A 69,238-nucleotide genomic window follows, 5' to 3' on the forward strand; every position below is an offset into this window, starting at 1 on the left:
GTAGACAGTACCCACACACCTGCCATCCAGGAGCGTTAGGTGCAAGGTGTGGCCACGCACTAGGGGACGCTCAGTAAGGGGCAGCTGTCATTCCTGTTGTGGGTCCTGACCACCTGCCCCTGCACGGGGCTCCCGAGCTCAGTGGGTGTTCCAGAACTCAGGCCGCAAGGGGCCTGCCCAGGCCCCCCAGCTGGCTTGGGAGTCCTCCCTCTTTGGGAGGCAGACTTGCATTGGAGTGCTCCTGCCAACCCCTCCCTCCTGGCTTGGCAGCCCAAAGACAAAACCGGCCAAAAATATTTGTGTGGGTGGCGGAAAGTTAACTCTTCCGCCTCTCTCTTTTTTCCTGGAAACCGTGGCCACCATCAAATACAACAAAACAGAAGCAGAGATAGAGCGAGGCGAGTCTCCCGTGGGGTATCAGAGGGAGCCCTGCCCCCCCACGCCCACTTCTGCCTGTTGCCATCTGGTTCTGTGATGGTGTGGGTGGCTGTGGCAGTTGCTGGGGGGCAGGGAGTGGGGTTCCAAGGGCTTAGAATCATGGCATCCTGCAATGAGACCTCCCCCCGTCTGGTTCAACCCTGCCATCGTGCCTTGGGGCAAACGGACTAGGAGTACAGAAGGCACCTGCCCAAGGTCGCATCGCATGGCCAGTTAGGTTTTTTTCAGAATTCTACTGGCTCTTCATGAGAGTCTAAGATTCTGTGACACTCTAGTGTGGAAATCTGGCAGCCAGTAGGGGGTGACACTCTAGTGTGAAATCTGGCAGCAGCTGGGGAGTGAGAAAAAGTCCAGAGAGGAGAGAGGTGCAGGAGCCATCCCTCCCATGTCTCTGTGTATCCACCCTCATCCTCACGGTCAAGGTGCCAGAGCTGTGTCCAGATGGCGCCCTGCCGCTTACTAGCTGTGTGACGTAGGCCCAAGTCACTTCACCTGTCTGAGCCTCAGTTTCCTCACTTCTGAAATGGTCTAACAGCAGTACTTCTCTCAAAGCGTTTCTTGGTGATTTATTTCAACACCCTCCATGAATAAGCCGGCATGGAACAGGTGTTCAATTCTTCTCCGGGAGAAGGTTGGCTCCTTTGTGCTCATTTCACTGCCGCTGAGGCTGCTGTAACAGGTGCCTGTTATCTTTCTGATCCTGACGCTTGTTTGCCTTTCCCTGGTTGGCACTGATTTGCCCCAGGGCCTGGTAATGCCCTTATCTTTCCTCTCGCCTACCACAAAACACTGGCGCAGCGCCAACCGGAGGCTGAGACCTTGGGCCAGCTTGCTGGGGTGGGGGGGTGGGGAGGCCTGACCCCACCTGGTGGGGCGGGGGGCGCGGAGGAGTGACCTCCAGTTCAAGTACCACAGCAGATGAGGTCAGTGCAAGCCCTGAGGTCACCAGTGTCCCCAGACTTGCGTCACATCTCAGGATTCTCACAGTTCATGGCCAGCCTGTGTGTGTGTGTGTGTGTGTGTGTGTGTGTGTGTGTGTGTGTGTGTGTTGTGGGGTGGTTCTTCTCTCTCCATTTCCCGATAGGATGAGATTCAGAGGGTGCACACTTGCCTGCATTACACAGCTAAGCAGTGATGGACTCTGCTAGCCAAGATCTGTAAATGCCAGGGTTTCCGGCCAGTGTCCATGGCCACTGGCCCTGTCTTAAGCTCTATCTGCCCGTCCAGGGGCATCTTGTCTACCTCCTCCCTGTGCTTCCACAAATGATTTTCAAGCCTTTCTCTCCAGCCTGGAGCTCTCCTCTGCTCTCCAGGCCCCTACATGGAGCTGACACACACTCCCCTCCTGCGGAAGCCAAATCAAACTCTTCTCCCTACTCCTCTGGACACCTGCTCCTTCCCATGTACTCCTGATCTCTATGAACAAAGTCTCCCTGTCACCAGAGCGACAAACCTGCCTGCAGCCTGGACTCCTCCCTCTTCCTCTACACCCACTCTCCATCTGCCTCCCAGCCCAGCCAGCTCTTCCGCCCAAGTTCCTCTCCCACGCATCCCCTCCCCGCATCCCGTACACCCTATGGGAAGCCTTGTCCCCTCTCTCTGAAATCATCTTCATTGTTAACATTTATAAATAATCACACTGTTATTATTATGGTTCTTGTTATCATTCACAGCTCCCCCGACCAGATTTTAAGGCTTCGTGAAGCTAGAGTACCATATCTTCTTTTTCCTCCATTGTACTCTGGCTTTGTACGGAGTCTGCCATGCAATAAAAGCTCAAGACATTTTTGTGTAATAAAAGAACAGCCAACGTGTATTAGATTACATGTCAGAACCCAAACGGAGTCCTCTGCATGCCTTTTCTCACTTAATCCTCCACGCAACACCACATTGGAGATATTAACGTTCCTATTTTACAGGTGGGGAACCTGAGGTGCAGAGAGGCCACGGGACTTGCTGCCAGCTCCACGGGTGGCAGGGCTGGGGGTCTAGCTCAAAGCCTGGCACAAAAGCACACCGCTGCCACTGTCCCTGGCTTGGTGCACAGCCTCCTCAGGGAGTCCCTGGGCCCAGCCTTATGTCCTCCGCCCCATTGTTCCCAGGATTCCTGTGGTGTATGTACCTTTGCTGACATGTGAAAGAATTCTTTCTAGGCAGTGCCCAGTTAAGTATCTTTAAATAACTAGATATTTATTCAACGTGTATGTATTCAAGGGGGGGAACGACTTAGCACAACATACTTGTGGTTTTCCTGCCATTCGTACTTAAGATAAGTCTGAAGTAATAGAAGTAAGTTATTTAAAGTTGATTTATGGCAAAATAGTAAGCAAACAAGGGGTCATGTGGCATAAGGAGATGGTGAAAATTTGGGATGTTGAATGGCTGAAGCTTGGGATTTTTCCCATGGGTGTGTGAGACCTGTACCCCAAACCCCAGCCCATTCTCACGGCCCCATCAAGGTGGACAGGTCTCAGAAACTCAGCCCAAAACACCCAGCAGACTGTTTCACTGCTGCTTCTTTTCTCTCTGGGCAGGTAGATCACCTTGAAGGAGGGCCTCACAGCCCAGACACAGGCTGAGAGGAAGGCTTGGGGGCCTACCACCCCACCCAGCTCAGGAGGGCCCCACAGTTGGACCTTGCCCCAGCTCTGGGACTTGGCTGAGGAAGACAAAGCTTCAGCGAGCCAGAGAGGAGACACCAAGAGGAGAAAAGACCGGTGCTCACACAGGCGGCCAGCCTGGCCCCAGCTTCTCCACCTCCCTGAGGAGAAGCTGCACCATGCTGGGTCCCCATCTCCCACCTCCACCCCACGGACTCAGCGAAGACAGGCCTACCCCCTCCACCTTCCGGATCCCTGATGGCAGCTACAGGTGTCTGGCCTTGGAGGCTGAGGAGAACAGCGGCGGCGAGGAGGGCCTGCAGGGAGAGGCGGGACTCATGAACTTGGAGGAGGACAGGGTGGCCAGCAGGAATGGGGACAACTTGGCCTGCAGAGCCACCCAAGGGGCACCAGACCTGCCCAATGCCCTGGGCATCCAGCCACCCAGCTGCTCCAGGGAAGCCCAAGGGTGTCCCCAGCATGATAACAGGGTCAGCAAGGACTGGGACACGGTGAAGGCTCAGCAGGTGGTGATAGCCACCCCCCACCCCAGCGCGGGACCCAGGATTGCCCAGAAACCAGGTAAGCTCATGACCTTTTCTCCTGGGCTGCCAGAGCCCACCGGGGTCCCTCACAATCCCATGGACACACCCCAATTAATAGCTGTGAGGAGATGGGGGGCTGGGAGTTCTGTGCCGATCCAGCTGGGTCTCATCTATGCCCACTCTTTCCTCTGCCAAAGAGGGCATGTGAGAAGTCCACGAGAGAAAGCCCTGTGATCGTGCTTGGCCAACGTAAGTCCTTCCCTCACTCTCATCCCCCCTTAATCATCCGTGGCAACAGATGGCCTTGGATTCCAGGCAATGACAGGGCAGGACTGCCTCACTGAACACATCGTGTGCCGGCTGCCCGAGGGTGCTGGGGATGCAGCACTGGGCAAAGCCCATGAGGCTGTTGCCCTCGTGCAGTGTTCGAGGTTGAGGCTGAAATCTCTGATCCGATTGGACCTCCTGATTTTACAGGTGGAAAAACGGGCCCAGAGTGAGGAAGACACTGCTCCAGGTGGCCTATTGGTGGCTAAGCTGGGCCACATTCTCCCCACCCCAGTTTCCCATCTGTTAGAGAGGACAGAGGCATGGTCCGATCCATCCGTATCGCCTGGGCGAAGACCCAAAGACTGTGTATAGGGAAGAGCTCACAGTGCACTGCCTGGAAGGAAGAAGGAAGGAAGGAAGGGAGTCAGGGAGGGAGGGGGGAATGAAGGAAAGGAAGGAGGGAGGAAAGGAGAAAGGGAAAGCACCCCCCCACCCCGCTCCCCTCACTCCCCCCCAACCCCCACAGGCTAAGGAGACAGCAGAGCAGAGCAGGACAGGGAAACCCACACTGAATCACCTTCATTGCCTGGGCCCATGGAAACCCTGAAGTGGGCCCAGATGGAGAGGACGTGAGCCCAGCCATGCTTGCTGAGGCAGGAGCCACTGCCAGCAGATGCTGGGGGCACAGGGCATGTGGGGGACCCAGGCCTGGGAGGGTTAATGTGTCAGGAAACTGGAGGAACATGTCGTTTCTCTGCAGGCATGGCTGATCCCCTGGCTGACAGCCCATCGACCATCCCGCCCACTCTCTTTTCTGAAATAATTCTCGCCAGGCTCTGACCACCACCCATGGCCAGCATCGCCACCCCCCTCCATCTCCCCACTCCCCTACGCTTGGGTCACACAGGCAGCTGGGCAGGATCCAGCAGATGCCTTCAATGCATCAAGAGCAAGAAGAAGGAGGACCCAGGAGGGCCCTGCAGCCTTGAACTTGGAGATGGGCCCTCATACCAGAGTCAGCCCAAACTCAAGTCCCCAAGAGCCTGCAAGCCCCAGTACCTGCTCCCTTCCCTCTCATAGACCCTGGCCAAGTGTGAGGAGCCATGGGTGCTGGTTCTAGACCTGAAACCAACTGGCCAAACCCCAGCAAATTGCATTCCTCTGGTGAGTTTCCCTTGGTTTCCTCATTCGTGAAAACAAAATTAAATATGAGCCCTCTCTACCTCACAGAGCCATTGTGAGGTTGCAGTGATCTTAGATTGGGGTAGTGTTTTGGAAATTTTAGAGTGATCACATGATGGACATTAATAATAATTAAAATGATCATCACCAACAGTATGAAAGCTATTATTCGTTAAGTAAGCCCTTATGTGCCAAGCCCACTGTGCTTTACATATATCATTTCACTGAACGTCAGAGCAATCTCCATGAGGGACGTACTATGATTATGTCCATTACATGGATGAGAAGACTGAGGCTCAAAGAACATAAGTGACTTGCCTAAGACTCCTGACTAGTAAACCGCTATGCCATGATTCAACCACGGCTTTTTGAGTACGGGACTTTGTTCTTAGCCACCATCGTATCCTGGAGTTACAGGGGGAGAGTATCGTCTGACCTCCTGGAGTGGAAGAGACCATGGATGAAGGGTGGAGAGGGGCCACCTTTCATGTTCCTATTGGCTCCTTACACAGAGCTTGGTCATTTTGTAGTATCCCATTCTCAACCCTCTCACTATACAGTCTTCTAAGGCAGCCTTCTAAGGCAAAATCTCCCCATTTTACAGGAGACAAGGCTGAGGCTCAGACACCTAAGTCCTTTGCCCAAGTCACATAGTATGGGAGCTGAGACTACGATCATGTTCTTCTTCCTCGCAGTCTGGTTCATTTCTTCCTTTAATGTCCAGCCAGATGGCCTCCAGTTCTGTCCTGAACATTTCTAGGGATGGAGGGGGCAAGAGTGACCTTAGGACGATGTGTCTCAGGGAAGTCTTCTTGGAGGCGGAGAATGGAAGGAAGCTAGGTCTTGCAGGAGAGTAGAAATCCGGGTGGTCTTGGGTCAGAGCCCACTCTGGCCTTTCTGCTCCCTCGGGAAAGGGAGCAGCCAGAGTCCCTTCTCTCTGCCTGGAGATCCGGAGGGAAGAGGCCTGTGCGGCTGCCAGGTTATTAGCGGATTAGGGCTTCCTTTTAAAGCTTCCTCCCAGTACCGCCAAGGGATTATAAGCATCTTCATACAATTACACCCGTCCTTCCGCAATTATACCTGCCTCTCTTGAGTGCCCCCTGGCAGTTTGCAGGATGGGTCATGGCATCTTCTGCCTTGGGCACCCACCACCTGGGGTGGGTGGGTACTGGTGCCATTTCTCTAGAGCCTGAGTACTAGCTGAGCGGGGCAGAGCTGGGTCGTCGCAGGCTCAAGGGGCAAAGGGTTCAGTGAGATGAGGTGGGCAGCAGCCCGCAGCTTAAGTTTCCTGCCATCAGGAGAGAATATATAGGGGCAGGAATGTGTCGGGTAGGACTCACGGCTGGGCCTCCGCCAGCAGTCGCTGGTCCACAGCTCATCAAGAGAGCCCAGAGCTGCTGCCCTCACTGCAACGTCTCAGCTGCTCATTACTGGGCAGGGCTGGTTGCCATCATTCTGGAGATAATCTTGTGGCAACCCTGAAGCCCCGAGATGGCAAGCAGCCTGTCCAAGGTCATACAGTATGTTGGTGCCAAGCTAAAGCTAGAACCCAGGGCTTTTGCCATCCCCCACCACCACCCCCCCCCCCAAGTTCGGCTGCCACACACCATCCTAAATGCTTTGTATAGGTTACTTCATTTCATCCTCTAAACAACCCTATGAAATTCACATTTTTCTTATCCCTGCTACACAGATGAGGAAACTAAGGCACAGTGAATTTAAGTGACTTGTCCCAGTCTCAGGCCTGTGGGTGGAGGAACAGAGATTTGAACCCCAGGAGGTCTGGGCCCCTGCTTTCAACCACCTTCTGTGCTGCCTTGTCTCCATGGAAACGAGGCAGCAGGCTATGTTCTTCCACCCACCTAGGGCTGGAAAAAGGTTGTTCAAGCTCTGGAGGATGGTGCAGGATTCTGCCAAGCCATGGTTCACCCTCCCCCCCCCACACACCGAATACACTTAGGGAGACCTGGGACCCACTGCTGATGCAGCCCTCCTGTATCTGTGGCTTGGGGAGAGCCACCTTCCCTCTTTTCTAGGCCATTCGCTATTGGGGACCCAGGGTATCTATCTAAGGACTCAGAGGCCTTTCCAACTCTTACCAGACACTGCTCTGAGCCTCTAAGGCTGGGATGAGGGTGTGGATCTGGCTTGTCAGATATACCCTGCCCCTGGCTGTGTCTATACTGTTGGGGCAGAGGAGCGCCTGGCCATGATAAGAGCTGACCTTGGTCACTGGGCCAAAGACAAGGCCCCTGCTCTTTAGGTCTGTGGGAGAGAGGATGGAGCAGAGACCGGGCAGGATACCATCCATGCCCACTCTCACTTCCACATTCCACAGTGACCAGAAGAGAAGGGCAATGGTGTGGGAGCAAAGCGCACAGGCTCACATGTACCTCGCATATGCACACACGCTCACACCCCCACCCAACAGGTGCATGTATGCAGTTCTTATGCCAATAGGCACACATATATAATCACACGTCTTCACACACGTGTACACATGTGCATGCCCTCAGACACCTATATATCAATGCATGAGGCATACACTAGTGTACACACACACACACACACACACACACATCCCTCACTCAGGCATGCCTACCTTTCACATGTGGACACATGTACACACAGAATACACAGATTTGTACACAGAAATACAGTTCCACCTGGAAATATCCAAGCACACATATTCCCTTCCTTACATACAGGTTAAAAGCATGTTCTTCTCTCCATTTTCTTTTGCTCACATACCTATACTTTAAAATCTCTCCTGAATGCACACATTCTCTCCTACAGGCATATCCACTCTTGCATACCCACTGTCACACACCTACATACGACTGAACCACTTTCTGTCCTCCTTCCTCTTCCCCATCCCTGTCTCTTTCATACCCACCCACACAGTAATTCTAGCTTCTTCCCTCTCCCTCTCTCTCTCTCTCTCTCTCTCTCACCCACACAGTTTGTTTCCTGGTTTCCCACAGGCTGGGCTATAACCACTTTTCTAGCACATGTACTCATCAGGCAGGAAGTAGCTTACCCGGTGCCAATCCCCAGGACCCCCTCCATGTTTCCCACCTCCACTTGGGACAGCCCCAGCGCTAAAGCTGCCACAGGGCCAGAAGAATTCTCTGCAGACCCTGAGGCCCACCAGAGGGATGGGAGCAGCCAGGGAGGGTTTGCCCCTCTGTCACCTGACCTCCTGCATGCTGTCCCCACTGGGGAGAGGGGATGTCCCCCAAACCCAGGCCACCTGCAGCTCTGGGTTTCACAGGACCTCTGGTAGGGTGGGCTCCTGTTAGCACACTTCTAACTTCCTCTAGCAGAAATCTAAACACAGAACCTTGATATGAAAGACAAATGAAAGTGGAACCACCCTGGTTGGAAGGGTGGGGTACTTGGGACCTAGGGAAACTCTGGTGAAAACCCAGGTCAACATTTTTCCAAGCGTAGTTTTGTTTCAAAATTGGTGGGAGTGTGAAGGGTGCTTGTTATCAGAACCGTTTCCAAGCCCTCGGCCTCCTCACCACTGGGAGGGTGTGCTAGAAGGGGGGCGTCTTGACTTGTAACAGCATCCCCTTGACTCTGATGCACACTGACCACTGTCCTGGGGCTCTGCTGAGCTCAATCTGAGTGGTGTTTAGTTCAACGAAAAGATGGGGAACCGAAAGCCAGGAGCCACACAGCCTCTCTACCCCCTACTGTTGCTGACCTACCCGTTAAGCCCTGGGATGGCCCCAGGCCAGCGGGGAGGTGGCAACCTTCCTGGGTCCCCATTTGCCTGAGTCCTACCGAGGTAGACAGTTATTCTAGTCACCTAGGCTGAGAAGGGGAAGGGAAGACGGCCCTAAGGGGTACAGCATCTGGGTATGAAAGGAAAGGGGCTGGGGAGGTGGGGGTGGTTCAGTTATGGGGAAAGAATCACAAAGACCCATTTAAGAGAGGGGTGGTTGGTGGGATTGAGAAAAGATGGGGAGACAGGAAGAACTGGGTGAAATGAAAGCAGAGGATTTAGGGACCGACCTGGAGATACAAAAAAGGAGGAGTCAACAGAGAGACTCAACGAGACATTCGAGTGTGGCACAAGGGAGGAAAGCGGGAGGAAAGGGGGACCGCCGGGATCCCCGGGCCGAGCCCGCGGGGTGGGGTTGAGGGAGTCGCCCCTCCGGGGGGCTGGGCGGGGCGGCGGGCGGGGCGGCGCTAGGGCCCCGGGGAGCGAGAGGCAGGAGCGCGTCTCGCCCGCCCGCCCAGCCCTCCCGGCTCTCGGCTCCGGGTCCCGGAGCAGCCCGCTAGGTGGTGGCGGCGACGGCGGCGACGACGCGGAGGGGGCGCCCGGGGCGGAGCGGAGACGGCAGGGGTCTCGGGGGCGGAGCGCACTGACGGACGCGGCCAGGTGCGCGGTGGCGGCGGCGGCGCCGGTGAGCTCAGGGACAGCGCGTGGCGGCAGGAGGTGAGTGAGGGGCGCTGGCGGGGCAGGGGTGCCGGCGCCCGGCGAGCCTCGCCCCTTCCCACCTGTGCTGTTCCCCGCGCCGCGCAGGTGGAGGTGGCACATCTGGACTCCAGTGCCCGCGCGCAGGGTGACCTTGGCCGAGTCGCTGCTACACTGTGGACCTCAGTTTTCCCATCTGTACCGTGGCGGGGGGCCGGGGCGGGGGAAGTCTGAGAAATCGGGAATCTCTGGAGCAGCCCCGGAGCGGAAGGACGCCCCGACGCGGGGAAGCTACTTCCCGGGGCTGCGCGGGGGCTCCGGCTCTCGAGTCCCAACCCGCAAGCACCTCGGGGACCGGGACAGCCAGGGCTGACGGGTGGGCACCGGCCGGAGGGGTCTGCGGCCCCTAGCCGGCTCCGGGAAAGGCGGGCTGGGCTTGCGCCGGGTTGACCAACATGGGCGCCCGTGGGGTAGCAGAACGGCGTGTGCTGGCCTCGCGTCCCCCTTCCCGCGGGCGGGGCGGCGGCGCCGGCTCCGGCGGCGAGGGCCAGGGCGAGGCTTGCAGGACGCGGGAACCTTCCGAGCGCGGGGACCACTGGCCGAGCGCTCTGGGGAAATCGAGGCCCTTCCTGAGCGCCTAGTGGGGCAGAGAAGGAACTGCCTTAAGGGCTCTGTCTCAGATTCGCACAACTCCCGGACCGCTACTCCAAGGTGAGGGGCCATGGAGGTGAAGTGAGGGGAATGTGGGGCTCCTCCCAAGCCCCTACAATGCGGAATCAGGGGCTCCAACCAGCCCCTGAGAAGGCTTCTCTGAGGGCTCTGGGGAAAGGGTCTGCCTTTCTCCCTCCCCCCACCCCCAGTTATGGGCTTACTCTGGATTGGGACAGGGACCCCCTGTATTCCCCGTCTGGGTTGTCTACAAGGAGCAAGAGTGAGCAGGGGAGAGCCAGACCCAACTCCCCACCTTATCCTGAGTGACAAGTGGCTCTGGAATAAACCAACTTGCTGTGTGATCTGGAGGCAAGCCCTGTCCTCTCTGGCTCCCCATGAGAGAGTGAGCAGAGTGACCCCTGAGGGGACAGCTGCCTTGGAGACAGCAGGGACCAGGTGGGTGAAGGGGCAGTTCCAGGGTGCCCCACCCCTGTCATGTTGCAAGGGTAGGATGAGATCAGATGCTGATCAGAGGGACTAGGGTATGCTGGGAGGGACTGGAAGTCATGGTGCCCACCAGGCTGTCAACACCCCTCCCCCGCCTGCCCCCGTCCTGTGCTGGGGGTCAAAGCCACAGACCAACCTCCCTATTACCTCAGACAGTGGGATGGAGCTCCTCGAGGGAGTTGAAAATGCCATTTGGAGTGGGGTCCCCGGCCTCTGTCTCTATATGAAATCTTGGTTAGGCTCTTCTCCTCTCTGGTCTTCAGTTTCCTCATCTGTACAAGGGGAATGCACCAGAATCACTGTAGTTTGATATTCGGAGAACTTCTTTAAAGACAAGTTTTTTGCTGCCGTGCTGCCCCCAGCTCCCACTTTTTTCAGAGTGGCCCCCACTTTGCAGGTTGTAGACTAGCTCCCCCCACATCCCAAACTAGCACCCAAATTAAGCTGTGGTTGGAATCATAATTTATGGTTAAAATAAAACCTTTAACGCCTTCCCTCTCTTGTTGGCTGCTGCCCTTCCCCTAAGGTGAAAAAAAGGACAAAACCCTGTAGTATTCAGGTGCCCACTTCATAGAGGATCCCCAGCCTCTTCGGTCAGCATTTTATCTAAGCTCCCCATTCTAGAGTTGGGGAGACTGAGTCTGGGGATGGGATGAGATCGGCCCAGGGTAGTTCTGTGAGTAGAAGGCAGCAGAGCCACTTTCCTTAGGACAGAGCAGCTCCTTGATAAGGGAGGGGGGCAAGTGACACAGGAACAGCTGTAGAGATGAGAGAAGCACAGGAGGAAACTTCTCTGAATGTTCTTTTCCCCCTGGTCGTGCCCTCTCGCCATGGTTGCCACATGTCACCCTGAGCCTAGAAGGTGGACGGGGCATGGGTCAGCACACTCCTTCCACCTGCCGGCGCTGACGTCGCATGGGCTCTACACACCTGCAGGTCTAGGGGCCTGGCCTGAGAGGCACCTTTTCCTTCAGGGCAGCTCCCAGCCTTCCAGACATGAGCTCATCAGAGCTGTTGATGCCAGGAAGGGCGGGACCGAGGGGGGAAGCAGGCAGGGCTGCCCAGCTTGGGTTGGGTGCCTCCATTGTGGAGGGTTTGTAGGCTCTGGCCCCCACTGTTGTGTGGAGGCAGGGACTAGATAGGCCAGCTGAGGGTCAACGAGGGGGGGCGGGGGATGGCCAAGTGCCCTGGGCTGCAGAGCAGGGAGCTGGGTATTAAGCCGATATCTGTGCTTGCTTGCTGTGTGACCTTGGATGAATCCCTTTCTTTTTATGGACTTCAGTGTCCCTGGTGAGCTACAGGATGAGGTGGGTCCTTAGGCACTAGGGTTACAGTGGTGAACAAGACAGATGGGTCCCTGTCCTCAAGGAGCTCACATTTTGATCAGAGAGATAGACCAGAAAAAGGATGGCAAAGAAATAAGACATTTTCAGATAGATAAAAAGATACATATATATATGTATAAAAGCCATGCTACTGAGGTGGAGGACAGTTTGAAGGGGCTACTTTGTGTTGGTGGTTAGGGAAGGCCTCTCTCACTCCACTGGAGTGGAGACCTGACTCTTATCTGAAGGAGTGGTCATGGCTGGCTTCATGGAGGAGACATGTCCAGGACCTGGATCTAGAAGAAGGGGAGGGATTTGGTTGGGAGGAAGGGCATTTCAAAGGACAATAAATGGTTTAAACCAGAAGCTGGGGTTGGGGTACGGGTGGGGGCGACCATTGGCTGCAGATTATGAAAATGCCTTCATCACTCATGGCTTCAGGCTGCAGAACCAAAGGAGCACCAGGCCTGTGATCTGGTCAGAGGGGTGGCTGGGCTCTGCTGAGTTAGGCCCGTGTATGTGTGAGCTCATAGTTCTTTGTGAACTGTCCCCGGACCCTGGGGCTCAGTCGCTACCCAGTGTGGCCAGAGGAATCAATGTGGGGACAGCCTCCAGGCCCTGTAATTCCAGAGGCTTACAAAAGCCCTCTCTCTCCAGAATGAAATCTTTACCAACTGGCCACTGCCTGAAATTCCACTATCCTGGCTTCATCTTTTCCACTCGTTGAGGCAGTATAGTGTAGAGCTGTAGCAACCCTCTCCTCCCCTGCCCAGCCTCCCAGGGCCACTGCAGGTGAAGCAAAATTCAGCCTACTCCTGTGTGACCAGTTTCCTGCATGGCTAACATGCAGATTCGGTAGCTGGACCCCTGGGTTCTCCTCCTGGCTAGCTGGGAGATCTGAAGCACATTCTATAACCTTTCTGGGCTTGCATTTCCTCATCTATAAATAGAAATAATAATAAACCCTATCTTTACTGTTGTCTTGAAGTTAAATGATGATAAATGCTAAAAAAGATAACTATTACTTCTTAGAGAGTATTGTCATGTTTTGATCTCTGTGAAAATAGCAAGCCTTTGAGGAGATGGACACTAGCTCAAGATTCATATCAGGATAAGTGGCTTTTTTTTTTAAGATTTTATTTATTTATTTGACAGACAGAGATCATAGGTAGGCAGAGAGAGAGGAAGGGAAGCAGGCTCCCTGCTGAGCAGAGAGCCTGATGCAGGGCTCAATCCAGGACCCCGGGATCATGACCTGAGCCGAAGGCAGAGGCTTTAACCCACTGAGCCACCCAGGTGCCCCTGGGATAAGTGGCTTTTTGATGTTTAGCCAGAAACAGGTTTTGATCGCAGGAGGATGGGTACAGTGCAGTGGAAAAGGGCCTGGACTGCACTTCGGGAACAAATACTTGAACCTCTGGTCTTAGCTAACTGGTTGGTGGTCTTGGGCAAATCATTCGTTTCCTCTGGGGCTCAGGCTCCGGTTCTGAGCTGCGATGAAATGGGGTAGAAAAGATGTGAGGGGATCATGGGTGAGAAAGAGCTTGGTGGACACTAAGAACATGGAGCCAGCAGGAGAGGCTAGGAAGGGGCGGGCTGAATGAGCCCCACAGACAGGAGAGGAGGCTGACGGGAGACTCACACATCTAATCTTCTGGAATAAAATCTCTTGGAGACTAAGAGTGTTCGATAGATAAAAACCAAAGTTCTTAAAAAAAAAAAGTTAATGTTTATGGTTACTTAACTGTGTGCCAAGAGCATCCTAAAGTCTTTACATGTAACTTCACGAAGTAGGTGCTGTTATTATCAGTGTTTTACAGATGGGAAACTGAAGCACAGAGAGGTTACGTGAACTTCCCAAGGTCACACAGCTGGTAAGTGGCCAGATTCTAACCCAGGCAGTTTTGCTTCTGTACAGAAGATAGCTTCTGTACAAACTCTTCTACTAGATCGTGTGCCAGAGGCTCAGAGAGGCCAGGCCACCTGCTTAAGAACACACAGCATTCCTTTTGATCCTCCTCATCTCTGTCCCTCAGGTCCTGGAAAGAGGAACCTGAGGTCTGGGATCTGGGGTTCTGGGGTTCGCCCTTGAGGTAGCTCAGCCTCTTTTCTCCCCACCCCCCTTGTCCCCTGGGAGTAGGTCAGGGAGGATCAAGTGTACCCTGGGAGGGCTGTGGGCCCAGTGGCTCTGCCAGGGCCTGGCGATTAGGTGTCATTAGTGTCATGATCCCAAGAGTTTGAGTTGAAATGAACTCCTGTGGAGTCTGGCATGCCTCCTCTCACTATACGGGTGGGGAAAACTGAGGTCAGAGGGTCCAGGGACCCGCCCAAGGTCACACAGGTGGGAGGTGCTCTTCCTTGCCAGCGCTCCTGCCCTGATGTTTAGTACTTGAGGGCTCCCTGAAGCGATAGGACTTGGGGATCCTCCCCCTAGTCTCCAAGGTGGCTCTGGTCTCAGCCAGGACATGATTCCTGATACTGGGCCCTTTGGGAGGGTACATGGAGTTGGGGGGAGGGCGCTGATTAAAAAATAGACTGTCACGCGCATGGGGAGTCAGCATGCCATCACCCAGCGGGCGCCAGTTGGCTCCCCCAGGCCCAGCTGCCAGGCCCCACTCAGGGCTCCCGCTGGGGGCTCCGCCCACCCCACCCTGGCTCTGGGCCTGAGGCTGAATGCTCTCTCTTCCCTACCTCTGCCCAGCCTCCAGGCAGATGGCGCTCTCACTGAGCCTGGGTGGGCCTGAAGCTCAGCCGTAGGCTTAAGCTGTGCGCCTGGGACCGCTTGTCAGCACATGCTGGCTGTGTGGCCTTGACTGAGGCTCTTTCCCTCTCTGGGCCTCAGAGGCACCAGAGTGATGCTAGCAGTGAAAGCTCTTGACAGCTTCCCAAGTCTTTGCCAGACTCCATCTCTCATTTCAACCCAGCAGACCATGCTAGAGACCCATCTCAGGGAGCGAGGTGCCCTGCGAAGCCCACTGAGCTGGAGACCAGCAGAGCAGAGGACTGGACCAAGGGAATCTTTCGAACCCCAGTCTTGTACAACTTCTTCAGGGTGAGCAGGGCCAGAAACCACGGAGGTTTTTGCAGTAGTGATGTGAGCCATGTTTTTATCCATCTTTTCCTTCATTCGGTTGAGAAAAGTTTACGGAGCCCCAGCCATGCAGGGGCAGAGCAGAGGAAGGACAGCCAAGGCCCTTGCCCTTCAGGGCTGCTAACTGTCGTCAGTCAGTGCAGACTGACGCTCAGAAAAATATGATGGAATTACAGATCTAATGAGAGTTTGGAGGAGAGGCAGAGGAATGTGACCTCTGAGGGCAGGCAGCCCTCCCTGAGACCCAGAAACAGACCTGAAGGGTGAGAAGTGTGGTCAGAAAGGGACAACCCAGGGGGTAAGGAAGAAAGCATTCTAGGCTTTCTAAGTAGCAGCTGATGCCAAGGCTCTGGGGTGAGGAGGTGCTTGGGCCCTGTCTGAGCGCTTGAAGGAGGGGCAGCATGGCAGGAAGATAGGGCGGTGAGGCTTCTTTTGGGGGAGGCTGCAGCAGGGGGCTCACGGGCAGCGGGGCTGGTTATGCAGGGCCTAGAGCCTGGGAAGGGGTTTGAGGCCCATCCTGGGAAGGAGGAGTGACTGCCAGCGCTGGTGTGGGAGGCTGGTCTTGCCTTCTCTCTCCTTTCCCTTGAAGCTGCACCCTGAGAGAGCTGCCCCAGGGTCCTTCCTCACTCCCCCAGACTCCTTACCCAATGTCCGGATCTTCTTTGCAGCCTAATGGCCATCAGACGCACCTGCCTTCCAGGAGGTTCTGTTGGTCTATCAGGCCTCAAATGCAGGCTGGTGAGGGCATGTTCTTAGCTACCCACTCAGCTGAGTGCCTCTGTTCAGGAGAATTCTTACTTCCTTTTATTCCTGTGAGAGCCTGTGGCCACAGGAGGTTTGGCGTGGCTAAATGAAGGCCGGCCCCTGGATCTCTGGCCACTGCCTGTCACTGCCTCCTGTCCCCTGCCCCACTCCAAGCAGCACCATTCAACTCCAGAGTCTGTCCTGGCAAATCCTAGGAGGAGTTGGGGGCCTGTGTTCTGAGCCTAGGTCCGTTGTGTGCTCTTGGGCACATCCCTTCTGTTCTCTGGGCCTCAGCTTCTCCATCTGTATTGTTTGTGTGTTTTTTTAACACTTTATTTATTTATTTGACACAGAGAGAGAGAGAGATCACAAGTAGGCAGAGAGGCAGGCAGAGAGAAGGGGGAAGCAGGCTCCCTGCTGAGCAGAGAGCCCAATTCGGTCTAGATCTCAGGACCCTGAGATCATGATCTGAGCCTGAGGCTCATGACCTAAGGCAGAGACTTAACCTACTGAGCCACCCAGGTGCCCTCTCCATCTGTATCGTAGGCAAATACTGTTTCCTGTGTTCAATATATGGCCTATGGATACACGATCAGCATCACCTGGAACTTCTTAAAAAGAGAGACTCTCAGGCCTCACTCTCCACCTCCTGAGTCCGAATCTGCATTTTAACAACATCCCTGAGCAATTACATTGAGTGTACATTGGAGTTTGAGAGGCCCTGATCTAGGTCGGTCGCTTTTAAACTTAAACGTTTTTTTTTTAAATTGAAAGCTACAGAACCTTCCCGTCTCTCTGAAGTTTTACATATGAAACACATAAGAGGGGAACCACCCACTCTGTATTTATGCATCGCACGAACAGGGACGGGGAGGAGTGTGGTGGGGTGGTTGAGGCCTGGGCGTATTAGGAGGGGCATCGGAAGGGAGGAGGAAAAGATAACAGGAATAGTGTGGGGTGGTGTCCCATCTTCTCTGGCTTCTTCCTTTCCCCTGGAGAGCCCCCACCAAGTTCCTGGAAGAGCCCTTTCAGTTCTGACGTGCAGGGTCCTTTGTCTCACGGGCTTGGAAAGCTGGGCTTGGAGGGAGGGTGCTTGACCATCCACAGCCTGGCAAGACCTCGTTCCCTGCCTGTCCCCATCTTGGTGTCCTGTTCTCTTCCCTGTGGAATTCCTGAAAGGGTAGCCGGTGCTATTCTTAGCATGACAGGATAGTGAGGAGAGAACATGCTAGTGCATTATTTATGCCTCTGAGTCAACAGGATTACATTCAGAGCTCGAAGAACACCACCCTCCCCAGATGGCCGTCATTGTCACTTCCCATGAACCCATCACCCATCCCTTCTGGCCCTGACCATTCCTGCTCGGAGCCTCCAGCCCCCAAGCTGGGAAATGGGTCATGAAATAGAAGGGGAAGCAAGGACTAGGACAGAGTTGTTTTGGAGATATCATTTCATTTCTGTGTTCATTCAACACATGTTTATTGAGCACACATTATACTCGGTAGGTGTGGGTACACAGGTGAATGAGACAGAATCCCTGCCTTCCAGAAGCTTCCGCTTGAGCCTGTGAGTCCACGGCGCTGTGTCCTCCCAGGAGCACCCGTGCTAGGCCTGATGCTGGGTGCTTGGCACATCTGAGATCTAGTCCGCACAACCACCCTGCGGGGTAAGGATGAGGGCAGCCCTTTACAAGGGGGAAAGCTGGGCGTAGCATTTATAGGACGCGCTCAAGGTAGTGATCTGCTCAGCTGGCATTTGAACTCGGGGTGCTGGGAACAGAAGGACCACTTGGGATCAAATGGTAGCATGTAAGGTACCATTGGGGGAATTGGGGGAGCCCCTGCACTGCCCGGTGAGAGGGACATTATGGCTAGAAGGAACCGACCTGTTTGCGGTTGTCCTGTTCTTGGCGAACCTGGAGTTACTGCAGAAGTCATGTGTGTCTGGAGGCTTTGCAAGCCCATAGGGGAAGGACAGGCACACTGTGGGCCAGAAGTCAGAGCCACTGGGGATGGGGCGATAAGGCCCTGGGGTGGGACCCTCATGACGCTGAGCTGAGGGAGATCTGCATTCTGGGAGATTCTGGCCAGGCCCCTTGGTCGCTCTCTGCTTCAGTCGTTTGGTCTAGAAAATAGTGTAACAATCCCTGCTCGGCTTCTGTCTCTGACAGATGCGAAGGGGCTGGTAAAATGAGAAAAGGGCGCACAGCCAAGGGATGGCATATTACGTAAATACATGTATTTTCTTAAGTGTATTTTTTGTTAACATTATGGGGTCTCCCTATGTATCAAACTATGTTCCAGCCATTTCCTCGTATGTTAATTCACTTATAAACACATTAATAAAAGCATGCGCTCTAAAGCCCAGTGGGTCCCCAACTTGGCAGTGTTTCAGAACCCCTCAGGGGGACTGTTAAGGTGGACAATCTGTGGTCCAGGGCTGGGGTGGATCCCAGGAATGTGCCTTTGGGACATACTTCCTGAGGGATCCTTGAGCACCTGCAGGTTTCTGCTCTGGGCCAGAGAGGGGACGGCCTCTCCGCTCATCAGCTGCTCTGTATACCCGCACCCCCCAACCCCGCAACCTGAAGGGACAAAGCCAGGGACGAGGATGGTGACATGTGGTGATGCTGGTGGCAGCTGGTAACATTTACAGTGCCCTGCGAGGCATTTTACATGGCTTTTCTGTTTAATTGCAGCATGGGTAGAAAAGGGGACACTCTCGGCAAGGACAAAACCCACTGGCACATTTGAGCATCGGGGGTAGATTTTTACATATCGCTGGAAAGTAGAGACCAGGACCGAAGGGCAGAGAGGCTGGAGAGGAGAATTTGAAGTCACGCCCGCCGTGCACTTAACCTTCTACAGTAGCGTGTGTCCTCCGGGCAGGGGCCGTGTGGCAGCTCAGCTCCCCGTGGGTGGACTGGGCAAGCTGGCGGGAGAGGGCTGCAGGGGCCCTCCGCCCGCGGCAGGTGCATCTGGGCCAGTCGGCCACCCGGGGAGCCGTGTGTCTCACTGGCACACGTGCAGGTGCTCAGTGCATACACACTCGCGTGTAGGTTCTGCCCCCTCTGAGGGGGTGCCGGCAGGCCTCCGTGTACTGCAGGCGTGAAGCAGGCAACGCCTGTGCGTGTTGGCGTGAGTGCAGAGGCGGAGGTGCTGCTGCAGGCGAGGCTGTCGCCAGCACTGAGAAGCTACCGAGAACGCGTGTTGCAGGATGTGTGCGCGCATGCGTGTGTGTGTGTGTGTGTGTGTGTGTGCACGTGCACAAATGGCTACCATGTAGGGGGGCCCTCAGATCCTGATGGGCCATTAGAGAACTTGGTTTCTTTTCTTTTCTTTTTTTTTAAATTTTATTTATTTATTTGACAGAGAGAGAGAGAGAGAGATCACAAGGAGGCAGAGAGGCAGGCAGAGAGAGAGGGGGAAGCAGGCTCCCTGCTGAGCAGAGAGCCCGATGCGGGGCTCGATCCCAGGACCTCGAGATCATGACCCGGGCTGAAGGCAGAGGCTGAACCCACTGAGCCACCCAGGCGCCCTGAGAACTTGGTTTCTTCATGCGTGCCCCACATCCACCTCACGGGCCCCATCCTCAGACCTGCCAGGTGCGAGCCTGCCTCAGGACCTTAACAGCCCCTGTTCCCTCCGCCTGATCTCTCTTTTCCTAGATGCGCAGGCCTCACTCCCTCACCCGCTTCACTTCTTCACGCAGGTGTGACTTCTCAGGGGCTTCGGTTACTGTATTTCTCTTTGCAGACCCTCCCCCTCCCCCATGCAGTCAGTATATGTCTCGTCCCTGCTTTATCTCTTTCTGTAACATTTGCGTTCTGACCTACTGGTGTCGTTAACTCATGTAGGTGTCATCTTGCTCCCCTACCGGAACGCAAGCAGGGATCTTTGTCCGTCACTCTTCATGGCTGTGAACAGTGCCATGCCCTTGGCTGGGTACAGTAAATATCGGGGGAGGGAATGAGTCCATCACCACCTCTACTTCCTTCTTTCCTTTAAAGTGTCTAACTTTCATTACTGAAATACCTGCTTTTCCCCAAGCAGGAATACGCCCTTCACAGTTTTGACGTGTTCGTTTTACTCCTCTGTCACTACCCACGTGAAACCTACCTACCTAGTATGATTTCAGGTCTCGGGGTCCCACTTAGATCCTTTGGCTTCCGCTAGAGGCATGGGACACCGTACTCTAGGAATCATTGTTCCAGTCTGATCCTCTCTTTGGACACATGGACAAACTGAAGCCCAAAGACGGTCAGGAAATAGTCCAGTGTCTCACCCAAACTGTGACAGGACAGATCCTGGGGCCAAATCTCTTGGCCTCTAGTCTTCTGTTCTTTTGCAGTTTCAGGGACAAGGGGCAGGCAAGGGCTGGGTGGTCCAGCCTGTCCTCTGGCAGCAGACTCCTCCTGCTGGAGGCGAGCCAGACAGGCCTGGTCACTGGGGGATGGCATGAGTGCATGGCAGGGTTGGCAGCCTCCTGCATGCTCTGGGGCCACGGTGCCCTCCAGGCTGTAGGGCAGTGCACTGGGAGGTGGGAGCCAGCCATGGCTGTGCCTTCCCTCCTAGGACTCTTGGAGCTGGGGCACTCCCAAAGGGCCTGGGCACTCACGTCTAGCAAGGGGCATACCTGGGATTCAAACCTGGTTCTCTCTGCTACAGTATGTTGGCTAGAGATGGATGCTGGGGTGCATTTGCCGAGAGGAAGCTGGGGGAGGAAGGGATCTGAGAGTGCGGGGCAGTTGGGCTCTGCCTGACTGTGAGCAGAAGAGCAAGACCAGACCCAGAGAGGGCTGAAGAAGGGAGGAAGAGAGACAGACAGACAGATTCTGGGCCTTGCAGAGTTATGCAGAGGGGGCTTTGTGCAAACAGCTGAGTTCAGTCCCCCTCAGGCGAGTACAGAATTGCATACCACAGGAAGCATTTCTGCATCTCATTTAAGCAGCAGCGACTCTGCAAAGCAGATATTATGATCTCTGTTTCACTGATAGGGAGTCGAGACCCAGAGAGGTGAGGCGATCTACGGAAGGCAGCCCGTGAGTCGTACAGGACGCCTGCTTGAACAGGGCGTAGGAGGAGAACAGGCCGCGCCTCACGCTGGACTTGGTCGAGGAAGGCTTTCTGGAAAGGGCAGGCAGGCTGAACGGACGTAGGAGTGAGAGGCAGGAGTGGAGACCGCATACCACTAACCGGTCAGAAAACCTTGGCAAAGCCCAAAAACCTTTCTGAGCCTGTTTTCTCATCTGTCAAATGGGTATAACGGCACCCCCAGGCCATAGCTTGCAAAGAGAAAATGAAACAACATAATAACCTAATGATATTACTTAAACTGAATGCCTGGAACTTAAGAAGTTCCCAGCAAACGGCAGCTTGAGTGATAAAAGTCAAGTGTGTCCCGCCCCGACAAGTTTGCCCTCCGCAGTCACCTGCCCTGACCAAGGGATTCCCAGAGCCTTCTTGGGCAGATGTGAGCAAGCTTGAGACCTCAGAGATTTGGCATGGCCTAGGCAGCCTTCAGGGTCCCGGGGCCCGGCAGCCTCCAGGGGACAGGCACCGGGTCCACTGTGGCCGGGGGCTCCTCGGGGCGTTCAGGCTCCCTGCGCTCTTTACCCTGCTGCCAGGACTCCTCTAAGCCTGGGCCAGGCCGTCATTATCATTCCTCCTGCGTTCTTTCTCCCGGGCTATTTATTTTTCTGTGAGGAAGGAATGTGGGGAATTTACCACAGGGTGCTGGCCTTCACTTTCGCTGCAGCAGCCTCTTCTGTAAGAGGGAAGCGGCCCAGACAGATGGCTGAGGAGGCCGAGGCGGACGCAGAAGAGGGTCAGGCTGAATCCGCGGCCTGGACAGTGGGCAGTTGTGTAACCCACATGGAGGCCCAGGTACCACGGTGCCGCTGGTCCCCTGGGGGAATGTGCCATGTAATGTACACAGCTCCAGTGGAACTCCCCCTGGAACACCCCATTCACTCTCAGACTCCGGGCAAGCCCAACGCTGGGCTGTGTTCCTCTCAAAGGTGCCTTCCTCTCCAGCTGGTCTTGATTTGGGGTAGGGGTGGTGAAGGGGAGTGGGTAGGGATTGCCTTGAGCCTTCCAGCTTCCGCTGGGCTGGCACTATTGCTTGGAATGCCTCCACAGCGCCATCTTTCAAGACCTAGATTATATGTATGTATGTATGTATATATATGCCTCCTCCTCCAGGAAGCCTTCTGGGATTCCTTCATTCTAATTAATTCTCTCCGTGCTTAATGGAATATTCTGCCTCTTAGGTCAAACCCTGTGATTTGAGTTTTCGTCTCCCTCTTCACCCATAGACATGTTGCTCCCTCCCTCCTTCCTTCTCCCCACTTCTTCCAGGAGGTACCCTCTAGAGCTCTGATCTAGAATCTAGATGAATCTGAGATCTAGAGGTTTCTAGAAATTGGCTCCCAGAACGAATGGTGGGGCAAACTATGAAGGTGGATTTGGATTTGGGGAGGGCTCATCTTCAGTCATTAATTTCCTCCACACACTGAATGAGTGCCAGCCTCTGCTGAGTGTGGGGGCATTGAGAGAAGATGAAGACCTACTCTGGCCCCAGGATGCTACAGGCCAAGAGAAAGGGCTGCATCTTTGCGGAGGGCGCAGTGTGCCAGGCCCTGGGCTGGGTGCTGGAGACCCAGGGATGGACTAGGCCCACCACACCCCTGGCAGAGGCAGTTTCGGGGAAGCCATCTCTCCCCAGGCTGGCTCACCGCCTTTTGTTTCCTGGATGAAACATTCTGTCTGGAAGGGCAGGGTGTGGCAGTCCTTTCCGTATTCTGGAGGCTCCCAGGGCTGGGGTGATGGAGGCTGGTGCAACAGGAGAGGACTTGGCTGGGCAGGCCTGGCTTACCTGGGCTCAAGTAGGAACTGGGGGCCCGAGTCTGAGCTTGGATCTCTGTGAACCAGTCCTTTCCAGTTTGCTGTGCACCTGGGGCTAAGCCTGCCTCTCTCTGGGTCACCATGTTCAAGTCTCTAAAAATCTAATTGTAGATTGGTGTTTAGGCCAGTAGAGCAGATAGGAGAGGGGTGGTGGCTCCTGATCCTTGGCAGAAAAGGACCCTACAGCAGAGGTCCAGTAATGAGCAGTGCTTGTGGCCTAAAGGGATTGCTGCCAGCTAAGGCCCACGCCCACCTGACAGCCTTCTTCTTAGTTTCCCCCCAGCCCACCCATTCTGCCTGCCTGATCCCAACCCACTTCCAGATAGAGATGCCAGGAGTTAGGCTAGGCCTGCTTCCCCTCAGGTCTTGGCTCCTAAACTTTCTCAGCCTGCTCTGAGGCCCTGGGGACTGCTTGAGCTGGGGGTGGAGCACTGATCTCAGGAGTCTGGATGGATCCATGAGGGCTTCCTGGAAGAAGCAGTAGTTGGGCTGAGCCTGGAACGGGGGATGGGGAAAATGAGCTCTTCAGAACGAGGGGGCCCAGGCTTGGTTGGCACCAGACTCCCAGCTCCAACTCTGCTCTGCCTGCCCCTTGCTGGCTGTGGGACTCGGGGTGAGCTCTCTAATTCTGTGGGTCTCTTTTTCCACAACACAGGTCAGGGAGCCTCCCCTATGAGTTGGTGTGAGGTTTCATTGAGAAAATACAGACTCACCCCTTTGATTAGCAGCGGCTGGTGCTCCTCACATGATGGCTATTGTTGTCTTCATTGACTTTATTGTTATTCTGTGAGCACATGTGGAAGGTGCGGGGGACAGGGGAGAATACAGAAGGGAAGACTTTGGGGCCCCTGCTCAGGTGCAGACCACACAGGGGAGCCGGGAACTGCCAGGGGGCACATGGGAGCCCTTGGGTTTTCTGTGGCCGCTGGGAGGGCACAGAGAGCAGGTTAGTAAGCCCTCAGGTAGGCTCTGGTGGCAGGGGCCCTGAATGCTGTGATGAGGACTTGCTGTTTGATCTTCCACATCCTGGGGAGGTAGGAGAGAGAAATGAGCGAAGCCAGGCAGAGGAAGATGAATCTGGCATCACGGGGCGGGTAGATTGGCGGAGGAGAGACTGGGGGGGTGGAGAGGCCATTTAAAAAGCTCTTGCAAAATCGGTTTTCCTGATAAAGAGCTGGGCTGAGTCATCTGTGGAGGAGAGAAGTCACATCTAGCTCCCGCACTGCCTTCAAAGTGGGATTTTCCTCTCTTTGTCAGCGGGGCAATTGGCTGCCTTTCCCGGAGACTTTGAGAACCGAGGCCGGCTCAGCATCCAGGGGGAAGCTGGGCTGCAGGGAGGACCCAGCTGGAGTGAGTAAGAGGAGCACACGGCAGTGCCTTTGTGGTTTGGGGTGTGTGACTTAGGGCCTCTGGCCTCCCTCTCTGGTCTCAGCTCCCCTCTGGGCATCAAGAAAAGAGGTATGGATGACTTCTGCCTGCCTGTTAGTGGCAAGGCTGGAGCTAGGTCTGGGGCTCCCTGTTTCTGTTCTTATGCATCTCCCATGTCCTGGCAGTCCTCCTCACCTTAGTATGAATTACTCTCCTCCTGAGAGGACGGCTGGCAGCCTGCCGAGATTCAGTCAGGTTGCAGTCCCTGGGACTTTGGCATGGTTGGAGCACTCCCTAGGGAACAGAGACTGTGTCATTTCCTCCTGCGGCCGGGAGAAGATGGGGTAGGGGCTGGCAAGGCAGCCAGGCCATTACTCAGGCCCAGTTCATCTTCCTGCCCCTAGCCGAGCCAGAGGTTGTGTAGCGGCCAGCCATTGGTTCCTTCCTGACCCCGGCAGGGGGGCGGTTTACCCAGCCTGCTCACCTGTCCCATTGCCAAGACTCCCAGGCGACCACAATGGGCTGCCTCCAGCCAGTCTCTATTCCCTCCTCTGGCTCCCTGTTCCACTCCACCCTCTGTGGGGCCTGGGTACTCCCATTGACCGTAGCCGTGTGAAGAAGCATTTCCTTGAATTCTCTCCCTGTCCTGACCTTCTGCTCTGGCCTCCCTTCCCCTGCCCCACCTCCTTCCTTCAGATCCTCCGTCCAGACAGGCCTGATGGTTAGCACACCAGGCAACTGCCTACAGGGGTGATCAGGCTTGGAGAAAGGGCTTATCTCTGCCTAAGCACAACTGGAACTCAGGTCTCCTGACTCCCGATACTATGCTCTCTCCACTCTACTGGTCTCTCATTTCCTAGCAGTCATTTCTACCTTAGTAAGAATGAGTTTTATCAGCTCTTCTCCTTCGAGGAAGAAAGGGAGAGAGCATGGCTTGTTCTAGGCAGCTGAGAGGGGAGTGGGCACTGCTGGGGACATGGACCGTGAGGCGGAGAAACAGGCCGTCCTGCAGAGCCTTGTCCAAGCGCTCTGGAGCCTCTCTTGGTGTCCTTCCCTCCAAAGTCTGGGTCTAGAAGGCAGAACGGTTAAGGAATGAGACTCAGCAACCAGACTTAGAATTTTGAAACTCAGCTCAGCTACTTGCAAGTTGTATGGACTTGGATAGGTCTTTCGGAGCTGCAGGTTCATCTGCCAACTCGGGAGAATGAGAGGGCTGGCCTCTCAGAGTTTGGGGCAAGAATTGAGAAGGAGGATGGGTATAAAGTATGCAGCATGGCCCCTGAGCAGTGGCAGGGGCTGCATGATTGCCATTGTGGTCCTCATTCTGACAGCTGTCCTTGGGGCATCTTGTCTCCCCTACACTTAGGGAGTTACCCTTGTGGGACCCAGGTGTCCTGACCCTGGGCAGCTCTTCCTTGTGTCTGCCTTCACCCCTTCCTCTCCCGAAGTCCTGTCTTCAGAACTCCTGATCCACTGTCCAGAATGGGTCTTTCAAGGGCCAGCAACCCATCCTGAGAAGAGGGGGGCATCGTGGCTGACACAGGCACAGGCTGCAGCTGTGCAAATGGGGGGCTTAGTCGAGGTACCTGTCCCCCCATGGTCCTTGGCTGCCTCCTGCTTCTCCAGCTTCAGGGAGCCCCATCTAGGTCCTGGCTGGCTGGGGCATGGCCAGGGGCACCAATTCCTGCTCTGGGGGACTCAGGGGCCCCCTCCCCTGGTGCCCTGAAGTGCGGGACTCTGGGGTGCCTGTGGCTGGCACAGCTTTGTTTGTGCAGGGTGGCAGAAATCAGCTGGATCACTGGCAGGGTCTTGCCCAAGCCTCCTGCCAGATTCCTTTTCCGTGGAGTCACCGCAGGCTGGGGGTGGGGGCCCGGGAGCTCTCTCGGAGGCAGGGCTCTCTCACCCCTTGGCCTTTCCTGCTGCCCTCCTCTTGTCCCAGAACAGCAGCAGGGGGACTGGGCAGAGTTCCAAGCCCAGCTGGGGGTCAGCAGACAGGGTCCTGGCCTGAGGCCTACTCTGCCACCCTTTCCCTCTCTCAGCCTCCCAGGCTTGCTTAGCCCCCAAGGGCCCTTCATGCTCTGACATTTTGAGCATTTTCAAAACCCATGGCCTTTAGAACAAGTCTAGGGACAGGATGGAAGCAGAGAAGCAAGGAGAAAAACAGGCAAGTGCAGGGACATTGGGAGGTCTGGATTATTCAAACCCTGAAGCACTTTCTATGAGCCTCAGGCTGTGGGAATGAGTTAGCCAGAAGGCTTGGTGCTCTCTGGAGTCACACAGAGCCCAGGGGAGTCACACAGAGCCCAGGTGAGCCAGCTCCGCTACTTTCTGGCTCTGTGACCTCAGGCAACTCACTTCACCTCTCTAAGCCTTGGTTTTCTTTCTCATTACTACAAAGTGGATAATAATAGTTCATGCTTCATAGGATTGTTGTGTGAATTAAATAAGATAATATGTATAATCAATGTTAGCAGTTGTGTCATAGGAAACACTAGTGGGAGACGACGGATGTGTATCCTGACCATGCCCCATGGGGAGGGGCATTGTGTCTGTGAGTCTCTACAGGGCTCTCAGGTTGGAAAGAAAACGCTTTTCATCCATGTGGCAGCAGAGGTTGGGAGTTCTCATGAAGAGTGACTTTACAGCAAAGGAGTACGCATTAGTAGAAGGCCGCTCTTTAGGGTAGTGAGCTCCCCGTCAGTGGAGTGTGTAAACACAAGCTTGTAACTCAGGGGTGTGGTCTTAGGGACACAGGAATTATGAGGGTAGTTGGACCCAGTGGTGGCCATCCCCAAGACCCTGAGGCTCCATGGTTTGGGGCAGTAATCCCTGCCTCTCCATAACGCTGAAATCCCCTGCAGGTGTGACTTTAAGAGAGTCACATCCCCTCTCAGGATCCTGATCTTAGGGATGAACCTCCTTTGCCAGAAAAATTTCTGATCCCTTCCAGGGAGTAGAGTATGGTCACCACGGAGCAGCTTCTCCGGGGGTAGCATGCACCCTCTGCCCTGTCCCCCGGGGCTTGAAGACAATGAGTACTGCTGGCATTCATGAACTCATTGCAGCCTTGCAACCCTAACGTCAGAGCTTTTTATCACTGCTCCTCAGTTAAGGAAACTGGCTCTGACAGGTGTGGGGACTTGCCAAGGTCGCACAAGGAGCAAACGGCGGAGCCCGGATTCGGGCCAGGAGTCCTGGTTTCTCGTCAGAGCAGAGGAGGTGAACACTGCTTGAGCCCAGCAACCGCTCAGGGCCCTCCTGTGTGGCCTGTGTGGCCCCACTCAAGACCCCACCCCCGGGCGGCAACCTGGCCAAACCCGCAAATCCTTCATCTTTTAGAGATGGCACAACCCAGGCAGGAGAGGAGTCCTACCAGGAGGGAGCAGGTGTCGGGGTGCACAGGGTAGGCTTTTCTGGACAGGTGGGCACAGGTATGTGTGGGTGGGGAGCCAGATCCTGATGGGAGGAGGGGAGAAGGAGATGGGGACCAGAGAGCCTCTCCTCTGTGTGGGCCTCCCTGTAGACCCTAGTGTGACACTCTGGGCCTCAGTTTTCTCATCTATGTAATGGGGGTGGTGGTCAAATAGCTCCTCTCTAAGGGCCCTTCCAGCTCTGGGAGCCCATGAATTCTGAGCCTCGCTGGCAGGATGCCTAGAAAGACTGTCCCTGGAGACCCATTCAGCATTTCATGGCCAGTGCTAATGAGGGCATGGCAGGAGGGAGGGCAGGGTCAGATTCCTCAAGAACTAATTAGCTTCCCACAGTAAGGAGGGGTAGAGGGAGGATGACAGAGGGAGGAATTTTCCCAGCCACTGATGGAGCTGTTGACCATGGCCACAGGCTATCTCGTCCATCTGTCCACTGGTCCTTTTGTTCATTCATTGTTCCATAAGCATAAATTGAGCACCAACGGTGTGCCAGCTGGGCACTGGGGATGTAAAGAGAAGTGGTTGCCTGCAGTGAACTTACGGATTAACAGGGGTCTGACCCCAGCCTGATAGCCTGATCACCGACCTCAGGCCCCAGACTCCACAGCCCTAGACTGAGCCCGTCCCCAGCCACTGACTCTGCCTGCTGTATATCCCAAAGGGATCTATTGGGACAAATGGGCAACTCGAGCATGGGTTGTGAACCCAGAAAGAACTGGTTTTGAGCCCAGCCTTGCCGCTCTTTGCCATGTGACCGTGGGTGAGTTACTTACAAAGCATGGGGACCTCGTTTTCTGCTTCTGTAAAACAAGGGCAGGTAACGTTTGTCTCCCAATGTTCTTGCATGGACAAAATCAAGTAATGCAGTGTTCTAGTATAGTTGCTGCTGAAATTAGCTGAATACCCTACTCTCATGATATTAAAATATGAGAATTTTGAAACAACTATTTAAATAAAAGAAGAAACTCTATAAGAAGGAACTGGTCGCAGTTGTTACTGATTTGTGGTGGGGGTGCTCAGGGGTGGAGGGACTTTTTTACTGTAGACTTTTTGGTTTTTTAAATTTTTGAATTTTTAGACCATGTGAATGCATTCCCTGCTCTAAAAAGGGAATGTGTTACTGTTAATGTTAGCAAATGGTTATACTATGAGTTTGAAAGTGAAAAGGACCCTAAGACAGGCACATAGAAAATGTCCTGGGGGTTCATTCATGCATTTGGTAATGCCTACTAAGGGCCCCCTTTATGCCAGGCAGTATTCTAAGGGCAGGGGACAGAATGATGACCAAGTCAAACAAGGTCATTGCCCTGTTAGAGCTTATATTCTAGGTAAGGTGTCTGATGATAAACAAGGAAATGGTGATTCCAAATGATGGTGAATGCCTTGAAGAAAATAAAGAGATGGGATAGGAGGGGAGAGGACTTGATTATAGAGCAAGACTCCTCCAGAGAGGGAACGTTCAAGCAAATCCTGTGTGGCAAGAAGGAACCAACATGGAATGCCACCTGGGAAAAGATCATTCCAAGCAGAGAAAAGAGCAAGTGCAAAGGTCCTGGGGCAGGAACAAACCTGACATTTTCAAGGAATTGAAAGAATGCCAGCAGGGCAGAGCCTAGTGAGTGAAGGGTGGTAGGGGATGAGTCAGGGATGGAGTGGGCCTCTACTGCGAGGGTGATGTGTTCTTGCTGAGTCTGATAAAGTGCAGTATCAACAGCCTTCAGGGGGAAGCCAAATGAGGGGCTGGGTCATGCTGAAGGGGTAATCAGGGGAGGTTTTACACAGGTGTTGGCGTTTGAGTTGGGCCATGATTATTGAGGCAGGGATCTTCATGAGGAGAGGGGATTCCAGAAAACAGTGAGTAAAGATCAGATTCCAGAGGAAAAGATCATCAGTAGGAGGGACACGGTGGCCATCTGTCTGTCTCTGTACCCCAGTGGCTCACATTCCCATTTGCTAACTGGATCTCTGTCTCTCTCTGCAGCATTGGGCCTGAGCACTAGCCTCACTGAGAGAGATCTGAAAGAGGCCAAGGCCCGAAGCCAGCAGATCGCAGCCCAGCTCACCACCCCTCCCAGCTCCAACTCCCGCGGCGTCCAGCTCTTCAACAGGCGCCGGCAGAGGGTGAACGAGTTCACCTTGGAGAACCACAGCCGGAGGGGACAGAAGCCCAGCCAGGAGTCCCTCCAAGCGCCCCCTGCCAGCCCCGCAGGCTATGCCTCAGGGCTCAGCTTGAGTCCCACCTCACTGCCTGAACCAGGCCCTCCAAGGCACGCCAGCAGCCAGAGCCCCGACATAGGGGTCCCTGCTCATAGCATGGAGGGATGCTCAGAGAAGGCCAACTTGCTGCGGCACCTGGAGAAGGTGGCCAGCGAGGAGGAGGAGGTACCGCTGGTGGTTTATTTGAAGGAGAACGCCGCCCTGCTGACGGCCAATGGGCTGCACCTGTCTCAGAACCGAGAAGCCCAGCAGAGCCCAGCAAGCCCGCCGACGGCTGAGGTCCATAGCCCGGCTGCAGACGTCAACCAGAACCTTTCCTCACTCAGTGGCACCCTCGTCACACCGACCTCGAACAGCAACCACAGCCTGCCAGCTGCAGACATCAACCAGAACCCGCCGGGGCCCGTCACCCCACAGAGCCCGCCGCTCTCAAGCAGCCCACAGCCCTCGGAGGCTCAGCTCCCTCCCAATGGCACAGTGTCCGATTCCAAACCCGGCACCCTGTGTTCCGGTGGGCAGCCGCCAGAGCCGGCTGTGGAGGTGAGACCCAGCACGCTCCTAATTGATAAGGTGTCAGTGCCACCTACCACCACCAACACCTTCTCCAGAGAAACAACTCCCCTCTCCAGCTCCGGGACCCCAGCCCCAGATTTCATGTCCAGCTCCCTGCTCATCGATTTACGGCCCAGCGCCCCAGTAGTGTCAGCAGAACAAGAGACGTCTGTGTGGGCAGCTACAACCACTCCCGCCAAGCTCTACAGCGAGGTCCACTTCACGCTGGCCAAGCCCCCATCAGTGGTCAACAGGACCGCCAGACCCTTCGGGATCCAGGGGTCAGGAAGCACCAGCCAGATAGAGCGGAGCCCCATGGTAGAGAGACGACATCTCGGAGAGAAGGCCCTGACTCCCCAGCCCCCAAGCATGGCAGACAGGAGCCCTCGGCCACAAAGACACATGATGTCCCATAGCCCCATGGTGGAAAGGAGGTCTGTGGCACAACGAAGCCCAGCATTGGAGAGACGCCCTTTGGGGAACTTCACCCCACCCCCAACCTATGCTGAGACCTTGTCCACGGCTCCCCCGGCTTCCCGGGTTAGGTCTCCCCCCTCCTACTCTGCCCTTTACCCCAGCTCTGACCCCAAGCCTTCTCCTCTGAAGGGCCAGGCCGTTCCTGCCAGCAAGACGGGCATATTGGAGGAGTCGATGGCCCGCAGGGGCAGCCGGAAATCCATGTTCACCTTCGTGGAGAAGCCCAAGGTGACACCGAACCCGGACCTACTGGATCTTGTGCAGACGGCTGATGAGAAGCGGAGGCAGAGGGACCAGGGGGAGGCAGGCGTGGAGGAGGAGCCCTTTGCACTGGGGGCCGAGGCCTCCAACTTTCAACAGGAGTCAGCGCCCCGGGACAGAGCCAGCCCTGCGGCGGCCGAGGAGGTCCTCCCGGAGTGGGCCTCGTGCCTCAAGTCCCCGCGCATCCAGGCCAAGCCGAAGCCCAAACCCAACCAGAACCTGTCCGAGGCTTCCGGGAAGGGGGCTGAGCTCTACGCCCGCCGCCAATCCCGGATGGAGAAGTACGTCATCGAGTCCTCGGGCCACACCGAACTGGCCCGCTGCCCTTCGCCCACCATGTCCCTGCCTTCATCCTGGAAATATTCCACCAATGCTCCTGGCGGCTTCCGAGTGGCATCCCGGAGCCCAGCTCGGACCCCACCCGCCTCCCTCTACCACGGGTACCTGCCCGAGAATGGGGTCCTACGCCCCGAGCCCACTAAGCAGCCAGCCTACCAGCTGCGGCCCTCGCTCTTCGTCCTCTCTCCCATCAAGGAGCCTGTCAAGGCCTCGCCGAGAGCCGCCTCTCCCGCCAAGCCAAGCTCCCTGGACCTGGTGCCCAGCCTCCCCAAGGGGGCCCTCCCGGTGTCCCCAGCCCTGCCTCGGGCCTCCCGCTCCTCACCGGGCCTCTACAGCTCCCCCGGCCAGGACGGCCTCCAGCCCACAGCCGTGAGCCCGACCTACAGCAGTGATATCTCCCCCGTGTCGCCCTCCAGGGCGTGGTCTCCCCGCGCCAAGCAGGCCCCCAGGCCCTCCTTCTCCACCCGGAATGCTGGGATCGAGGCTCAGGTGTGGAAGCCTTCCTTCTGCTTCAAGTAGAGGACCCCACAGGGATCCCACTGCCTGGCAGGACCCCCTCTCTGAGGGCTGGATGGAGAGCAGATGTGGCTGAAAGTGGCACTGAGCTGAGGGTCAAGAGTATGGGGCCTCGGGGCTCAAAGGTCGATGCTGCCACCAGCTAGCTTTGTGACTCTGGGCAAGTCGCCTCTGCTCTCTGGGCTGCAGCTGCCGCAAGGGTCATTAGACTCCATGTCTGAGGGACCCGCCGTCCCATACTGGGTCGGGGGGAGGGCAACGAAGAGGGAGCTCCCCTGGCAGGCCGCAGTGAGGCTGGGGGCTCCCTCAGGCCTTTGTGAGCTGTGGGGATGCCAGCGTCTTGCTGGGGAATGGCCTAGAAGGGGACCCTCCCGTGGGCTTCTGGAACAAACAGCCGGCCAGTGCCTCCGTGCAGCCAGCCAGCCACGGGTCCACCTCCTCAGCTGCCCCAGCTCCTGGCATCCTTCTGCCTGTCACTGGCTTCTTACCTGCACTGGCCTGTCTCCTCCACCTCTGCCTTCTGGACGCCGTTTCCTCTCCGCTGCTTCAGAGAGCTCTGTCCCGGCCGCCACGTTTTCTCCTCTCGTGGGTTCTTCTGCTGGATGAGGACTTAGCCTGCCCCTGCTGTCTGATGCTTTCCGTCCCGACCCTCTGCTCCCCTGCTTCCCTGTCCTCTCCAGACACCTGGCTCCGCGCTGGGGATGAGACCTTGGTCCCGGTGCCACCTGGCTGGCCCTCTGTGTGCTGGGGTGTGTGAGGTCCCAGGGAGTCCCCGAGAGAAGGACGTGCAGGTGTGGGCGTGCAGTGAGAGCGGCCCCTGGCAGCGTACCCATTGGCTAGTCGGGCTTCAACCTCAGCCTAGATCTGCCCCACTAAAAGCAACTATCTCTGCGTAGTGGTGGGCGCCACGGAGAGAGGCTGGAGAGGAGGGTCTGGTCCCATCCTAGCCTCCCCTTTGCTGTGTGAGTCTAGCCAAGTCACTTTCCCCTCCTGGGCCTCAGTTTTCTTATTTACCCAGTCAGTGCCCTTCCAGCTGTGACCATCTGTGAGGATTGAAAGAATAGGCTGGTGCTTTGGGAGAAAGGCCTTGTAAGTGGTAAGACAGTCCCCTGGGGAAAAGACGGGGAGGCAATGGGCTGTTGGCCGTAGAAGGGCTGGAGATGAGAGGTCTGTGAGGGCGTCCTGGGGAGGGTACTGCTGGGAGGAAGCCGGTGCAGGAGGCCGGGGAACCAGAAGCCCAGGTGGGGATAGCCTGGAGACAATAGAAGCATAGGAAGCCAGGGCAGGAGCACAGCCTCGTGGTGGGACCGAGGAGGAGACCTTAAGGTTTTGAGGAAAAGGCTGGGATTTAAGAGATCTGGATTCTACCAGATTAATTCCATGTGTATCCTTGAGTCTCAGTTTCCCCATACAGTGAGGATACTGAGTCAGGTAGGGTGAGACCTTCACCACCTCTGACATGTTTGAGGTGGGCCAGCCCTGAAACCAGACTCTGTTGGGGGGGACGGTGTGAGAATACAGACGAAAGAGGCAGAATTCAGATGGAAGCCTCCCAAGGCTGGGGGCCGAGCACCACCCACTCCCTCTTCCCCAGCCCTATTTCTGGGCTCCCCAGCGGGGCGAGGGGTGGTGGAGGCGGTGCCCGTGCTGGGCTGAGCCTGCAGTTTTCGTGAGCTCTGGGCTCGTCTCCATGGGAACAGGGGGGTGCCTTCCTAGTGAGTTCATTCTGCCCGGAACTGGGGGGCATGCGTGGGGGAATCGTAAGTGAGCTCATCTTCTTCATACCAGGCCCCTCCCAGGACAGAGTGAAGCCCCTACCCCAGACCCCTGATCCCTTCTACCCCTGAGGGCCAGCAGTGGAAGAGCCCACCCTCCATCCTGCAGCTCCCTCGGCCAGCCTGGCCGAGCTCTTCCCCCAACTTTGTTTTCTCGCCTGTTCTCAATACACTCAGCCTCAAATCTGTCTTGCTTCTTTCTTTTTTCCGCGCTCCCTGGCTGGTGGTCTGGGCTCTCTCCCCCCTTCCTCCCTGATTCTGGCCTGGGAAGGGGGTGTTGGACGACTCCATTCCTGTGTGTGAGTGTGTGGCGTGTCTCCGTGGGCTGTTTGTGACTCTGGCTCTGCTGTGGGTACGGATGTGTGGTGGCTTGGAAGCCAGGGCTGCCCTCTCTCCTCCCTGGGTCAGGACGTAGGGAGCCATAATCCTGTGGAAATTCTTTTGTTTTCTCCTTCCTCCAGAGTTTGGCCAAAAAGCTTATAGAGCATGGGGGAAAACCCACAGCCCCTTACAGTCCAGGTTTGTTTGAATTCTTTGAAAGTGGAATGTAAATGCCTTTAGCCGGAGCATGTACTTTCTGGTTCCCTCAGGCCCCCTCCCCCCTCTCCGTGTTATCTTAATCTGGCAGTTTCCCATATTCATCACCTCCGGGCTCCTGAAAACGGTTTCTGCCCCTGGTGGAGAGGAACAAGCTGGCATCAAGAGTCAGAAGAGGGTTGTAGTCCCTACCTGACTCCTTGTGTGACCTTAGACAACCCCTTCTCCACTCTGGGCCTCAGTTTCCCTTCCCTCCAAGGAAAGGGGCTGCAGAAGGCAATCTGGGAGCTAGTTCCATTTGGTCTTTGATAGTTCCTGTCTGACTGCTCTGCCCACATGTCCTGCAGTGGGGCTGGTGCTGGGTTAAGTGGGCGCTGTTTCTGAGTTTGCACCCATGTGCGTTTCCAGGGAGTTCTGGCTTACATAAGACATTGAGGGCTTTGTCAGAAAGTGAAGAGTCCTGATTTCTCACAGCTTTTCTGTACTGTGCACCCCACCTCCTGCGCTGCGCACACAGAGTCAGTACCCAGAAGGGCAGTTCCGATGAGGTCAGGCTCTGGCCCACCTCCAAATGATGCGGAACTGCTTGCCATTGTCCAATAGTCCACCCCAGGCTTGGGAAATCAGTTCTGTTGCTTCTCCCTTCCACCGGCTGGCCTAGCCATCCCCTCGTGGCCACCGAAGGCAGAGATAACACTTAGAGATTTCAGACAGGTATAACTCTTCCTGCCCCAGCCTGCCCTTTTCCTAGCTGCAGAGCCCTGGTCCTTGTGCCCCCAGACTTGTCAACAGGCTGGGATCAATTACTCTTGGCCGCACTTCCCATAGCTGGGCTGATTGAAAGCTTCCTGGGATGTGTCACAGACAGAGAAGGTCCCAGTGTCTCTGGCTCACACAGACACAGCTTTGATCCTGGGAATAAAAGGGGTGGATCCTATGCTGAGCTTTTTACCTTTTCAAATTGATGATTGGGGTCTTGGTTGTCCCCAGGAGGTCCCTAAGTGTCCCTCCAGCATTACTATCCCATGAAAAATCTCCTATACGAACTGCTGTTTAAGGGACCCCATTCTGAGTCAGGTCATCTAGTAGTGCTGCATTGTAGGGAGAAAACATAACACTTCACTACTTCCTTTTGATTGGGAGAAATCAGATTCTGATTGGATGAGAGGCTGACAGGCTTGACTGTGGCTGATTACTGATTGGATGAAAGAATGGATCCATGAATGGTTCTAGATTTTGATTGGGCAGAAGACATTGAAGGGACTGGCTAGGTCTGGACTCTGAGAAATGACTTCTGGTGAATCTGGATTGGATCGAAGGCTGAGTGGACTGGTTTACTGCTGTAATCTGATTGGATGAAGAGTTGGAAGGTTTAGCAGATACAAGCTGGGCATGATTCTCAAGCCTTCCACTTTCAAACCAGTTCTCCAAACTGCTTTAGCATGGTGTGGCCTTTGAGCAGAAGGTAGTCACACGCAGTCACACACACACACGCACACATCCTCATGGGGCAGAACACACCAGATAGTTATTTACACCTCTGAACTTCATTTTCATCCTTGTAAAATGGGTGTAATAATGCCAGCCACCACATCAGCATGCTGTGAGGATCTAATGGGGGAGAAAGGATGACATGGAAACTTGTGGACTGGAAAGTCCCTAAAGAGGTAGGAAACAGGTGCAGTCGTGTATAGCAGAGTAGTGCTTTATCTCATCGAAGATGTTCACCAACTCGGCTTCACCGACTCCTCACTCTACCCCATGCTGGCAAGAAGTCCAGTCAGGAGAGCGTGCTGCCCAGCGCTCGAGGACCCAACTTCCTTTTGTGTTCCCATCCGTCAGTGGGAACTTCCTCTCTGCTCAAGGCCTACAAGGAAAAATTAGGAGGTGACCATGGCAACATGGCAAGGGGGTTGGGGCAAAGAGGGCCTTTCCCTAAGTCCTTAGTAATAATGGTCAATATTTTCGCTTTAAATTCTTATTTATTTTTAAAGATTTCATTTATGTATTTGAGAGAAAGAGAGCACAAGCAGGGGGAGTGGCAGAGGGACAGGGAGAAGTAGGTTCCCTGCTGAGCAGGGAGACCCAAGGGATGGGGGTGGGGGCTGGATCCCAGGACCCCGGGATCATGACCTGAGCGGAAGACAGATGCTTAACGCAGGGAGCCACCAAGGTGCCCCTCGTTTAAAAATTTTAGAATAGATAATACATCCATAGCTTTCAAAAACCTAAACTAATATAAAAGGTAATACATGAAACCTTTATTCCCACTCCTGTGGCTGCATACCTTGCCCTGTTGGCCCCGTGTCCTCACAGGGGCCCACTTTGGTTAGTTTCACGTGTAGCCTTCCAATGTTTCTTTAAGGTAACATCTACTGAGAGCACTGACTCCTTCAGGGAATCTTTCAAGACATATCATATTCTTCTACATGAATTATGTCATTTAATCCTCACAACAGCCCCCAAAGTGTAGGTGCTGATATTCTAGCCCTCTTTCACAGAGAAGGAAACTGAAGCCCAGAGACTTCCGATTGCTTCTGCGGCTGTAACAACCTGCCCGCGTTCCTTCAGCAAGCAGAAGGGCCTGTCTCTCGGAAGTCAGCGTTCTTAACCACGCGTCCCCTGCCTCCGGGTTAAGCGCAGGAGCAGGTGCTGACAGCTGCGGCACCCCGCGTTTTACTGCAGGCACTTCTTTCCTGGCTTGGGTCGCTGCCCTCCCGACTCTACAGTAACAAAGTAGACGCAGTCGCTCCCGAATCCCGGGTCTAGAGGAGCCCAGCACTAACGCCTGCCCCGCCCTCTGCTCTCTCCCCAGGACCGCCGGGAGAGCCTGCCCATCTCCCCGCCCTGGACGCCGGGCGCCTCCCGGCCCCCCAGCAGCCTGGACGGCTGGGTGAGCCCGGGGCCGTGGGAACCGGGCCGGGGGAGCAGCATGAGCAGCCCCCCGCCGCTCCCGCCGCCGCCGCCCATGTCGCCCTCGTGGAGCGAGCGCTCGGTATCCCCGCTGCGACCCGAGACAGAGGCGCGGCCTCCCAGCCGCCAGCTGCAGGCCCTCCTGGCGCGAAACATCATCAACGCGGCCCGGCGCAAGAGCGCCTCCCCGCGGCCGGCGGGCGCCGAGAGCCTGCGGCCCTTCTCGCCGCACGGGGCGCAGGCGCAGCCACCGCGGCCGCCGCCGCCGCCACCGCCGCGCCTGCGTTCGCCGCAGCCCGCCCGGCCCGGCCCACCCGCCGCCGCCGCCCCCGGGGCCACGTTCTCCCCGATCCCGCGGAGCCCGCTGCCCGCCGGGCCCTCGCCCTGCGCCAGCCCCCGGAGCCCGCTGCCCGCGACGCCCCGGCCCTTCCCCTACCGCCGCTCGCCCACGGACTCGGACGTGTCCCTCGACTCCGAGGACTCCGGGGCTAAGTCGCCCGGCATCCTCGGCTACAACATCTGTCCCCGCGGGTGGAACGGCAGCTTGAGGCTCAAGCGTGGCAGCCTCCCCACCGAGGCCTCCTGCACCACCTAAAGCCCTTTCCGCTCCGGCTCCATCCCCATCCCGGGAGGGCTGCGCCAGAAGAAGAGTTGTGGGGCTTGGTAGATTCCAGCATCGCGTGCGGGGGGGGGGGGGGGGAGGGGGGGGGGGTGGGTGTGGGGGGAGGATGGAAGGTGAGGTCTGGCCGCTTTGGACGAGGGGTCAGGGGAGGAGTGCTCCGGGCTTGGGGCTGGGGTAGTGATCCAAACTTGGGTGTGCCCTTACTCTGTCATTCAGTGATTGTGTGACCCTGGGTAAGACCCCTCCTCTGTCCGACCCTCAGCTTTCCTATCTGTTTAATGGGACTTTGGCCAAAACCATCTGCACAGGTCTAAATTACCCCTCCGCTCCCGTCAATACACATACAGACATGCACACACACCTGCTTCTAAAGAGTCAGGGTGTGGTGAATATGGACCCCTAGACTCACTCCAGTTCAGGGTTCCATACTCCTCCTTCCCTTCCTGGCTCTGCTGTATGGAGTCTGGCAAATGAGGGGTGCTCACAAGATCCTAAGCCTAAGTTCCCTATCCAGGCCCTGGCTTGACCATCCGCCTGCCTGGCACCAAGTCCCAGACAGGAGCAGCTGTTTTCCACCCCTTCCCAGAGAAGCTCTATTTTTACCATGATGACCTTTAGAGAGGTCTTCCAGGCCAGCTCAAGGTGCCCTGCTGGCCCCTCGGGAGATAAGAGGTGGAAAGATTTCTCTTCCCAGATCCCTCTCATGCTTTTTCAGCCCTGGTTCAGACTGTTGGGGCCTCTTATGTGCCGCCAGAGGGGGAGAGCAGGAAGGTAATGGCTGACATCCCCGGCCCCAGGACTTGGGCCTCCAGGAGTGCTGTAGGTGTCTCCAACCCACCTATCTCTCCTGGGCCCTTTCATGGCAGGTTCCAGGCTCAACGCTGAGCTGGGGAGAGAGGAGTTGATAGGGAGCTATCTGCTCTCCTATGACTTTAACCGGTGGCCCTGAGTTTGAGGTTTCCCACTTGGAAAAGGGGAGGCAAGAGTTCCTTCTTATGGGAGGTATTCAAGCAGGAGCCAGGATGCATAGAGGAGATTCTAGTAGGAAATGGATTGGCTCAGATGACCTCTGAGGGCTCTTCCAGTCCTGAAATGCATTGCATGATGTTAGGGAGGGAGGCAGATGGTGGTGGAGGATTGGCTGGGCAGAATTTGGGGGCATATGGGCATGGGTGGGTGAGTGAAGGGTTAGACTAGAGTCTGCCTGTGTTTTTTGTTCCTTAGGAAATACCCCATGCTTAAGTTAGGCTCCAGTATCCATATCATGCCCCGATGGCTGGACACTGTTCTGCCCCGTCTCTTTCCTGTTACACTCTGGCCTAGCTTGTGCCTTGGGCCCAGTGACCCTGAGGAGCCTGGCTGCAGACTGGTCTGTCCGTTAGACCTGGGTGGTTCTCATTCCAGTCCCCAGGAGGGACATGGGAGGAATGCGGCTAAATTCTATAGTTTCCAGAGTTGGCTGGTGGTGCCCTCTAGAGGTTCAGCGTCAGGGTACTAAGTGCAGAGGAGGGTGGGGGTGGGCCACTGGACTTGGCTGAGGATCAAAGAGATGTGGGAGAAAGGATACCAGGATGTTGCTAATAGTGAGGGACCGAGTGTGATTTGGGTATAGGGGTAGACTTACCCACCCATCAGGTGATGTTAGACCTGGAACCCCTATGTAAGACTAGGGAAAGCTGGGCTCAGGGTGGGAGAAAGTTGGGTGGTGGTCTTTAGAATTAAGGAGTGATCCCAGAGGGTGCCTAGGGCCTAAGGCTTGGGAACACAGGCCCTGACAGTGGGAAGATAAGAGAGTGTTCCTGCTTGGTTGATGATGAGTGACCACATTGAAGTCCCCATCTGCTTCAGGGTTCCTAGTAGCACGGGAGGCTGGGGCTAAGGGCCGTTTTCACAAAAGAGACCCTATCAGGCCACTGGTTAATAGAGGGGCATAGAAAATCCACTTCTGCCTGCATTTCCCTAAAGAGCCAGCAGGAGGCAGCCCTGGAAAGCTGCAGTTCTGCCTGGCTGTTCTCCCTGTCACCGCCTTACCCCCAACATCCTCCCCTCTAGCCCACTAGAGACTGCCTGTGTTCTGTCTCTTGCCTCTGTAGAATTCATCTCTGGCCCTCAATAAATGCTTCCTGCATCCCTCCGCCTCCTGTGTCATTTTCAGCTGCGTCTAAAGCCCCTCCTTCTCCCCATGGGTTAGTCTGAAGGACTCTGCAGGGATGGGAATGTTTGGCACAGGGGGAATGGGTGCCAGGCCGTAGATGAGGTCCCAGGGTTGAAGTCCTGATCCTGTTTTCTACTAACTGGGTGACCCTGAGCAAGCCCGCTGCGTAGCCAGCCTCAGCTTCCCTATCTGTGCAGGGTGAGCTGGACAAGGTGGTATTGCCCTGGTCCTCCCCTACAAGCCACTGTCACTGGAGCAGGCAGGGCCAAGCTGGGTCAGGGCCCAATGCTGTGGGGCAGGTTCCTTCTGGCAGGTTGGGGCTCCATGCAGGGGGAGAGGTCCCTACAAGCAGTCCCATCTCAGTCCAGGTAACCACAGTGAGCCTGGGACCCAGACCATCTGGAGTGCTCCTCACCTGATGGGGGTGTCCTTTGTCCCGAGAAGGGGACTGTGACCCCACTCCCGGGTGAGGCCAAGCCTGCCCTGGGAACATCCCTCACCTTCCTCTCTAAAAGCTCAGGCCCAGCAGAGGCGGGGCACAGGAACCGAAGGGGCAGAGCATGGAGCTCCTGGAGTCCTCAGAGCCCCGGGTTCTTCCTAAGGACACGTCAGAAATACAGCCTTGGACAGTCAGTCCTGGCACACGGGGACAGGTGCTGCCCGCCCTGGACTGAGCGCACCCTTGCCAGCCCACGCTTCCCTGCAAGTGACCCAGTCTTTATCTTCAGCCAGAAGCACCCCTCCCCGAGCACAATACCGCCCGGCCTACTGGTGATTCCCATCCCTGACACCTCAAATCAAGTTCATCCCAAACTGAGCTGAGAAGCCACCGCCACCCTAAGCTGTGCCCCCTCACCTTCCTCAGTCACTCAAGCCAGACTGGCCTTTCTCTCACTCTCCACATCTCATCTCGGAGCAGGACCTGGTGATTCCCCAGCTACCCCTCAGGTCCTCCTCCTCCTCCTCTCCATGGACTCTGTCCCTGTCCCCTGCAGCCTCCCCTTCTCCCACCTGACCACAGTCACATCTTCCTGCCTCCAGGCTGGCCCCCTCCAACTCACTTTTCACCTGACAGCCCAGAGACATATTCGGAAAATGCCAGCCTGACCGCTCCATTCCACTGCTTTAAACTCTTCAGCAGTCCTTTCTAAAGCACACTTGCCTTTGGCAAAGCCTGCTGTGATTCTGGCCCACCTGTCCAGCCTCAACTCCCAGCTCCGACCCATGTCTCGGCTCTGGGGCAAGTTCTGGCTCTGCTTGCGGACCCCTGACATTATTCCACACAACACGGCCTCTGCCCGCAAGGCCTGGGCCCCTCTGCCCACTGAATTCCCTCCCACTAACTAGCCTTCCAGGCCCAGATCAAATGTCTCCTCTGGGAAGTGCCTTCCCCATCCCCCACCCCCCCACCCCTAAGGCAGAGCTGGTGGCACCCTCCCCTGGGTACTCCTAGAGCATTTCCCATCATGCATCGCAAAGGCTTATTTTGGGGTCTGACTTGGGCCTGGCGGAGCTCCTTGAGGACAGAGCCCTGCCTTATTTATCTTCCGTTCATCGGAACTCAGTGGAGGGAGAGAGAAGGTGGAGGGAGAGAGGGAAGGAGGGAGCGGAAGGAAGAAAGAAAGGCCGGAAAGAAGAAATGAACAAGTCAAGCAAGGATATCAGGGGAAAATTCATTGATTCATGCATCCATCCATCCATCCATCCATTCATTCAACAAACAGCTGTTGAATTCCTATCAGGCCCCGTTCTAGGTATTAAGGATACTATTAGCAAGCTCAAGTGACTGGCAACTGACTCACCATTCCCAGGTGACTCTGGTGTGTGCGTGTGTGTGTGAGTGCGTGTGTGCAAGCCCTTCCGTCTGCAAGGGCCTGCTGCTGGGGCACCTGTCTTCCCCAAGGCTTGGTGCTTTTAGCATCTGTCCCTGGATCCTGTTGCAGCTCGAAATAAGGCTGTGAGCCACAGCAAGGCAGGACTGATTCTTGATTCTCGTCTGCTGAGGCCAGAGCTGGCTGCAAAGGCGTGCCCTGCTCAGACTGGACGGAGGACCACCAGCACCTACAGGACCACTCAGCTCTCAGCTTCCCGACAGAGGTGTTAATCTTGAGGGCCTGACATTCCCTCCTGCACACTGTGGTCCCGCCACTCAGGTACCAGGATCCTAGGGGAGCTTGAGGAGCTATGGGGTGTGGGCAGAGGTGATGAGCCAGCTGTCAGAGCCCTAGCCCCCAAGCAGAGGAAGGGCCCTGCCAAGGGTCTGGGAGCTTGGGGCCTCCAGGAAGCCTGGTGCCTGGTTTGGGAGGGGAGGGATTTAAGCTCTAGATCATTCTAGATTAAATGGGAAGGGATGGCTTGGATTCAAGGTGGGCAGAGGTAATGGCTCTGGGTGGGACCTCAAGGTCTTTAGGCTGCAGAGGGAAGCGGGGCCCCTGACAGTGGGAATGAGGGCCCTTCCCAGGGTCTGCGCATGTCTGTAAGGGGAGTATTTATCAAGAAACAGACCCGTGCACTGTGGCCTCCTGAGTGGTCACAGTCGGAGTTCAGTTCATGGCCCTCACCCCATATGCCTGCAGACACGCTCAGATCCGATATGGTTTGCGGGGTGGGGGATTGTGGGTGCCCTGAAGCCCGTCTGTGGATCCCATGATCTAGGCCAACCTTCTTATGCTACAGAGACACGTGAGGAATTGAGGCACAAACCTGGGGAGCGGCTTGCTCACAGTCACAGAGGAGGTCGGGGACACGGATTAGACTCCAGGTTGCCCAACTCAGTGCCCGCTGCCCTGGGGCCGTGTGAGGGTGGGGTGTACAGATGGAGACAGACTGTTTCTTTCTAAAGGAAGGAGTGTAGAAAAACCTGGAAGCAAAGCACAGGGGTAGTCTGTCGGAGACTCAAGAGCTCTGGCTTCTCTGCTTGGGGCAAGTTAGGGAATCTGGATTTGGAACCTGCAGGGGTTCTCTGGGGCTCTGGACCTCATTCTGTTTGCAAATCTCCTCCAAGGTCTCTGGAAAGTGTCATGAGGTGCAAATGGGGGAGGGGGGGATGGAGGAGGATATAGAGTAGGGGTGAGCGAGAGCACCCTGTAGGTCAGCTGAGGGATGGGGCATAGGGAAGGGGGTGATAGGTCTCTTGGCTTTCTTGGACCAGCCTGTGCCCTCATGCCTCAGAGCCAGTACTGGGGACAGAAGGACAGGATCAGCCTTGGAGACCCTAGCACAGCCCCAGCCTAACAACCCATCCTTTCTTCCCCTCCCTGATTTCAACCTCATTCAGCCTCTGATTAGAGCTCATCTGCATCAGCGGGTGACATTTGTTTGAGACCCCCCCATCTCCCCTGCCCCTCATCTCCCAGAGATTGCCCCCTGAAGAAAGAGTGACTCCCTGGCAACATGGGAAGCAGATTTGTGTGGCCTCTGGCACCTCCTCTTGCCTTCCCTGGACCTCAGTCTCCTCCTCTGTACACAGAGACCCCCAAAGCCCTGTCCAGCTCAGACAACCCTTCCTCGAGACTGGGGTTGGGGGGGCAAGGCAGTTCAGAGCTGAGGCTGGGTGTCCCAGGGACTGGGAGGACATCTGGGGAGGGGTGGATGGGGGCTCGCCCATTTGCAAGCATCTCTTTTCCACAGGATGATCCCTAAGGAGCAGAAGGGCCCAGTGATGGCTGCCACAGGCGACCTCGCTGGACCAGGTAAGGCGGACTCTGCCCTTGTGCGTTCTTCAGGCCCCATCCTTTCCTGGTCTCAAAGTGTAGCCACTCGGGCCTGTTGGCCTGAGGCCTGGGCAAACAGGTGTGAGTTCCAGGTCAGCCCCCAGGGAGTGTTGTGGAATCTGCCACTTGGGTTGGGAAGCTTCCCGAAGTATTGGGAGGGGCCTTGCCCTGATGGCCACACACCCAGAGGCTGAGACTGAATGCCTTACACTGGGCCCTGGGCCTAATGAAGTCCTTACCTCAGCCCCAAATTGAGCATGAGGGCTCTGGCCCCAGTTCCAGACTTAACTGTGGTCCCAAGCTCCCCCGCTCCCTCCCACCACAAGTGCCCTTGCTTCCTGTCACTATGGGTCTCCCGGAGCCGCCCCCGTGGCAGGAGACAATTGTCAAGGGAGAATGGGGACAGGCTGGCCAAAGCAGACTCCCCAGTGTGACTCAGACCATTTCACTTGAAAGTTGGCTCACCCAATGAAGAAATCAGTTAAAATACATGTTTATCACCATATGAGACCCCCTCTGGAACTCCTGGCATAATTTTGGAGTCCGGTGATTTGGCCTACTTCAGAGCATTGCAAGTATCTTATTTTCAAAGAATTGTTTAGAAGATTTTACTTATTTATTTGGGAGGGTGATAGAGTGAGTGTGCACACAGAGGGCGAGGGAGAAGCAGAGCAGGGAGACTGACCTGGGGCTCGATCCTGGGACCTGACCTGGAGTGGAAGGCAGACGCTTTACTGCCTGAGCCACGCAGGCTTGAAATGGGGATTTCAAGTATTTTAAAAACAAATTCAACCAGGTCAGAGCTCTCACCCTACAGTGCAAATGATAGTGAACGCTGCTGTTGGCTAAAAATGCAGATTCCCAGCATCTACCCCCAGGATCTCGATTCAGTGGACCTGAGGAGGGGGCAGGACATGCGCCTTTGAGACAAGTGCCCCGGGGGATTCTGGAGCACATGGACCGTGCCCCGAGCTCCGACAGACTGTGCTGTAAGGACACCACTGTTGTTCTGCCCCATGCAGCTTCTAAGTATTTCATCCTCTTGTATGACTTCATATGGGAGTTGTCCGAATCTATTTCACGTGTTCTTGCCTCCTTTTGTGGGCATCAAGTTTCCTTTTTTTAAATTTCATGATTTTGGGTGCTAACATAAGCCAACTTTGTGAGGTATTGATGCTCTAACTAGAAGAAGCAGACAATGTGTTCTCTTTTCCCTTGGCTAAGTAACTAATTAATTACAGTCCCCCAAGTGTGGGCACATATCATCTATGCCAGACTGGAAATGCATCCATTGTTGGCTGTTGCTAGGGTATTAACTCAAAACAATTTTGAAACTAAAGTACCATGACAAGACAGCCTCTGTAAGGTAATAATAACACAGACACCGTGATTATGTTCTTCCTCTGGGTCAGATCCTGTGCTAAGAGCTTCCCTGCTTCCTGTTATATAACCCTCACAACAATGCTGTACGTTAGCTATTGTCCCCATTTTGGTGATGAGAAAGCCAAGATTCAGGGGAACTAGGCCATCCCATATCTAACAGTTGCTAGAGCTGATACTGGATTCCAGATCTCTCTGTCTCCAGAGTAGCTTCTTGACTGCACGGTGGTGCAAAATAATACATCCCTTTCATAAGATATTCAGAAAAAACAGATGTGAATGACTTTGAAAGTGAAAGTCCCTCATAACGGGACCATCTGGAGATAACCACGGTTAGCACGTCTGTGTAACTCCGTCTTCCGTTCATATATAAACACATTTATACAAACGCACGTGCACGTGGGCTGAGTACTATACGCGTGCTCTGCAGCTCACCTTTTGCTTCACTTAGCAGCCTAGCGGGGACTCCCTCCCGTGCTGGTATGCTGTCTCTCCCCCACCCTTGCCCCCCCCCAAGCATGCATCCTGTTAAGTATACTGATACACCCCCTCTCCTGGCGGTCACGCAGGCTCATCTCGGGTTGGACCCGGAGAAGCAGAGCTAAGCATTCTCACAAGAGTGACTTACTGAGGTCACACCCTCAGGAGGAGGGAAATGATGGAAGCAGGATAGGGCAGGGGAAATGGCTCAGCAAGCATGTGGGCTCAGCTGTTGGCCCAGGTTCGGCCTGATCCCTCAGGGGCTCCAGAGCCTGAGTGGCTCCGCAGAATTCATCCTGTCCTGAGCGACGGGGCCCTGAGCCCTTCTGCTCAGTGGGGCAGTGCTCAGCAGAAGAGGGCACTTGGGACCCTGAGCCGCAGATGAAGGGCATCTGGGCAGCACCCCCACAACACGGTGGTGTGGTTTTCACAAGCTGAACCCTCAGTGCTATCAACAACCGTCTCTATCTTCAGGCATGTTTATTGGACTTTTCTCCCTAAGAATGAGTGCCTAGAAATGGAACTGTTTTATCAGATAGATTTTATCTATAACTTTTTTTTTTTTAATATTGAGCTCAATTTATCTGGTAGTATCTGAAAATCCGATACTAGGGGACTTTTTATTATGTATTTAGATATAGTCTTTCACGCTTTTAGTAGGCAGTATCTTTCATTGTTTAAAAAAAAAAATAGTGCAATTTCCAGCCCTCTTCTTCCTACGTCCCGTAAATAGTCACTACTGATACTCAGCATATCTCCGCGCAGATTTTTCAAAGCATGCATAAACATATAGTACTTGTTTTTCTAAATAAATGAGTGGGATCTTAGAATGCAGATTCTTCTGAAACTTAACTTTTTTCCCCTCTTAACCTACAATGGATCTCCTTCTGTCTCTACCATGCAGGAGGTCCTCTCTATTTGCTGAAAGAATAAAAAAATCATCAGCCTCCTTTTTTGAAAGCCTGTCTGGATTCCATTGACTGGACTGAACCACAGCACCAGCATGCCCCCACCCCCCACCACATGCTGCCTGGCAGCCCTGTCCATCTCCTTGTCCCATATGACTTGCTTAGAGGATGGTGGCAACCTTCATCCCCAAACTCCCAATGCCTCCTCCCCCGTCCTCCTTCTCAGCAGATGACCTTTTTTCCTATTGCACTGAGAAGAGTGAAGGGACCAAAAGAGTCCAGTGCAAGCTCCCTCCTCCCCACCTGGCTTTCTCAGTTCTCCTTCCCCTTCCCCTTGTGGAGGAGGACCTCTCCCTGTCCACACCCTCCCCTCCCTTCCCTTCGCCTCTGTCCCGCTCCAGGACAGTCTTCCAGTCCTGGAGTCTGCCCTCTCTCTATTGCATTGTCAAAATTTCCCATCAGCTAAAAAACATGCTTTTATTTCTCCCTCTTAAAAACAAACACCTCTTGATTCTGCCGCTGCCTCGGTCCCATGGAGTGCAACTCCTCAAAGCTGTTGTCTACGCTTTCTCGCCTCCCCTCTCTCCCTAACATTTTATTAAGCTCACTTCCAAACACACAAAAATAGAGAGTGCAAATCCCCATAGTCCTCCTTTCGTTCCTGGAGCCCAAAGCAAAACCCAAAAAGCTTGTCGTTTCATCCCCTCAACACTTCAGGATGCACGGAAAATAATGAAGAGGACGTTTCCTTATATACCTCGAAGATGTTAGTACCCTGAACAAAATTAGCAATTTCGATTTAATACCAGCTAATGACCAGTCCCACAGTCAACTTTCTCCAATTTTCTAGTTTGTGTTAATGAGGCTCCAAGAAGGATCACTGTTTATCTGGTGGCCGGGTCTCTTCAATCTCCTTGAGTCTGTACATCCTATACCTGCCCCAACAGCCCCCCCCTTTTTTTTCTTTTTTTTCCCAGGTCATTTATTCCTTTAAAGAACCCAGGCCAGCTGCCCTATAAAATACTTCACATTCTATATTTGGTTCACTGCTTCCTCGAGGTATGGTTAGAATGTCCTTCTGTCCATTTTCTCTTAACACTTTCCAAGAAGATTTTCACACCCAAATACTCCATAGAAACTACTTTTGTGAAGATGACCGATAATAAGGCCCTGACACTATGGAGGACCGTCAGTTTTCGGCTCTGTGAGCCCCCCATCTTCCCCAAAATGCTTTTATCACTTGGTTTCCAGGGTACCACTCTCTGGCTTTCCTCCTGCCTCACGGGGCGCCCCTTCCCAGGCTCCGTGGCTGGTTCCTCAGCTCCTGGGTCTGGGCGCCAGAGCCCTGGGGCTCAGGCTTCAGATCTCTTTCTCCCTCACATCCCCAGTGATCTCATTCAGGCTCCCGACTCTAAACACCATTTATAGAGCTGGAATACGAACCACGGTGTATCCGATTTTAGAGGTGGACAACTCTGGCCATGCTGTCCACACGTATCCTTTTCCTACTGGTGTCCTCACCCCTCTGTCACCCCTTTCCTCCCAGAGCCTCCCCTTGTTGGGAAGTGGGTCAAAGTGGGTGTATTGGAAGCGGGGGACAGACACAAAGGATATGAATGGGTTCCAAAACTACTAAGAACAGCCATCAGTCCTGGAAACCCTCTATGTGGCTATCACAATGAGTCCTCACTCTGAGAAAAGAAAGAAATGTAATGGTCTTCATCAAATAACAACAATAAAAACCATTTGTAAGCTCACGATGCCCCCAGTTTTTACCTCAGGTCAGTTTCTCCCGTGAGCAGGAGGCTCCCATATCTGGCTCCCTCTGTCTCTGCTTCTCTACTTCGGCATCTGCAAGGCTCTTCAAACCTTCTATGCCCAGTTCTGCAGGCGATTAGGGGAATTTGAATATGGATTAGGTATTGTATAAAACAAAACAAAACAAAAATGTGTCCACTTGCCCAGGTGGATATCTTTAACTGATAAAAGCAAGTTATAAAGCATGTATAACTATGACTTCATTTTGGCTGAAAACTCATACATGGTTATATAGTCTTTTTCTGATAAAACTTATTTATTTTGGAGCGCCTGGGTGGCTCAGTCGGTTGGGCGACTGCCTTCAGCTTGGGTCATGATTCTGGAGTCCCAGGATCGAGTCCCGCGTCGGGCTCCCTGCTCAGTGGGGCGTCTGCTTCTCCCTCTGACCTTCTCCCCTCTCATGCTCTCTCTCTCGCTCTCTCTCAAATAAATAAATTTAATTTAATTTAAAAATTATTTATTTTATTTTAGAGAGCGAGAGAGAGAAAGCATGTGAGGGCTCTATCCCAGGACCCTGAGATCATGATGTGAACTGAAATCAAGCATCAGACACCCAGACACCCAGGCGCCCCTCACATATGAATATATAGTCTTTGAAAAAGATACGAATGGATATACACTAAGGTGTTAAAAGTAGCAACCTCTGGGAGATAGAAATGGTATTTTTCTCTGTTCCCCTTATATCTGTATTTTCTAACTTCCTTCAATGTATATATATACACACTATTTTTAAAATAATAAAAGGCTATTTTAAAATGGAAAGAACACATGTGTAACCCTGAGCTCCTGATCTTTCCCCATCTCATCCTCCTCCAGCCCTCCCCATCTCAGTGAGTGGCTGCTCCCAGGATGAGGACAGAGTGGCTCAGGCCAGAAACCCCAGCCCCCTTCCCCAGCAGAGCTCGCTCCCCTGGCTTACCTTTAGAAGAGTCTCTAGAATCTGACCATTTCCCACGACTCCAACCACTGTGGGCAAAGAACTGCAGAGGAAATTCATGGAATAAATACAAATGGCCAAAGAACATCTATCTGAAATGGAGCTCAGTTTCATTGAGTGTCAAACGCATGCAAATTAAGCTCTGAGGTGTCATTTCTGCCTACCAGGTAGGCAGAGTCCCCAGAACAGTGACTCCTAGTGTCAGCAAATGTGGGGAGGAACCGGCATTCTCATACACCCTGGCAAGCGCTCGGAGGCCGATGCCCTCAGAGGCAGGCAGCCCCGAGGGCCCCGAGGGTTTGGCGGTAAGAGCTCACTCTGGCCTCTCTGGGCAGCCCCTCTGCTGGACCTGGGCAAGAAGCTGAGCGTGCCCCAGGACTTGATGATGGAAGAGCTCTCGCTACGCAACAACAGAGGATCCCTCCTCTTCCAGAAGAGACAGCGCCGGGTACAGAGATTCACCTTTGAGTTTGCAGCGAGCCCGAGGATGGTGAGTTCATCCCATTGTGCTTCTAAGGGAACTGAGGCCCAGAGAGGGCCAGTGGTTAGCCTAAAGCCAATCAGAGAGCCAGATGACGATGTCTGGCCCCTGGGGAGTCCCTCCAGCTCCAGCTCCAGCTGGAAAGGCTGTGATGTTCCTATCAGATTGAGCCCCTGACTTGCTGTGTGATTCTAGAAAAGCGGTATCTCCCCCCAGATGCAAAACATGAAGTGGAAGGGGCAGGGTGAGCTGTGGGAGGGAGGGGATTCTGGCTCCTATCAAAAGAGCTCTGCGCTGAACTTGCAGTGAGCAGGATTTAGATTAGATTTGAGCTTGCCCTTAGAGAGAAAACACAAAACTCTTTCTCTTCGTGCCCCTAGCAGAAGGAAAAGGCCAGAAAACCATCTGCCAGTAGTGACAAGAATGGCTTATCCTCAGGCTTCAAAAAGTCAGCAGGCAGTTTCAGTTACTTGAAATGAACTCACACTCCTCTCAGTTTCTGGACTCAACAGAGGGTGACTGAGAGGGGACGAGATGGCAGAAAGCAGAACAGTAAAGACAATAAAACACCTACTTGCTAGCCAAGCAATTCATGTGTATCATCTCATTTAAGGCTCATACAGCCCTATAAGCTAGACAGTATCAACACTAATCCCATTTTATAGATTAGGAAACTGACACTCAAGAAGTTTATGTGCCCAAGGTCAATTTTAGAATAGCAACTAACATACAGAGAGCATTTCTCTGTTCCAGGCACTGGGATTAGCACCCTATGTTATTAATTCATCCCCTCACCATCCCTGAGATGTGGGCACTGAGATGATGCACCTCCTCCCCTTTTTTGGTGGAGGGAGAACCCTGGTCCTTTCCCGCACTGAGACTCCCTGCGGTCTATTTGCCCCCACAGATCGTGGAGGCAAGTGCCAAGGGGAAGGTGTTGGGGTCGAAGGTGACAGGATCAGCGGAGCTGGGGACGGTGAGTGTACAGGGAGGGGAGCCCCCGTAAGAGGCGAAGTTGGGGGAAGGGGCCAGGCAGCTCTGTGCAGCAGTCCTTGGCTTCTGAGCACCCGCCCCTGTGCCCAGGTTGCCAACGGCCCTAAGGGGCAGAACTGCCGCTCTGAGCTCCACATCTTCCCAGCCTCATCCCAGGGCCCCGAGGATGCCCAGTCCGCAGCTTTCCCCACGGAGCGCGCCTGCAGCCCCAGCACCCTGGCACCAGGTGAGGGCCTCCCCAGGTCCTGGGACCGGGGCTGTGGGACCAGATCCCGGCAGTGCTCCACCATGGGGCAGGAACCAGTGCCCAAAGAGCATCTAGTTTACCTCCCGCATGGACCCCGACACTCCTCCACAGACCTAACACAAGCCCGGAGAGGTGCAGCAATGTGCCCAAGGTCACACACCGAGCCAGAGTCTACGCCCCAACTTGAAATTCCCCTGCTCCAGTCCTCCTTGCTTCCAGGGATGGGGAAGGATTGGTCCACTTTGCTGGAACAACTTTGGTGTTATATTCCCCCTGCCCCCCATCCCAGCTCCAGGCTTCCCTCCCCCAACCATATCTGTGGGGTGGACAGGAGTGGGGGTTGAGGGGAAAAAAAGAGCTCAGCCACCTCCCTCCGCCACCACCTGCCCCCCATGAGCCCTGCTCCATTTCCAGGCTATGCCGAGCCACTGAAGGGGGTCCCGCCAGAGAAGTTCAACCACACAGCCATCCCCAAGGGCTACCGCTGTCCTTGGCAGGAGTTCATCAGCTACCGGGACTACCAGAGCGATGGCAGAAGTCACACCCCCAGCCTTGCCCAGTATCGAAATTTCAACAAGTAAGGCGGGGGGCAGGGGCAGCTTGGGGATAAATCGCTAGGCTGTGCAGGTACCCATCACAGCATGGCAGGGGCTGCATTTCCTGAGCCCTTTCACATGCCAAGCTCTACTGGAACACTTTCCCATGGATTGAGCTCTTGCTAGAACTCAATCGAATGATTACCTCGGAACAGAGTAGGTGCTCAAGAAATGTACAGGCAATGAATGGGGGAAATGCCACACATCTTGTTGGTTTCTCCACACAACAGGGCCGGGAAATGCTGCATTTTTTTTCCCATTCTGCCAGTGAAGGGACCCACTCAGGAACAACAGCAACCTGCCCAAAGTCACGAAACAAGGAGGCGGCGGGTGCGGGGTCCAAGTCTGTGTTTGTCTGACTCCAGAGCCCGGTTTCTTATTTCCTCCCTGTTGTGTGCCCCCTCTTTGATGCATGTTCCTCTGGGTGGTGCCCCTATCTCACCAGTCCTAGACCAGCTCAGCCTTCTCCTCACTTTCCTCAAAGGTCTAGAGAAGGTCTAGAGATGGCTTTGAAGTGTATCAAAGTGGGGAGTGGCGGAGAAACATCGGCCGCCAGATGTGAGAGCCACAGAGGAGCGGCTGTACTATTTAGAGCCTGGGGTCTCAATGTGGGCTTACATGCATTACATGCTTATCTCATGTGGGCTTACATGCTTACAGGCGATGACTCCTCGCCTCACTGTGTGACCTTGAGCAAGTGACTTAACCGCTCTGAGCCTCTACTTCCCCATCTGACTACTGTAACAGGAGTCCATTACAGTATCTACTTTGTAAGACTGTCATGAGGATGGCATGAGAAGCCATAGGCAAAGTTTTTACCAAGTAATGAGCTCTCAATAAACAGTAGCTATTAGTATTAGTATTGGTATTGGTTACAGGCTGAAATAATGGTTGGGAAAGCTAATAGGGAGAATTGGAAAGGGATAAATTTGGTGTCCTGTCCCAGGGGCCCAAAGAGAAATCCTAGGAGTCAAGACAGGACCCTGGCCCTGGAGGAAGGCTTTGGGCTGGGGGATGCATTTCACCTGCAGTTGTCTTTCTTGAGCTGATGCTATTTCTGAGAAATGCTCCTCTGGCCTGGGTGGCATTAAGTGAGAAAGAGGAGGGCCCACAGGAGGCGGCCATGGTCCAGCTTTTCTGGCACCTGCTCAGACCACATGTGAGACTGTCGGACACCCGGGGGTGATCAGCCCTGAGAAGAGACTACTCAGAAGGGAGGGGACCCCCCTCAAACCGCTGATAGCCAGGGAGGGCCCCCATGGGAAGAACCGTGCCCAAGAAGCACCATGGGAGCCACGAGTCATTGGCATGCATTCTGGGGTTTCTGCCAGGCCAAACTGTGTTCTCTTTCTCCCTGGGGCCCTCAGCCCCTACCTGTGAGGCTATGTACCCTCAAAAGACATGGAGTCCTGGGTGCTGGCTTCCGGGCTGGCCCCATCCTTCTCAGGCTGCAACTAGGACAAGAGGAAACACATTCCCATCAGGGCTTTAGAATGTCCTCAGCTCAGGCCCCCTTTGAGACAGAAGAGCCAACTGAGGCCGAGACAGGGGTGAGCAACAGTGTAAGTGGCCCAGCTGCGTTAAGGATCCAGGGCTCTGGGCTTCCAGACAAGGGCTGGATCGTGAGGCCTGTGCAGCTTGGAAACTGCCCAGCCTGTTCTCACAGGGCCTGCCTATTGCCGCCACAGCCGGGGTGGTCTGGGCAGACCCACTCTCCTGGCTGGAGCCCAGGCCCTGGCCCGAGGACTGCCTTTCTACCCCAGGGGCAAGCACTCCCCCATTCCCACTGCTCCCAGGCTTCAAGGAAAACACTACATGAGCCATGCTTTTTAAGTTTTTTTTAGATGACAAAATAGTTTTAAAATAACATACTTATATTCTCTTACACACACATACACACGCGCACGCGCACACACACACGAACGCGCACACACAGGCAACTACAAATAAAGAGAGGGCCCTCTGTTCACCATCCTCCAGTCCCAGTTCCCTTCCCAAATTCCCAAAGGTAACACCGTGGTCAGGTGGGTGCGTCCGTTTTCAGGTCATTTTCTCCCAGCAGTTCCAGTCCTATAGTTAATGGCATTGTTTTATATGTATCTGTGCGTTTTAATACTTTGTATCTCATTCTGTAACTTGCTTGCCTTTTTGATCTTTTGAAATCTATCCTACTCAACACGCACAGATCTTTTCATTCCCTTTAAGCGGCTATATGGTATTCCGCCATGTGAACACACGTCTGTCTTGTTGGTGTTCTGCCCGTGGACATCCGGGCTGTTTCTGGTTTGCAGCCACGTGCTGCTCATGCCCATTTCTTTTTGCTGTGCATGCACGTGCTTCCCTAGGCCCTGTGCCTACAGGTGCAATTGCTGGTTCACAGAGTTCACACATTTTTTAGATTGAAAAGATCCTGCAAGTTGTCCAAGGTAGGAGCACTAATTTACCCTCTAACCAGCGGTATCTGAGTGAAACTTTGCCCACCATCTCACCAAATTTGCCGCATTATCAAATTATTTCTTCTCACTAGTCTTACAGGTAAAAAGTAGTGTGTCTGTTATCATGTCCATCTCTGGATTCTCCGTGCTCTTTCTAACCCTCTCTTCCCTCTCTGGCCTGGGTGTATATTGTCCTGAGGGGAGATGAGCAGAGGAAGGAAAAACCCCATTCCAGCTCTACTGCCTTTCGGAACTTACTTAAGGGGAAGCTAGAGTTTTGCCTGGGACTAGCCAATTCTATCTTTGAAAATTTCATGCCTATTCCCAAGCACCAAGCCATCCCCACTAGAGACAGGCTAAGGAACGGGCAGAGCTGCAGAAACCTGTTAAAGATAATACAAAGCCTTGCCGTATGTAGGTGGGGAAACTAAGGCCTAGAGGGAGGTAGGGAGGGGCCCCCACATGGTGACCTGCGTGTCAGCGGTCTGCTATCCAGTGCTCTCCCACACAGTCTACTTCCCCTGCTGCTTTTCTCTCCCCAGGACCCCGGTGCCCTTTGGAGGACCCCTGGTGGGGGAGACTATTCCCAGAGCAGGCACCCCCTTCGCCCCGGAGCTCATCAGTGGCTTGGAACGCCTTCGCTTCAGACCCAGCTTCAACAGAGTGGCGCAAGGCTGGGTCCGCAACCTCCCTGAGTCCGAGGAGCTGTAGCCCCAGCCTGAAAATTCAATTCCCCTGTCTTGGTGTCTGGGTAACATCTTGGAGTCAAGACTTCTGGATGGCACTTCCCAGTTTATGATGGGGCTCTTCACACACAAAACCTTATCACAAATGGCCTCCACGGCCACAAAGTTTAGTAGTCCCCAGATGGGGTGTGTTTCAGAATTTCCTGGAGATGATGATTTGCGTACAGATTTCTGGCCTGCCCTAGACTTGCAGCATTCAAATCTCCTGAGTTGGGGAATTTCTATTAGTAACCACACTCCCAGATGATTCCAGTGAAACTTGTTCATGGTCTGTGTCTTTCGGCATCCGAGCCACCAGTGAATTCACATCCATGCCTCCCCTCCTTCCTGCCATGGACACCAGCTTATACTCCCCCGACAGGCAGCTTGCTAGTGGCTGGTTAACCTATGGAGAACTCTGATAATCAGAAAGATTTCCTTGCATTGAGATGCAGGTCTAAGCATTTGCTAAGTACGTACTGTGTGCTGGACACCCTGCCAGCCCAGGGGGAGTGTGTGGCGAGTACGCCCAGGCCTGACCTAGAGGAGAGAAGGCAGTCAGGAAGGCAGATTAGTAAGCAGTAATTCGTGTTCGTTTCCCTGACAGCACGCTGCCTGCTGACAGAGGAAGAAAGTGCCATGGTGGCGGGGGCGGGGGGGGGGGGGGGGTGCCCCGGGGGGGGGGGGGGGGGGGGGGGGATGTGCCCCCTGGGGATGGGGTGGGATTCCAGGAACCTTCTCAGAGACTTTGAGGGGGACCCCAGAGGAGGAGTGAGAGCCACCGAGGGCAAAAGGGGTAATGGGGAGGGCATTCCTGCCCAGTGAACCAGCATGTGCGAAGTGTGGAATTGCGCACAGGAGGAGGAGGTTATGTTCTGGAGAAAGGAGGGGCTGTGTTAGAGGGTCAGTGAGGGCCAGCTTTGGGGTTTCTTTACTAAGGAGATGGGGGTAGGTTTTAAGCTGGGGAGTGATGGGTCTTGCTATGTGGCAAGATTGGGCAGGACTAAGACTAGAGGCCAGGAAGCCTGCAGGAAACAAGGTCTAGACTTGGGTGATGGCCATGGGGATGGAAAGAAGGGGCACCCCTCACCCCTCTGGGCACCTTATAGGTCAGCTGCAGTGTGGGGTACATGGAAGGCCCCCTTTTTTTTCCCCTTCCACTCACCATCTTGTGCAAGCCTCAGGGTAAATCTCATCCTGGTCTCTGCCGGGGCTAGTTCAGGACTGTATCCAGTTACTAGGAAAGGAGGGAAAGGAATGCCTCTTAGTTCAACTGATGAGGAAGAGGACAATGACAATGTTGGCAGTGGCGGCTCCTTTTTATTGGGTGCCTCAGTGCTTGGGCTGGTAGTAAGGTCCCACATATCCTATTTCTTATTTTCAGTTCAACCCTGAGGGAAAGGTATTGTCCCATTTTACAGGATATGCCTATCCGGGCTCGAAAGAAGTGGCTTGTTCAGGGCCAGAGCCAAAATGGGAATGTCTAGTTCCAGTGGCTGTCCCTTTTCGCCACACTGGGTGGCCAGGCCAATGTCCACTCACTCTGGAACCATCTAAGCACAGTGTCCTGCCTCAGGGCTTTGAAGTGAAAAGTGCAGGTTGGGAAGTGAGGCTGGATGGGGTGGGCTCTAACTTCTACTGCCAGCCATGTGAACTTGAGCAAGTCATTTCTCATTGGGAGGCGTCCATCCCTCTACCTGTAAGATGAGGACAAGGCCAGAAGCCCCTGGATAGGGCAGTGGTGAGCACAGTGATGGATGCATACCTAAGAAGCCCTCAGTCGTTATTAGATTTCATACAGCTCCTGCTCTTGCCTGGGAAAGATGTTCCTGTTCTTAAAAGCTGGCTGCAAGATGTCAGTGGGGTCAGCAAAGCTTAAGCCGGAAGGAAAGCCTCTGATTACTGTTGGGCTCCCTGTGGATGTGGAAGTGGAATTACCTCCCTCTGCCTTCTCCCTGGTTCCCTCTCTTGGGGAGATGAGAAGGTGAGAAATTCAGCTAGTTCCAGAATGCCTGGGGTAGTGATTATATTTTCCTTTGGTTCTGGACTTTCACTGCACCCCACACCATCTCCAGGGCCCAGCAGCCTATTAGACTTGCCTGCCATTGATGTGTTGTCTTGAACTGGGGGCGACGGTGCTGTTGAAAGCCACATCTGCATGAGCTGAAAACCAACTGTGAAAGTGTATGACCCATAGAAGAGAGGATCTAGACCCCACCCCGGACTGGCTGTGCTGTGTTCTGGACGGTGATGGCCACCACCAGCTACAGGAGAGGAGAGCCTGCTGCACCTGAAAGCAAACCCACATTCTTTTTTCTGATGATGTTGCTTTTGCTGATATTGCTTAAAAAAAAAAAAAAAAGAATGCTTATTATCTAAATAAACAAATAAGTAAAATGTGGAAGGATTGGACCACATAGCTTCTCCTGTGTTCATAGACTTTCCCAGCCTTCTGCATTCGACCTCATCCCCATATACTGGAGGTAACCACGGGTGACAGTTTGGAGCTTCTAGACTTCTAGGAAGCCTCGATTAAATATGTAGTGCATAAAGGTGTAGAGGTGCAAAACTACATCTTTGTTTAATGAGATCATACCTTGTGGACCATTCTGTACTTTGCATCTTTATTCAACAACAAGTGAAACATGGATCCTGAAAAAGCAGAGCATTAACCTTTCGTGTAATTTGTGGGCCTAGTGAGCCCTTCATATAAAATCCTGTTCTTTGCCTGTTCATATAAAATTCTATGCTTTTGCCTATTCTGTTCCTTACCTAAATGAAGTTGTATGGTGATATGGAAGTGAAAAGGACTGAGACCAGTCAGGATGTTGAGAAAGCAGACATGCACTACGGCAGCGACGAGCGGAGAGGAGCTGGGTTTCACGTAACAGCGCGGGCGCAGCGCAAGCACAAATGGGCACACATGGGAAGGTGGATACAAACACGTATGTATGTGTTGCAGGGAAGTGTTCACATAAAAGTCAGGATGGGGTTAACTTTGGGAGGAAAGAAAGGAAGGTGATTGTGAAGGGATAAAGTGCTCCTGGGGAAAGCTGGACAATTTCTGCTGCTGGATCTGGGTGATGGTTACAGGGGTGTTCACTCTAGAGTATTAAATTTAGTTGTACATCTGTATTTTATGCACTTGTTCTATACATGTGTTATATTTTACCAAAACAATCCCACCTTTTAAAAAGTGAATGGACAAATCAGTAATAGATCAGATGTATCTGATGAGGGAATTAGTGAACTAGAAGTGCCCACAATGTTTCATGGAGAGGTGAGGAAACCAAGAGTATGAGAGAGAAATCAAAAGACGTGGAGAATAAAATGAAAGCGTCTGACGGTACTGACAGGAATTCCAGAAGATGCTTTAGGATGACTGGGTTTTCTCCATATTTGGTAAAAGGCACAAATTCACACCATCCTCACCCTGTCGTGAAAAGGGATATTAAATCCACACTTAAGAACCACTTTTTTGAGGGAAGCCTGGATGGCTCAGTTCATTGAGCAGATGTGCCTCTGCCTTCAGCTCAGATCCTGATCTCAGGGGCCTGGGATCAAGCCCCAAGGGCTCCCTGCTCAGCGGGGAGTCTGCTTCTCCCTCTCCCCCTCCCACTTCCCCACTTGTGTTAGCACTCATGTTCTCTTTCTCTTTCTCTCAAATACAATCTTAAAAAAAAAAACCCACTGTATTGAAATTGCAGAACTCCAAAGTCACAGAGAAATTTCAAGAAAGTTGAAATTACCTACAAATTACCCAGGTGAAAAAGCTAGATCACCTACAAAAGAACGACATTTCAAATGACAGCAATAATAGAAAAATATCTTCAAAATATCTTCAAGAGGTGAGAGCAAAATAAATTCATTTTCAGACAAATAAATAGTGTGAGAATTTCCCACTAACTCCTGAAAGAATAAAAGAACATGCTTTAGGAAGGATCCAGGAAAAAAGTGTAGAATCTAAGAAGCAATGGTGAGCACAGAGATCAATTCTATAGACAGCAGGAATGATGGAACAAGAAGCAATTAAAGGGACACAAATTAAAGTATAAATACATTTAAATATCTCAGTTATCATAATATTAAATATCTCAGTTATCATAATGTAAATGTATACAGCTCAGCAATTTAAAGACTCTCCAGTTTGGGTAAAAAGTAATTCCAGCTCTATGCTTTTCACAAATAGCACTCCTAAAAATACGACCTGGAGGTAAACTAAAGAAATGGAAAAGGATAAAGAGTTAGATGTTGTCCCGGAGAAATAGGATCTAATCTAGTCGCATTAACATCAGACAAGGGGACTTCCTGGCAAAGGGACTTCCTTCCAAGGGGACTTTATTGTGATAAAGAGGATCCTTACATAATGATAAGCCCATGGTCACAGTGGAAGATTTAACACAGTTCTTTCAATTATTGATCAGACAGAGTAAGGATATAGGAAATTTGTACAATAAGATGAAAATATGGAATCCGCACCACCAAATTAGAGAATATTCATTATTTTCAACTACTATGAAACACTTCATAAAATAAACATACAAAATTTAAAACTTTTGTGCATCAAAGGATCTTTTTTTTTTTTTTAATGTTCAACTAGCCAACATCATTAGTTTTTGATGTAGTGTTCAACAATTCAAAAGTTGCGTATCATCACATGTGTCCTCCTTAATACCCATCACCCTGTTACCCCTCCTCCCACCCCTGTCCTCTCTGAAACCCTGTTTGTTTCCTGGAGTCCAGAGTCTCATGGTTTGTCTCCCTCTCTGATTTCTTCCCCTTCAGTTTTCCCTCCTTCCCCTGTGGTCTTCCATGCTATTCCTTATGTTCCACATATGAGTGAAACCATACAATAATTGTCTTTCTCTGCTTAACTTATTTCACTCAGCATAATCCCCTCCAGTTCCATCCATGTCAATGTAAATGGTGGGTATTCATCCTTTCTGATGGCTGAGTAATACTCCAATGTATATATGAACCACATCTTCTTTATCCATTCATCTGTTGAAGGGCATCTTGGCTCCTTCCACAGTTTGGCTATTGTGGACATTGCTGCTATGAACATTGGGGTGCAGGTGCCCCTTCTTTTCACTATTTCTGTAGCTTTGGGGTAAATACCCAGTAGTGCAACTGCTGGGTCATAGGGTAGCTCTATTTTTAAAGTCTTGAGGAATGGCCATACTGCTTTTCCACAGTGGCTGTGGCTGCTTTTCCACAGCTTGCCTTCCTACCAACAGTGTAAGATCAAGACAGTGAAAAGACAATCCACAGAATAAAAGATTATAACTCAAAGAATAAACTAAATATCCATGAATTCAGTGATATAAATAAATTATTGAATAAATAAATAAACAGGGGAGAAGAGAAAAACCTTCTTTCTTCCTCACAAAAAACTTCAAAATAATGTATGTAGAAACTTCCTCTTCAGAAGATGAGATGTAATTCCCATCCTACTGATTATAGATTGGCCTTACCAACTTGCTTTAAAAAAATAGAACATAGGGAAGGAAAAACAGTAAATTTATGAAGGAGAAAGCTGGAAGACATCACCTTCACCCAGTGATCAAGGTTAATATCACCAATGCTATTCAAATCCCTGATATAACATGGTAAGAAGGGCACTTCCCCTTGAGATATTATCCCTCAAATCCATAATCCCACACTAATCATGAGAAAACATCAAATAAATTCAAGTTGAGAGACAATCTACAAAATAGCTCACCAGTACTCTTGGGTAATGTGGTAGACTATGTTGGATTCTGGAACAGAAAAGGGATATTAGAGGGGAAAAAATGGTGAAATTCAAATGAAGACTATTTAATTAATAGTATTATATGAATGTTAACTTCCTAATTTTGACAAAAATACTATGGCTATGTTAGTCGTTCACAACTGGGGAAGCTGGGGGAACAGTAACAATTCTCTGCACACCTTTGCAACTTTTCTGTGAATCTCAAGTTATTCCAAAATAAAGTTTTAAAACTAAAGAAAAAAATATCCCCACAAAGAAATCTCCAGGGCCAGAGGGCTTCCCTGGTGAATTGCATCAAATTTTTAAGAAAAAAATAATAATAGCAATGTTACATAAACTCTTTCAGAATATAGAAGAAGAGGTGACATTTCCAAAGGTATTTGATAAAGCCAGAAGGAACCTGACAAAGACATTACAGAAAATTCAAGATCAATATTTCTCATGAACATAAACACAGAAAACCCAAGTGATATATATATGTGTGTGTGTGTGTGTGTGTGTATTATATATACATAATTGTATATATTTATATATTATGCATATAGGTGTTTATATATTATTATATATTTATATATTAACATATATATGTATAATATATATCTATATATGTAATTCATAAATATAGAGATATATGATATATAAATATGTATATAAAATACATTATGACTGTGTTGGGTCATAGGGCTTCAGATGAAGGTGAAGGTGGTCAAAAGGCACAAATTTCTTACTGTAAGATAAGTAAGTTCTAGGGATGTAATGTACAGCATGGTGACCGTAGTTAACAATACCATACAGCATATTTGAAAGTGGTTAAGAGAACAGATCTTAAAAGTTCTCAACACAAGAAAAAATGTAACTATGTGAGGTGATGGATGGGAACTAGACTTATTTTGGTAATTATTTTGCTATGTACAAGTATCAAATTACATGGTACACCGTAAGCTGATATGATGTTATGTGCCAATTACATCTCAATAAGAGTGGAAAAAATAAAATTAAAAAATTTAAGAAAATTAAATTATGACTAAGTTAGGCTTATCCCAGAAATGCAACGTTGCTTTGACATTTAGAAATCAATCAGTGTATCAGAGAAAAACAAATACCATAAGATTTCAATCAGATGTGGAATTTAAAAAACACTATGACTATGGGCTTATCATTACGTAAGGATCCTCTTTATCAAAATAATACTTTTTGCTAGGAAGTCCCCTTGTCTGATGTTAATGCGACTAGATCGTATTGGAGATTGGTGAGGGGTGGGTGTTGACTGGGGAGAACAGGGGAAATTTTTCTGGAATGATGGTGATGTTCTACATCTTGCCAGGGATTTGGGTCACATAGATGGATACAACGTTAAAATTCCTGAATAACATACTCAGGATCTGTGCATTTCAATCTATGTAAATTTTACCTAGAAAATCCACAAATATTGAATTCTGGTTAATTATATAAATGCTTAAGTGCTTCAAGGTGAAGTATACTGATGTCTTCAATTTACTCTGAAATGCAAAAAAATAGATTGATGGGTGCATAAAGGAATACAGATCTGTGGTGAAGCAAATATGGCCAAATGTTAATTGTGGATCTAGTGAGTAGATACAGGATTGCTCCCATTAAAATTCATTCAACCTTCCTGTATGTTAGAAAATTTTCATAATAAAATGTTCGGAGAATTCGAAGACTAGAGGATCTCTATGGAGGATAACTTTTTCTAAACTTAGAAAGCTATTTTGTCCTGTATCAGTGTTTCTCAGAGGGTGGTCTTTGCCTCACCCACTTACTTAGACCCATGGAAGGAACTAACCTACTGAAGTTTAAGAACTAATGTTCTAGATCCCTGTCCTGCAGGATTTCACTCCACACCCAGAGCTTCAAATGCTACTTCATCACAAACTCCCAAATCTTGATCTTTCTTAAGCTCCAGTTCCTCTTGGGCTGGGAATTGCCACCGGTCTCACAGGTGACTTAAACTTACCAAACCCCACATTGGACTCATTTTCCTATCCCTACTTTCCAATCTCACTCTCCAACCCTATCCAACATTCTGTCAGGGAACTTCCACCCACGTGAGCAAACCAGAGAACTGGTGGGCCGGGGGTGGGGCAGGGGGCGGTCATCCTAGACCCCTCCTTCCCTTCATTTCAGGTGACAATACAGTGGGTCACTGACTTGGCTTCTAAAACTTGGCTTCACATCACTCTTTGCCCTATGAGCTGCCTTAGTTCAGCTGTCATGATGCTGTACCTTTTGAGCTTTCTCCAGGAGGGGAGGACCTCAAAATACTACAGGCAGCAAGAAGGGTTAGGGGCTGTAGCATTATGACAAGTAGGCAGAGGTTAAGTAATGTGCCCCAGGGCATACCACTGGGAGGTGCTCAAGTGAAAATCTGAACGCAGTAATCTGGCTCCAGAGTCTGTTTAAACCATTATTTGCTGTAAACAAAAATGGGGTTTTTCTTTTTGTGTGTTGAGAGTCAACTACTGTTCTGTTACTAGAGTTAACACTAGCTGCTGTAACAGATAAATCCCCAGGTCTCGACAGCTCACTGTAACAAAAATTCCTCCCATCCCAATGCTCTCTCTTCAAGGCAGTGATAGAGAACCCAGGTTCCTTCCATTGTGACTTTCCCATCTTCAGTACATGCCAGTGTGTCTAGCCAGAGAGGGAAAGAGCTCATAGGATTAAGTGAGATGTTTTTACAGACCTGGTCTGGGAATGGCAAAGGTTACTTTTCACCAAGTGTGCCCCCAGCTGTGTGCCTAGAGGAAAAGGAAACGGAGTTAAGTACCTAAGAGTTTTTGTCAAAATCTAATTGCTCTTAATTCTGATTTACTCAAGGAAGATTGAGCATCATTTCTATACTTCAATTTATGCTGGCATATTATGCTTTTCAAAAAATATCTATCCATAGCCAGACATTGCACAAAATTTAGAACCTCCTCTTTCTCAAAAAGAATATACAATTGGGAGTCATATACTTATATATGTAGATATAAATAAACTTGGCAATTATTAAAACACTATATGTAATCCACATCTTATTCACAAATTGGCTCAAAATTTTTACGTGTTAGAAAGTAGACTAAAAACAAAAACAAAAACAAACCCAACCCCACCCAAAATGGTGTCAAAATACTTGGAAGTACCCTCATTAATTCACATTCAGTATTACTAGAAAGTAAATCAAATTTTCTAAGTCCTTCCAGATTTTTAAACTTAAAAAAAAAAACTTAATAAAAAACAACAACAAAAAAAGCCAAGATGAAGCCCTCTAGAGGAAAAAAAAAAATTCTCCAGAGAACCTAAAAATGGGTATTGTATGGGTTATGTCCATCCCATTAAGTATCTATTTTAGGTAAATGACATGGAATTGACTTCCAGAAAAAGGGAATTTCAGATAACTTTTGTTTGTTTCCCTTTAAAAGGACCTGTATAATATGGCAATGACCTTTTAAAGCTACCACTTACCAACCACCATGTGACAGGTTCTGTGCTGAGTGCCCTCTACGCATTATCTTATTTCAACCTCATACCCATAAGTACTTACTAAAAAGGCCCATCATAAAATGGATACAGGAATAAAAATCAAAACAGTCTCAAGCCAAAAATTTACCGGTTTTCAACGTCTACTGACCTCAAGGTGAGCTACCAAAGGATAAGGAAAACAAAAATCTAGAAATAAGCCTATGACGACGTTTGGAAAATTGACCCGTTTTAATTTTTTAAAAACAAAAAAAACACAACACAACATCCAATTATTTTTACCATCTACAATTCAGTTATATCCAAACATTCTAAGACCAAACAGAGTCCCCTGGCCAGAAGCGGGGGCTGAGGACGAGATGCTGAAGACACACGAAGGTGAATGCTAGAGGTGACAGTCCCAGCTGCAGGTCACAGGTCTTCCAACACGCACAGGCGCCTTTTAGCTCACAGTTTGTTCACATGTCTTACAGGAAGCTCTTTCAATTTCATCCCAGACACCAGATTTCTTCAATGATACACAGCTCCACATTTGTGTTTCCATCCAATTGACGGGAATAAAAAGCAATTTTTGTTTTTGTCTTGTTTTGGTAGCGCACAGAGGTAAAACTATCCGCCAGATTCCTTTAGTAATAAATGAGGAAAGGAGAGGTAAGAAAAGATCTGGGCTGTGCTGGGTGCTGGTTTCTACTTGTCCCTTTAATGTTGACTTCTGAAGTGTTAAATCACACTCATGCCACTACAATGATTAGTAATAGTAATCTTTTTGCAGATGATAAAAAGGAAAAATACCCAATGGACATAAAAATGGTCAAAAAGATTTTACTGCAGGTCAATTTTTTCCCCCCAAAGAAGATACAAAATGAACATCTAATTGGCATGGTAACTCCGTTAGACATTCCAATTCACCCAGTTGCTTGTTTGCCATAGAAGTAAGTTTGATTAGTAATGTTATAACAGTGACCAGATGTGTTAATGGCAGCTTATTTGAGGTCCATCAATCCTTGGAATACGTGTAAGGAAGCATGGCTGTCGTTCTCTGACTGCCCACATCTGAACACATTCAGCTACCATGGAAACTACAAAGGAAGGAAAAATATATTTATTCCAAGATTCATGTACTGGGATTTTTTCAGCGCCCTTTCTTCTATAAAGCCCCGGAGTGGTGATAATGTGCTAGGGACTGCTGTGTTTCCCGGCATGAGCTCCCATCCTCTGAGGGTCCTGAGAAGGATAGTGGATTGGTCCTGGAGCCCTCATGAAAGGAGGGGGTGGTCCCATTGGGTGGAACATGTGTGGCCCAAAACCTGCAGACAGGAGAGGACAAATTTGTTAGGCTTGCAGTTTCCTTGACAACCTTTCAAACCTCTGAATCTTTCTAAGGTCAAAACCACCTACACAGAAACCATACTGACAAAGGGCTTCAGAACATGTCAGTCACAGAACTGCTTAGGAACGTATGTATACCTGTAATACCTCCCTGTTTTTAGAAACCTGTCCCCTCACACCAGGTCAAAAGAAAACTCCACAGGACTCAAGATATCTGCTAATATGTCATCTGAACCTTTGGTGTCTATCGAACATGCCACCCGTACTGGACAGGATCCAATCAGGATTTGGGAGGGGAGGAAGAAATCAGGTGGAGGCAAAAATCAGGTGGAGGCAAGACCCTGTCCCCACCACCAACAATGCTTTATCCTCAAATGGAGGGTGTTCAGAAAGCAGGACTTCATTAAAGAGGATGGGGACTCTGCCGCAGGAGAACCGGGCACTTATGATTTACCTACACTCTTCACATGGTCACTGGCAGCTTCTAGAGCAACGCGATACTGGAACCATTTATTACTGTTCCCTCCACATCCGCTAAAGATAAAGCCATATGTAACTTGAGCCAAAATTTAACTTAATTATAAGACCAAGGACACTATTTAGTTCATCTGACACATTTTTTGTAAAAAGACTTACTGAATTTACAGCCTGACACAAGCTCTCTATCTTAGAGACAGGTAATGAATGCTTTATACAATGACACATACATCCACTTGAAGCAATGGCACTCTAGGACATCAGTTAGGATTTAGTTTAAAACAGGGGACACACTGATGATAGATCAGTGTAATCCAGTAACTCCCATTCTGATATACATACACTCAGATCTTTAGAACACTGGCAACTTTTCCCTCGTTGGCAGGCCAGGAAAAAAGAAATCAAAGATCAGGGTCCCTAACAAATCAGGTTTACTTGCAGATTTCTATGGGGCAAACTCAAAGAATTTAGACATAATAATGAGGTGTGAAGACAGACTCTCACAAGGATTTTTCTAGGCTAAGTTAGCCTTATTTACTGACAAGGACTATGGACGTTACCTGGGGGAGGGGGCGGGGCAATACCAGGAGGTGGGGGCAGTGCGATGTTCACTACAGCTGGAGGTCCACTGGGAGGGAGGTTGAAGTAGTTGGCAGAAGCTTCTTCTTCCGCTGCAGGAGGAGGAGGAAGAGCTGCAGAACAGAAAAGAGGCAACAGTCAGAGGGAAGATGATTGTGTAACATCATCTCCCCCTCCTGTAAAATCCTGGGCTGCTGCTGGGAGAAAAGGGCTGCTGCGGGAGCCGGAAGCGAGCCAGCAGGCCTCTCCTCGCACTGAGGAACGTCAGGGCGGTGTGAGCCCCTGACGTGAGCAAGCCCCTGGGCGGGCACGAAGTCTGCACTCACCTCCTGGCAGTCCTGGGACAGGCTCAAGCTTGATTCCGGAGTCTGTGGTTCCGTCCTTCTCTTTTTCTTTTCCTCTGGCTGCCTGGGACCTGGGAGACACACAACATCAGCACTAGGTCCCACCTTCTCTCATAGCCCTGCTCCCAGGTTTCTCAGTCAAGCGGAGATCCTTCATCCCCGCCTCCTCTTCGGCAAATACTCCTTCTCCATAAAGGCCACAGTGCAGAGCGGTAAAAGCAACTGTTTTAATGCCAGAAAGACCTGGACTCAAAATCTGCAGGGAACGTATGGATGAGAAGAGGCGACCTCTGTGTGCCCGGCACAGGGCTGACTTCGCACACCGGAAGCACTTGGTCTGGGGGTGCCGCTGCTCTTCGAGATCCCCTTCCTGCTTCACAGTCAGAAACCTGTCCTCCCTCTGAACCTCCAGGGCCTTTCACCCGAGCCTCTCTTTCACAATCATCACTTTCAAACTGGAATTAGCTTTCCTTCTCCACTGGACAACGGGCCTCTGGAGGGTGGACTCTAGGTCTAATGCATTTGTAAACCCTCAAATCCACTTTTCATATCCTGGCATCACATCAGAACTGTAACAGCTGGTCATAAAAAACATGAACCTTCAAAGGAGTAGATTACTACATCAGAACCCTGAATGAATTTCCAAAGCAGGACTTTCCCAATGTCACAAGATTGAAGTGTTAGAAAATGAAGACTTCTTTTTAATAGTCCTACTGATCTACATCTATTCACCAGAAACATCCTAGTCCCCAGATAATGGAACGCTTTCTTGAAAATGCCTACGAAGGTATTTTAAAGGGGTCTAACGCTCACCTTCCCCATTTCACGTTGAGTCTGCGGCCATTGACAATCAACTTATTAAAGGACTTCTCCGCAGCCACCTCTGCAGCCTGCCTCGTGGCAAACTGGATGAACGCACACTGCTGTCTCTGCACGACAGTGATGGTCCGGATTTCCCCGAACTGGTAGAAGTGATTTCTGAAGGGACACAGGCAGAGAAACGGGAGAGTTAATGGACGTACTCCAGGCGGTTGTGATGGATTATCCACTCTTCCGCTGACTCACGAGGCAGGTGGCCCCGTGGTTATCTGTCTAACCACCTGCAGGTAGTCCCCCCAATACCCTGCCCTACTGTGGGTGCTACTCACTGAGAGTTTAAAAAAAAAAATGAGTAAAACATGGTTTACTAGTATCTCAGAGGTTTTTTGCCTGGAGGAAAAAGGGCCCCAGCGGGTTCCTTAGGGACCTAAGGCCGAAATAAGGGTCTGGCAAACTATAGCCCCCACGGCTCATGAACCAAGAACATTTAAAAGTTATATTAAGGTTTTAAAATAACGACAGTGACAATGACGATGACAATGAAACAAAAGGGAGGAGGAGCAGGGAAATATCTGACATTGCAGGGATGGCCTAGCTCACACAGACCAGGTGTAATAGAGAAGGCCACGGAGGGCGTGTTACATGCTTATAGGAGATTCCTCTTCATTTATCTCTTTGCAAGAGGTAATTTCCATCACTATCTATCCAGAAGTGCCATCCAGCCAAGCAAAATACAAGCCAAGGATAATACAAATACATCAAATACAAATCTCTCTAAAAAGTTAACAATTTAAACCATACGAGTTTTGTAATTGCCAAGTTCTCCCTCCTTGACATAATTAATCACACTTGGATACGTGCTGTAGTTTAGAAATTCTTATTGGCTATTAGATCAAACAGAATCTCATGTAGGGGCACCTGGGTGGCTCAGTCAGTTAAGTATCCAACTCTTGATTTAAGATCAAGTCATGATCTCAAGGTTGTGAGATCAAGCCCCATGTCAGCGACATGCTGAGTGTGGAGCCTGCTTAAGTTTCTCTCTCTCCCTCTCTGCTCCTCATTCCCCTTATTCCCGCTCACAGCCTCTCCAAAAAAAAAAAAAAAAAAGAATCTCATGTAATCATTACTATACGCAAGGATCAAGGATCAAGTAAGCACTGTTAGCTGATGAACATTACTACTCCGACATCAGAAAGGATAATTTTATAAAGATTCTAGTCAGCATGATACTAACTATAGAGTGGCTAAAGAAAAAATGTACTTCGTACCAAATTATCATGCTTGCCTGTGTTTTTGCCAAAAAAGTATTCCAGGGCAGTTAAAAGCAGAAAGAGCTCATGAAATTTTATCTACAAACCTTAGATCAGTCTCAGTAATGGTATCGCCCAGGCCACCAACATACAACGTGGTGATAGTCTTGTCCTCTGGTGGGTCCAGGCGAGGCATTGTTGAAGCCCTCTTTAGAAGCTTATCTGCCACAGGATCATTGATTCCATAATATCGGTCTTTAATGTTCTGATCAGCAAGGGGGTCATCTGGATCTGTTGGCTTCTCATGTCTATGGTTCAGGAAAGAACAGTGCATTAAGGAGAAACGAAGGAAAATAATTTATAGGTATCACCCAATAGTAGCTACATACACATACCCAGAAATGCCTTTTGAACTAGAAACCAGTCATCCCAAAACATAATTATCACGACAGAGCTAATACCAAAGGAATTATTGTATTACACAAAGACTTGCCAGCCTCCTAAAAGCCATTTAAATGGTCATCTAAGGTAACAGAGTTTCTTTATCAAGAAATTGGCACAATCCGTTTCAAAACAAAAAGTAACCAAAATATGGTTACCCTTCTCTAGGTCAATGGTTCTTAATGTATCTGAGGTCTTGCATGC

At 52.1% G+C, this 69,238-nt stretch overlaps 3 protein-coding genes across 12 annotated transcripts in view; 2 read left to right on the plus strand and 1 right to left on the minus strand.

Annotated features, from left to right (window-relative positions):
* Positions 1-2,930: 2,930 nt before the first annotated feature.
* Positions 2,931-37,675, plus strand: SYNPO (synaptopodin). 6 transcript variants are annotated; one of them, XM_032851561.1, is made up of 3 exons: positions 2,931-3,620; positions 29,465-31,818; positions 36,973-37,675. In XM_032851561.1, exons 1-3 carry the CDS (start codon positions 3,218-3,220, stop codon positions 37,663-37,665), a joined length of 3,450 nt encoding a protein of 1,149 aa, XP_032707452.1. In that variant the 5' UTR covers positions 2,931-3,217; the 3' UTR covers positions 37,666-37,675. The 6 variants fall into 6 exon arrangements, 5 of the variants coding, with proteins under 5 accessions (XP_032707452.1, XP_032707453.1, XP_032707454.1 ...); XM_032851562.1 differs by lacking the exon at positions 2,931-3,620 and adding an exon at positions 9,294-9,453; XM_032851563.1 differs by lacking the exon at positions 2,931-3,620 and adding an exon at positions 23,864-24,041.
* Positions 37,676-41,560: 3,885 nt separating this feature from the next.
* Positions 41,561-55,104, plus strand: MYOZ3 (myozenin 3). Of its 2 annotated transcripts, XM_032851568.1 has the most exons (8): positions 41,561-41,658; positions 41,857-42,000; positions 43,478-43,539; positions 49,419-49,573; positions 50,472-50,540; positions 50,648-50,783; positions 51,219-51,381; positions 54,378-55,104. In XM_032851568.1, exons 3-8 carry the CDS (start codon positions 43,479-43,481, stop codon positions 54,544-54,546), a joined length of 753 nt encoding a protein of 250 aa, XP_032707459.1. In that variant the 5' UTR covers positions 41,561-41,658; positions 41,857-42,000; position 43,478; the 3' UTR covers positions 54,547-55,104. The 2 variants fall into 2 exon arrangements, with proteins under 2 accessions (XP_032707459.1, XP_032707458.1); XM_032851567.1 differs by having other exon boundaries at positions 41,561-42,000.
* Positions 55,105-64,007: 8,903 nt separating this feature from the next.
* Positions 64,008-69,238, minus strand: part of RBM22 (RNA binding motif protein 22) — a 10,173-nt gene continuing 4,942 nt past the window's right edge. Inside the window, exons 7-11 of one of the 4 annotated variants that reach the window (XM_032851575.1) lie at positions 68,701-68,901; positions 67,338-67,502; positions 66,507-66,595; positions 66,186-66,293; positions 64,008-64,874 (exon numbers count right to left, since the gene is read on the minus strand). In XM_032851575.1, the coding sequence (XP_032707466.1) occupies positions 64,768-64,874; positions 66,186-66,293; positions 66,507-66,595; positions 67,338-67,502; positions 68,701-68,901 (670 nt within the window). In that variant the 3' untranslated portion in view covers positions 64,008-64,767. Of the gene's footprint in view, positions 65,103-66,161; positions 66,294-66,506; positions 66,596-67,337; positions 67,503-68,700; positions 68,902-69,238 lie in introns of all 4 variants that reach the window. The other 3 variants (XM_032851572.1, XM_032851573.1, XM_032851571.1) reach the window with 3 other exon arrangements.

Source organism: Lontra canadensis, unplaced genomic scaffold (genome assembly GCF_010015895.1).
Source record: "Lontra canadensis isolate GAN:19392208 unplaced genomic scaffold, GSC_riverotter_1.0 scaffold5, whole genome shotgun sequence".
Classification (NCBI taxonomy): domain Eukaryota; kingdom Metazoa; phylum Chordata; class Mammalia; order Carnivora; family Mustelidae; genus Lontra; species Lontra canadensis.

What these genes read in the sequence shown, in the direction of transcription:
- SYNPO (XM_032851561.1), top strand. Translation starts at nt 3,218, where the DNA reads ATGCTGGGTCCCCATCTCCCACCTCCACCCCACGGACTCAGCGAAGAC. An exon ending in CAGGATTGCCCAGAAACCAG is followed by an intron (nt 3,621 to 29,464) that starts GTAAGCTCATGA and finishes CTCTCTCTGCAG; the next exon opens with CATTGGGCCTGAGCACTAGC. An exon ending in ATGCTGGGATCGAGGCTCAG is followed by an intron (nt 31,819 to 36,972) that starts GTGTGGAAGCCT and finishes CTCTCTCCCCAG; the next exon opens with GACCGCCGGGAGAGCCTGCC.
- MYOZ3 (XM_032851567.1), top strand. Translation starts at nt 43,479, where the DNA reads ATGATCCCTAAGGAGCAGAAGGGCCCAGTGATGGCTGCCACAGGCGAC. An exon ending in AGGCGACCTCGCTGGACCAG is followed by an intron (nt 43,540 to 49,418) that starts GTAAGGCGGACT and finishes CTCTCTGGGCAG; the next exon opens with CCCCTCTGCTGGACCTGGGC. An exon ending in CCCCAGCACCCTGGCACCAG is followed by an intron (nt 50,784 to 51,218) that starts GTGAGGGCCTCC and finishes CTCCATTTCCAG; the next exon opens with GCTATGCCGAGCCACTGAAG.